The sequence below is a fragment of the Heptranchias perlo genome, chromosome 1 (genome assembly GCF_035084215.1).
Source record: "Heptranchias perlo isolate sHepPer1 chromosome 1, sHepPer1.hap1, whole genome shotgun sequence".
Classification (NCBI taxonomy): domain Eukaryota; kingdom Metazoa; phylum Chordata; class Chondrichthyes; order Hexanchiformes; family Hexanchidae; genus Heptranchias; species Heptranchias perlo.
Window position 1 is genome coordinate 32,212,154 of NC_090325.1, and position 60,948 is coordinate 32,273,101.

The 60,948-nt window shown below is 43.4% G+C and overlaps 1 protein-coding gene across 1 annotated transcript; it reads right to left on the minus strand.

The window, feature by feature from the left end:
- Positions 1-50,936: 50,936 nt before the first annotated feature.
- On the minus strand, positions 50,937-59,403 carry LOC137321211 (UPF0729 protein C18orf32 homolog). Its single transcript, XM_067983516.1, has 3 exons — positions 59,295-59,403; positions 56,532-56,707; positions 50,937-53,105 (listed from the first exon to the last, which is right to left on the minus strand). The coding sequence occupies exons 2-3, from the start codon at positions 56,703-56,705 to the stop codon at positions 53,001-53,003; spliced, it is 279 nt and encodes a 92-aa protein (XP_067839617.1). The 5' UTR covers positions 56,706-56,707; positions 59,295-59,403; the 3' UTR covers positions 50,937-53,000.
- Between the last annotated feature and the right edge of the window lie 1,545 nt (positions 59,404-60,948).

Here is a 60,948-nt window from a genome sequence, read left to right on the forward strand (position 1 = left end):
GCCTCACCTTGATAAACAGTGTTTGGCAAAGCCTTGGGTTTCATTTAGGTTACAATGACTTGATGCGCTAGAATCCAATAACAGATTTCCATGTGGTTACGACCTAGAGAACAGGGTGCGCAGGCGATGGGCAGTGATGGGATTGTTTGCCTTTTATCAATGTTAAGTAGTTGTATACATTTGCAGCAACAGGAGTAGGCCATTCAGCCCGTTCCACCGTTTAATTAGATGATGGCTGATCCGTATCTCAACTCCATATCCCTTGATAACTCCACCTACCCACCATATCCCTTAATAACCTATCTAACATAAGTCTTTCACTCTAATATTTGAAATTTTTCATTGACCTAGCCTCAACAGCTTTTTGGATGAGGGAGTTCCTAACTTTCCACTACGCTTTGTGTAAAGAAGTACTTCCTGACATCAGCCCTGGATGGCCGAGCTCTATCTTTAAGGTTCTACCCCTTGTTCTGGACTCCCTCACCAGAGGAAGTTGTTTCTATGTACTCTATCATATCCTTTAATCACCACAAACACCTCAATTAGATCACCCCTTAATCTTATATACTCAAGGGAACATAATACTAGTCTATGCAACATGGCCTCATAATTTAACCCTTTTAGCCCTGGTATCATTCTGGCAAATCTGCTCTGCACCCCCTCCAAGACCAATATATCCCTCCTGAGGTGTGCTGCCCGGGACTGAACGTGATACTCCAGATGCGGTCTAACCAGACCTCTATACAACTGTAGTATAACTTCCAACCATTTGTATTCCGGCCTCCTTGAGATTAAGGCTAACTTTCCATTAGCTTTTCCATTACCTGGTTTCTCATCATTTAGAAAATATTCTTATCTATCTTTCTTAGGTCTAAAGTGGATGACTTTGCATTTCCCCACATTGAACTCCATCTGCCTCAGTTTTGCCCACTCACTTAATCTATCAATGTCCCTTTGCAAATTTCCGCTCCCATCTACATCACTTACGATGACACCTAACTTAGTATTGTGAGCAAACTTGGATTCAAGGCTCTTTATTCCTTTATCGAAGTCATTGAAAAATATAGTGAAAAGCTGAGGCCCCAGTACAGAACACCACTCATCACATCCACCAATCAGAGAATATACCCTTTATCCCTACTTTCTGTCTCCTATCTCCCAACCAATTACCAACCCATATCAGAAGGTTACCTCCAATTCCATGCATTTTTGCTAATGATCTCCTGTGTGGAACCTCACCAAATGCCTTCTGGAAGTCCATATGGACAACAGCAATAGACACTCCCTGTCCGCCGTGTTAGTGACCTCCTCAAAATGTTTTATTAGATTAAACCTTCACTAATCCATGCTGACTTTCTTTGACTACCTTACAGCAACAGCGAGTGATCACCAAAATTAAGGACTAGCATGCAGTTGATCAGTAAGGGACAACAGTGAGGAACCTGAGATTGGACTCAGTAACCATCAGTAACCAGGGTCCAGGCCCCAGACTACCTAGTGTCAACACAATGAACTATTCCACCCGACTCCGTATCAATATTATTGGGTGTGTTAAACTTATCAAATTGCTCGTTATGACTTTCACAAATTATGATACAAGATAAACAGGTAATGACAAACCTTTCAATGTCTGCAATCTTCTGTCGAATCTGTTGGTTCATGTTTTAATCGATTGTGTTCCCTTCACAAAGTAAACATGTTCGGTTCTTCTACCCGACCACATTCACTCCTAGATAGATCAGCCAATTAGTTACCGTCAGTGCAGCTCCCTTTCCTTCACTTAAACTGGTTGTGCAGCCTCCTGCCTCAAATTTATCCAGTTTACAAACCTATTGTGATGTCTGATCTCACTGTGATGCGCAGTGTGAGGGTGAGGCTTCCCTGTGATGTCACGGTTTGCCCCATCCAGTTAAAGGGGCGCCTCACCTTGATAAACAGTGTTTGACAAACCCTTGGGCTTCATTTAGGTTACAATGACTTGATGTGCTAGAATGCAATAACAGATTTCCATGTGGTTACGATCTAGAGAACAGGGTGCGCAGGCGATGGGCAGTGATGGGATTGTTTGCCTTCTCCGTGCTCCCTTCACTTGGTGAATGATGATTTCAATGCTCCAATATCCTTCTGAAACAGCATTTGTGTTTCTTGGGTTTGGAATGCAGTAGGGTTGGGCGCTCCAGGTCATCGGTGGTGCCGGATACCATTGACCAGGACTGACTGATGCTGGGTTGGTGCTAGTGTAGCGGCCAAGCTGGCTGGTGCTGGTGGGGAACTTAGATGTAGCTGAACCTAATACCTGTTGGGCCATACATATTGTTGGAATTGAGGCTTTTCAACAAGTCCTTGCCTGAGAGAAAGGCCACGGGAGATGAACCAGCTCCGTTAAGCTCTATTATGTACCTGCAGGTAGCAGGGGGTAAATGTCTGCCTTTAGAGTGAGGCCCAGTAAACATTTATAACCGTTACCCTCCAACTGACTATCCTGAGCATAGCCATGGGAGATCTACCAATGATGTTAAGTAGTTGTATACATTTACAGGACAGGAAATGACCACCAAACTCAAGGTCTGGCAGAAGCTGGTCAGTGAGGGACAACAGGGAGTGTCCTGAGAGTGGAGCTGAGTAACCATCAGTAACGAGGCTCCAGAAAACCCATGAGAAATGTCATGGAAGATCTACTAGTGACAACAAATCCAACTATTCCACCCGACTGTGCATCACTATTACTGGGTCTATTAAACTGTTCATATTGCTTGTAATGACTATCACAAATTATGATACAAGATAAACAGGTAAAGACAAACCTTTCAATATCTGCAACCTTCTGTCTAATCTGTTGGTTCATGTTTTCATCGATTGTGTTCCTTTCACAAAGAAAAAATGTTCTGATCTTTTACCCGACTTCATTCACTCCTCAATAAATCAGCCAGTTAGTTACAGTCAGTGCAGCTCCCTTTCCTTCACTTAAACTGGTTGTGCAGCCTCCTGCCTCAAATTTACCCAGTTTACAAACCTATTGTGATGTCTGATCTCACTGTGATGCGCAGTGTGAGGGTGAAACTTGCCCTGTGATGTCACGGTTTGACCCATCCAGTTAAAAGGGCCTCACCTTGATGAAACAGTGTTTGGCAAAGCCTTGGGTTTCATTTAGGTTACAACGACCTGATGCGCCAGAATCCAATAACAGATTTCCATGTGGTTACGACCTAGAGAACAGGGTGCGCAGGCGATGGGCAGTGATGGGATTGTTTGCCTTTTATCAATGTTAAGTAGTTGTATACATTTGCAGCAACAGGAGTAGGCCATTCAGCCCGTTCCACCATTTAATTAGATGATGGCTGATTTGTATCTCAACTCCATTTAACTGCCTTTGATCCATAACCCTTGATAAACTTAGAACATAGCAACTGGAGTAGAGCATCTGGATCTTAACTCCATCTACTCGCCATATCCCTTAATAACCTATCTAACATAAGTCTTTCACTCTAATATTTGAAATTTTTGATTGATCTAGCCTCAACAGCTTTTTGGATGAGGGAGTTCCTAACTTTCCACTACCCTTTGTGTAAAGAAGTACTTCCTGACATCAGCCCTGGACGGCCTAGCTCGAGAGGAAATTGTTTCTATCTACTCTATCATATCCTTTAATCACCACAAACACCTCAATTCGATCACCCCTTAATCTTCTATACTCAAGGGAACATAATACTGGTCTATGCAACATGTCCGCATAATTTAACCCTTTTAGCCCTGCTATCATTCTGGCAAATCTGCTCTGCACCCCCTCGAAGACCAACATTTCCCTCCTGAGGTGTGGTGCCCAGGACTGAACGTAATACTCCAGGTGCGGTCTAACCAGAGCTCTACGCAACTATAGTATAACTTCCAACCATTTGTATTCCAGCCTCCTTGAGATAAAGGCTAACATTCCATCAGCTTTTTAAATTATTTTTTAGACCTGTCCACCAGTACCTGGTTTCTCACCATTTTGAAAATATTCTTATCTATCTTTCTCAGGTCTAAAGTGGATGACTTTGCATTTCCCCACACTGAACTCCATCTGCCTCAGTTTTGCCCACTCACTTAATCTATCAATGTCCCTTTGCAACTTTCCGCTCCCATCCACACCACTTACTATGACACCTAACTTAGTATTGTGAGCAATCTTGGATTTATGGTTCTCTATTCCTTCATCTAAGTCATTGAAAAATATAGTGAAAAGCTGAGGCCCCAGTACGGAACAACACTCATCACATCCACCAATCAGAGAATATACCCTTTATCCCTACTTTCTGTCTCCTATCTCCCAACCAATTACCAACCCATATCATAAGGTTACCTCCAATTCCATGCATTTTTGCTAATGTTCTCGTGTGTGGAACCTCATCAAATGCCTTCTGGAAGTCCATATGGACAACAGCCATAGACACTCCCTGTCTGCCGTGTTAGTGACCTCCTCAAAATGTTTTATTAGATTAAACCTTCACTAATCCATGCTGACTTTCTTTGACTACCTACGAGCAATGCCATGGCAGAACTATCAATGATGTTAAGTAGTTGTATACATTTACAGCTACAGCGAGTGATCACCAAACTTAAGGACTAGCATGCAGTTGATCAGTAAGGGACAACAGTGAGGAACCTGAGATTGGACTCAGTAACCATCAGTAACCAGGGCCCCAGACTACCTAGTGTCAACAAAATGAACTATTCCACCCGACTGCGTATCAATATTATTGGGTGTGTTAAACTTATCAAATTGCTCGTTATGACTGTCACAAATTATGATACAAGATAAACAGGTAAAGACAAACCTTTCAATGTCTGCAATCTTCTGTCGAATCTGTTGGTTCATGTTTTCATCGATTGTGTTCCCTTCACAAAGTAAACATGTTCGGTTCTTCTACCCGACCACATTCACTTCTAGATAGATCAGCCAGTTAGTTACAGTCAGTGCAGCTCCCTTTCCTTTACTTAAACTGGTTGTGCAGCCTCCTGCCTCAAATTTACCCAGTTTACAAACCTATTGTGATGTCTGATCTCACTGTGATGCGCAGTGTGAGGGTGAAACTTGCCCTGTGATGTCACGGTTTGACCCATCCAGTTAAAAGGGCCTCACCTTGATGAAACAGTGTTTGTCAAAGCCTTGGGCTTCATTTAGGTTACAATGACTTGATGTGCTAGAAAGCAATAACAGATTTCCATGTGGTTACGACCTAGAGAACAGGGTGCGCAGGCGATGGGCAGTGATGGGATTGTTTGCCTTCTATCAATGATGTTAAGTAGCCCATTCCACCATTTAATTAGATGATGGCTGATCCTTATCTCAACTCCATATCCCTTGATAACTCCACCTACCCACCATATCCCTTAATAACCGATCTAACATAAGTCTTTCACTCTAATATTTGAAATTTTTCATTGACATCAGCCCTGGATGGCCTAGCTCTATCTTTAAGGTTCTACCCCTTGTTCTGGACTCCCTCACCAGAGGAAGTTGTTTCTATCTACACTATCATATACTTTAATCACCACAAACACCTCAATTAGATCACCCCTTAATCTTCTATACTCAAGGGAACATAATACTGGTCCATGCAACATGGCCTCATAATTTAACCCTTTTAGCCCTGCTATCATTCTGGCAAATCTGCTCTGCACCCCCTCCAAGACCAATATATCCCTCCTGAGGTGTGCTGCCCGGGACTGAACGTGATACTCCAGATGCGGTCTAACCAGACCGCTATACAACTGTAGTATAACTTCCAACCATTTGTATTCCGGGCTCCTTGAGATTAAGGCTAACATTCCATTAGCTTTTTAATTATTTTTTAGACCTGTCCACCAGTACCTGGTTTCTCACCATTTAGAAAATATTCTTATCTATCTTTCTTAGGTCTAAAGTGGATGACTTTGCATTTCCCCACATTGAACACCATCTGCTTCAGTTTTGCCCACTCGCTTAATCTATCAATGTCCCTTTGCAAATTTCCGCTCCCATCTACATCACTTACGATGACACCTAACTTAGTATTGTGAGCAAACTTCGATTCAAGGCTCTTTATTCCTTTATCGAAGTCATTGAAAAATATAGTGAAAAGCTGAGGCCTCAGTACGGAACACCACTCATCACATCCACCAATCAGAGAATATACCCTTTATCCCTACTTTCTGTCTCCTATCTCCCAACCAATTACCAACCCATATCAGAAGGTTACCTCCAATTCCATGCATTTTTGCTAATGATCTCCTGTGTGGAACCTCATCAAATGCCTTCTGGAAGTCCATATGGACAACAGCAATAGACACTCCCTGTCCACCGTGCTAGTGACCTCCTCAAAATGTTTTATTAGATTAAACCTTCACTAATCCATGCTGACTTTCTTAGACTACCTACGAGCAATGCCATGGGAGAACTATCAATGATGTTAAGTAGTTGTATACATTTACAGCTACAGCGAGTGATCACCAAACTTAAGGACTAGCATGCTGTTGATCAGTAAGGGACAACAGTGAGGAACCTGAGATTGGACTCAGTAACCATCAGTAACCAGGGTCCAGGCCCCAGACTACCTAGTGTCAACAAAATGAACTATTCCACCCGACTGCGTATCAATATTATTGGGTGTGTTAAACTGTTCAAATTGCTCATTATGACTGTCACAAATTATGATACAAGATAAACAGGTAAAGACAAACCTTTCAATGTCTGCAATCTTCTGTCGAATCTGTTGGTTCATGTTTTCATCGATTGTGTTCCCTTCACAAAGTAAACATGTTCGGTTCTTCTACCCGACCACATTCACTCCTAGATAGATCAGCCAATTAGTTACAGTCAGTGCAGCTCCCTTTCCTTCACTTAAACTGGTTGTGCAGCCTCCCGCCTCAAATTTATCCAGTTTACAAACCTATTGTGATGTCTGATCTCACTGTGATACGTGTTGTGAGGTTGAGGCTTCCCTGTGATGTCAAAGTTTGCCCCATCCAGTTAAAGGGGCGCCTCACCTTGATAAACAGTGTTTGACAAACCCTTGGGCTTCATTTAGGTTACAATGACTTGATGCGCTAGAATGCAATAACAGGTTTCCATGTGGTTACGATCTCGAGAACAGGGTGCGCGGGCGATGGGCAGTGATGGGATTGTTTGCCTTCTCCGTGCTCCCTTCTCTTGGTGAAGGATGATTTCAATGCTCCAATGTCCTTCTGAAACAGCATTTGTGTTTCTTGGGTTTGGAATGCAGTAGGGCTGGGCGCTCCAGGATACCATTGACCAGGACTGACTGATGCTGGGTTGTTGCCAGTGGAGCGGCGGAGCTGGCTGGTGCTGGTGGGGAACTTAGATGTAGCTGAACCTAATACCTCCTGGGCCATACATATTGTTTGAATTGAGGCTTTTCAACAAGTCCTTGCCTGAGAGAAAAGCCACGGGAGATGAACCAGCTCCGTTAAGCTCTATTATGTACCTGCAGGTAGCAGGGGGTAAATGTCTGCCTTTAGAGTGAGGCCCATTAAACATTTATAACCGTTACCCTCCAACTGACTATCCTGAGCATAGCCATGGGAGATCTACCAATGATGTTAAGTAGTTGTATACATTTACAGGACAGGAAATGACCACCAAACTCAAGGTCTGGCAGAAGCTGGTCAGTGAGGGACAACAGGGAGTGTCCTGAGAGTGGAGCTGAGTAACCATCAGTAACGAGGCTCCAGAAAACCCATGAGAAATGTCATGGAAGATCTACTAGTGACAACAAATCCAACTATTCCACCCGACTGTGCATCACTATTACTGGGTCTATTAAACTGTTCATATTGCTTGTAATGACTATCACAAATTATGATACAAGATAAACAGGTAAAGACAAACCTTTCAATATCTGCAACCTTCTGTCTAATCTGTTGGTTCATGTTTTCATCGATTGTGTTCCTTTCACAAAGAAAAAATGTTCTGATCTTTTACCCGACTTCATTCACTCCTCAATAAATCAGCCAGTTAGTTACAGTCAGTGCAGCTCCCTTTCCTTCACTTAAACTGGTTGTGCAGCCTCCTGCCTCAAATTTACCCAGTTTACAAACCTATTGTGATGTCTGATCTCACTGTGATGCGCAGTGTGAGGGTGAAACTTGCCCTGTGATGTCACGGTTTGACCCATCCAGTTAAAAGGGCCTCACCTTGATGAAACAGTGTTTGGCAAAGCCTTGGGTTTCATTTAGGTTACAACGACCTGATGCGCCAGAATCCAATAACAGATTTCCATGTGGTTACGACCTAGAGAACAGGGTGCGCAGGCGATGGGCAGTGATGGGATTGTTTGCCTTTTATCAATGTTAAGTAGTTGTATACATTTGCAGCAACAGGAGTAGGCCATTCAGCCCGTTCCACCATTTAATTAGATGATGGCTGATTTGTATCTCAACTCCATTTAACTGCCTTTGATCCATAACCCTTGATAAACTTAGAACATAGCAACTGGAGTAGAGCATCTGGATCTTAACTCCATCTACTCGCCATATCCCTTAATAACCTATCTAACATAAGTCTTTCATTCTAATATTTGAAATTTTTGATTGATCTAGCCTCAACAGCTTTTTGGATGAGGGAGTTCCTAACTTTCCACTACCCTTTGTGTAAAGAAGTACTTCCTGACATCAGCCCTGGACGGCCTAGCTCGAGAGGAAATTGTTTCTATCTACTCTATCATATCCTTTAATCACCACAAACACCTCAATTAGATCACCCCTTAATCTTCTATACTCAAGGGAACATAATACTGGTCTATGCAACATGTCCGCATAATTTAACCCTTTTAGCCCTGCTATCATTCTGGCAAATCTGCTCTGCACCCCCTCGAAGACCAACATTTCCCTCCTGAGGTGTGGTGCCCAGGACTGAACGTAATACTCCAGGTGCGGTCTAACCAGAGCTCTACGCAACTATAGTATAACTTCCAACCATTTGTATTCCAGCCTCCTTGAGATAAAGGCTAACATTCCATCAGCTTTTTAAATTATTTTTTAGACCTGTCCACCAGTACCTGGTTTCTCACCATTTTGAAAATATTCTTATCTATCTTTCTCAGGTCTAAAGTGGATGACTTTGCATTTCCCCACACTGAACTCCATCTGCCTCAGTTTTGCCCACTCACTTAATCTATCAATGTCCCTTTGCAACTTTCCGCTCCCATCCACACCACTTACTATGACACCTAACTTAGTATTGTGAGCAATCTTGGATTTATGGTTCTCTATTCCTTCATCTAAGTCATTGAAAAATATAGTGAAAAGCTGAGGCCCCAGTACGGAACAACATTCATCACATCCACCAATCAGAGAATATACCCTTTATCCCTACTTTCTGTCTCCTATCTCCCAACCAATTACCAACCCATATCATAAGGTTACCTCCAATTCCATGCATTTTTGCTAATGTTCTCGTGTGTGGAACCTCATCAAATGCCTTCTGGAAGTCCATATGGACAACAGCCATAGACACTCCCTGTCTGCCGTGTTAGTGACCTCCTCAAAATGTTTTATTAGATTAAACCTTCACTAATCCATGCTGACTTTCTTTGACTACCTACGAGCAATGCCATGGCAGAACTATCAATGATGTTAAGTAGTTGTATACATTTACAGCTACAGCGAGTGATCACCAAACTTAAGGACTAGCATGCAGTTGATCAGTAAGGGACAACAGTGAGGAACCTGAGATTGGACTCAGTAACCATCAGTAACCAGGGCCCCAGACTACCTAGTGTCAACAAAATGAACTATTCCACCCGACTGCGTATCAATATTATTGGGTGTGTTAAACTTATCAAATTGCTCGTTATGACTGTCACAAATTATGATACAAGATAAACAGGTAAAGACAAACCTTTCAATGTCTGCAATCTTCTGTCGAATCTGTTGGTTCATGTTTTCATCGATTGTGTTCCCTTCACAAAGTAAACATGTTCGGTTCTTCTACCCGACCACATTCACTTCTAGATAGATCAGCCAGTTAGTTACAGTCAGTGCAGCTCCCTTTCCTTTACTTAAACTGGTTGTGCAGCCTCCTGCCTCAAATTTACCCAGTTTACAAACCTATTGTGATGTCTGATCTCACTGTGATGCGCAGTGTGAGGGTGAAACTTGCCCTGTGATGTCACGGTTTGACCCATCCAGTTAAAAGGGCCTCACCTTGATGAAACAGTGTTTGTCAAAGCCTTGGGCTTCATTTAGGTTACAATGACTTGATGTGCTAGAAAGCAATAACAGATTTCCATGTGGTTACGACCTAGAGAACAGGGTGCGCAGGCGATGGGCAGTGATGGGATTGTTTGCCTTCTATCAATGATGTTAAGTAGCCCATTCCACCATTTAATTAGATGATGGCTGATCCTTATCTCAACTCCATATCCCTTGATAACTCCACCTACCCACCATATCCCTTAATAACCGATCTAACATAAGTCTTTCACTCTAATATTTGAAATTTTTCATTGACATCAGCCCTGGATGGCCTAGCTCTATCTTTAAGGTTCTACCCCTTGTTCTGGACTCCCTCACCAGAGGAAGTTGTTTCTATCTACACTATCATATACTTTAATCACCACAAACACCTCAATTAGATCACCCCTTAATCTTCTATACTCAAGGGAACATAATACTGGTCCATGCAACATGGCCTCATAATTTAACCCTTTTAGCCCTGCTATCATTCTGGCAAATCTGCTCTGCACCCCCTCCAAGACCAATATATCCCTCCTGAGGTGTGCTGCCCGGGACTGAACGTGATACTCCAGATGCGGTCTAACCAGACCGCTATACAACTGTAGTATAACTTCCAACCATTTGTATTCCGGGCTCCTTGAGATTAAGGCTAACATTCCATTAGCTTTTTAATTATTTTTTAGACCTGTCCACCAGTACCTGGTTTCTCACCATTTAGAAAATATTCTTATCTATCTTTCTTAGGTCTAAAGTGGATGACTTTGCATTTCCCCACATTGAACACCATCTGCTTCAGTTTTGCCCACTCGCTTAATCTATCAATGTCCCTTTGCAAATTTCCGCTCCCATCTACATCACTTACGATGACACCTAACTTAGTATTGTGAGCAAACTTCGATTCAAGGCTCTTTATTCCTTTATCGAAGTCATTGAAAAATATAGTGAAAAGCTGAGGCCTCAGTACGGAACACCACTCATCACATCCACCAATCAGAGAATATACCCTTTATCCCTACTTTCTGTCTCCTATCTCCCAACCAATTACCAACCCATATCAGAAGGTTACCTCCAATTCCATGCATTTTTGCTAATGATCTCCTGTGTGGAACCTCATCAAATGCCTTCTGGAAGTCCATATGGACAACAGCAATAGACACTCCCTGTCCACCGTGCTAGTGACCTCCTCAAAATGTTTTATTAGATTAAACCTTCACTAATCCATGCTGACTTTCTTAGACTACCTACGAGCAATGCCATGGGAGAACTATCAATGATGTTAAGTAGTTGTATACATTTACAGCTACAGCGAGTGATCACCAAACTTAAGGACTAGCATGCTGTTGATCAGTAAGGGACAACAGTGAGGAACCTGAGATTGGACTCAGTAACCATCAGTAACCAGGGTCCAGGCCCCAGACTACCTAGTGTCAACAAAATGAACTATTCCACCCGACTGCGTATCAATATTATTGGGTGTGTTAAACTGTTCAAATTGCTCATTATGACTGTCACAAATTATGATACAAGATAAACAGGTAAAGACAAACCTTTCAATGTCTGCAATCTTCTGTCGAATCTGTTGGTTCATGTTTTCATCGATTGTGTTCCCTTCACAAAGTAAACATGTTCGGTTCTTCTACCCGACCACATTCACTCCTAGATAGATCAGCCAATTAGTTACAGTCAGTGCAGCTCCCTTTCCTTCACTTAAACTGGTTGTGCAGCCTCCCGCCTCAAATTTATCCAGTTTACAAACCTATTGTGATGTCTGATCTCACTGTGATACGTGTTGTGAGGTTGAGGCTTCCCTGTGATGTCACAGTTTGCCCCATCCAGTTAAAGGGGCGCCTCACCTTGATAAACAGTGTTTGACAAACCCTTGGGCTTCATTTAGGTTACAATGACTTGATGCGCTAGAATGCAATAACAGGTTTCCATGTGGTTACGATCTCGAGAACAGGGTGCGCGGGCGATGGGCAGTGATGGGATTGTTTGCCTTCTCCGTGCTCCCTTCTCTTGGTGAAGGATGATTTCAATGCTCCAATGTCCTTCTGAAACAGCATTTGTGTTTCTTGGGTTTGGAATGCAGTAGGGCTGGGCGCTCCAGGATACCATTGACCAGGACTGACTGATGCTGGGTTGTTGCCAGTGGAGCGGCGGAGCTGGCTGGTGCTGGTGGGGAACTTAGATGTAGCTGAACCTAATACCTCCTGGGCCATACATATTGTTTGAATTGAGGCTTTTCAACAAGTCCTTGCCTGAGAGAAAGGCCACGGGAGATGAACCAGCTCCGTTAAGCTCTATTATGTACCTGCAGGTAGCAGGGGGTAAATGTCTGCCTTTAGAGTGAGGCCCATTAAACATTTATAACCGTTACCCTCCAACTGACTATCCTGAGCATAGCCATGGGAGATCTACCAATGATGTTAAGTAGTTGTATACATTTACAGGACAGGAAATGACCACCAAACTCAAGGTCTGGCAGAAGCTGGTCAGTGAGGGACAACAGGGAGTGTCCTGAGAGTGGAGCTGAGTAACCATCAGTAACGAGGCTCCAGAAAACCCATGAGAAATGTCATGGAAGATCTACTAGTGACAACAAATCCAACTATTCCACCCGACTGTGCATCACTATTACTGGGTCTATTAAACTGTTCATATTGCTTGTAATGACTATCACAAATTATGATACAAGATAAACAGGTAAAGACAAACCTTTCAATATCCGCAACCTTCTGTCCAATCTGTTGGTTCATGTTTTCATCGATTGTGTTCCTTTCACAAAGAAAAAATGTTCTGATCTTTTACCCGACTTCATTCACTCCTCAATAGATCAGCCAGTTAGTTACAGTCAGTGCAGCTCCCTTTCCTTCACTTAAACTGGTTGTGCAGCCTCCCGCCTCAAATTTACCCAGTTTACAAACCTATTGTGATGTCTGATCTCACTGTGATGCGCAGTGTGAGGGTGAAACTTGCCCTGTGATGTCACGGTTTGACCCGTCCAGTTAAAAGGGCCTCACCTTGATGAAACAGTGTTTGGCAAAGCGATGGGCTTCATTTAGGTTACAATGACTTGATGCGCTAGAATGCAATAACAGATTTCCATGTGGTTACGACCTAGAGAACAGGGTGCGCAGGCGATGGGCAGTGATGGGATTGTTTGCCTTTTATCAATGTTAAGTAGTTGTATACATTTGCAGCAACAGGAGTAGGCCATTCAGCCCGTTCCACCATTTAATTAGATGATGGCTGATCTGTATCTCAACTCCATTTACCTGCCTTTGATCCATAACCCATGATAAACTTAGAACATAGCAACTGGAGTAGAGCATCTGGATCTTAACTCCATCGACTCGCCATATCCCTTAATAACCTATCTAACATAAGTCTTTCACTCTAATATTTGAAATTTTTGATTGATCTAGCCTCAACAGCTTTTTGGATGAGGGAGTTCCTAACTTTCCACTACCCTTTGTGTAAAGAAGTACTTCCTGACATCAGCCCTGGACGGCCTAGCTCGAGAGGAAATTGTTTCTATCTACTCTATCATATCCTTTAATCACCATAAACACCTCAATTAGATCACCCCTTAATCTTCTATACTCAAGGGAACATAATACTGGTCTATGCAACATGTCCGCATAATTTAACCCTTTTAGCCCTGCTATCATTCTGGCAAATCTGCTCTGCACCCCCTCGAAGACCAACATTTCCCTCCTGAGGTGTGGTGCCCAGGACTGAACATAATACTCCAGATGCGGTCTAACCAGAGCTCTACGCAACTATAGTATAACTTCCAACCATTTGTATTCCAGCCTCTTTGAGATAAAGGCTAACATTCCATCAGCTTTTTAAATTATTTTTTAGACCTGTCCACCAGTACCTGGTTTCTCACCATTTTGAAAATATTCTTATCTATCTTTCTCAGGTCTAAAGTGGATGACTTTGCATTTCCCCACACTGAACTCCATCTGCCTCAGTTTTGCCCACTCACTTAATCTATCAATGTCCCTTTGCAACTTTCCGCTCCCATCCACACCACTTACTATGACACCTAACTTAGTATTGTGAGCAATCTTGGATTTATGGTTCTCTATTCCTTCATCTAAGTCATTGAAAAATATAGTGAAAAGCTGAGGCCCCAGTACAGAACAACATTCATCACATCCACCAATCAGAGAATATACCCTTTATCCCTACTTTCTGTCTCCTATCTCCCAACCAATTACCAACCCATATCATAAGGTTACCTCCAATTCCATGCATTTTTGCTGATGATCTCCTGTGTGGAACCTCATCAAATGCCTTCTGGAAGTCCATATGGACAACAGCAATAGACACTCCCTGTCCGCCGTGCTAGTGACCTCCTCAAAATGTTTTATTAGATTAAACCTTCACTAATCCATGCTGACTTTCTTAGACTACCTACGAGCAATGCCATGGGAGAACTATCAATGATGTTAAGTAGTTGTATACATTTACAGCTACAGCGAGTGATCACCAAACTTAAGGACTAGCATGCTGTTGATCAGTAAGGGACAACAGTGAGGAACCTGAGATTGGACTCAGTAACCATCAGTAACCAGGGTCCAGGCCCCAGACTACCTAGTGTCAACAAAATGAACTATTCCACCCGACTGCGTATCAATATTATTGGGTGTGTTAAACTGTTCAAATTGCTCATTATGACTGTCACAAATTATGAAACAAGATAAACAGGTAAAGACAAACCTTTCAATGTCTGCAATCTTCTGTCGAATCTGTTGGTTCATGTTTTCATCGATTGTGTTCCCTTCACAAAGTAAACATGTTCGGTTCTTCTACCCGACCACATTCACTCCTAGATAGATCAGCCAATTAGTTACAGTCAGTGCAGCTCCCTTTCCTTCACTTAAACTGGTTGTGCAGCCTCCCGCCTCAAATTTATCCAGTTTACAAACCTATTGTGATGTCTGATCTCACTGTGATACGTGTTGTGAGGTTGAGGCTTCCCTGTGATGTCACAGTTTGCCCCATCCAGTTAAAGGGGCGCCTCACCTTGATAAACAGTGTTTGACAAACCCTTGGGCTTCATTTAGGTTACAATGACTTGATGCGCTAGAATGCAATAACAGGTTTCCATGTGGTTACGATCTCGAGAACAGGGTGCGCGGGCGATGGGCAGTGATGGGATTGTTTGCCTTCTCCGTGCTCCCTTCTCTTGGTGAAGGATGATTTCAATGCTCCAATGTCCTTCTGAAACAGCATTTGTGTTTCTTGGGTTTGGAATGCAGTAGGGCTGGGCGCTCCAGGATACCATTGACCAGGACTGACTGATGCTGGGTTGTTGCCAGTGGAGCGGCGGAGCTGGCTGGTGCTGGTGGGGAACTTAGATGTAGCTGAACCTAATACCTGCTGGGCCATACATATTGTTGGAATTGAGGCTTTTCAACAAGTCCTTGCCTGAGAGAAAGGCCACGGGAGATGAACCAGCTCCGTTAAGCTCTATTATGTACCTGCAGGTAGCAGGGGGTAAATGTCTGCCTTTAGAGTGAGGCCCATTAAACATTTATAACCGTTACCCTCCAACTGACTATCCTGAGCATAGCCATGGGAGATCTACCAATGATGTTAAGTAGTTGTATACATTTACAGGACAGGAAATGACCACCAAACTCAAGGTCTGGCAGAAGCTGGTCAGTGAGGGACAACAGGGAGTGTCCTGAGAGTGGAGCTGAGTAACCATCAGTAACGAGACTCCAGAAAACCCATGAGAAATGTCATGGAAGATCTACTAGTGACAACAAATCCAACTATTCCACCCGACTGTGCATCACTATTACTGGGTCTATTAAACTGTTCATATTGCTTGTAATGACTATCACAAATTATGATACAAGATAAACAGGTAAAGACAAACCTTTCAATATCCGCAACCTTCTGTCCAATCTGTTGGTTCATGTTTTCATCGATTGTGTTCCTTTCACAAAGAAAAAATGTTCTGATCTTTTACCCGACTTCATTCACTCCTCAATAGATCAGCCAGTTAGTTACAGTCAGTGCAGCTCCCTTTCCTTCACTTAAACTGGTTGTGCAGCCTCCCGCCTCAAATTTACCCAGTTTACAAACCTATTGTGATGTCTGATCTCACTGTGATGCGCAGTGTGAGGGTGAAACTTGCCCTGTGATGTCACGGTTTGACCCATCCAGTTAAAAGGGCCTCACCTTGATGAAACAGTGTTTGGCAAAGCGATGGGCTTCATTTAGGTTACAATGACTTGATGCGCTAGAATGCAATAACAGATTTCCATGTGGTTACGACCTAGAGAACAGGGCGCGCAGGCGATGGGCAGTGATGGGATTGTTTGCCTTTTATCAATGTTAAGTAGTTGTATACATTTGCAGCAACAGGAGTAGGCCATTCAGCCCGTTCCACCATTTAATTAGATGATGGCTGATCTGTATCTCAACTCCATTTACCTGCCTTTGATCCATAACCCATGATAAACTTAGAACATAGCAACTGGAGTAGAGCATCTGGATCTTAACTCCATCGACTCGCCATATCCCTTAATAACCTATCTAACATAAGTCTTTCACTCTAATATTTGAAATTTTTGATTGATCTAGCCTCAACAGCTTTTTGGATGAGGGAGTTCCTAACTTTCCACTACCCTTTGTGTAAAGAAGTACTTCCTGACATCAGCCCTGGACGGCCTAGCTCGAGAGGAAATTGTTTCTATCTACTCTATCATATCCTTTAATCACCATAAACACCTCAATTAGATCACCCCTTAATCTTCTATACTCAAGGGAACATAATACTGGTCTATGCAACATGTCCGCATAATTTAACCCTTTTAGCCCTGCTATCATTCTGGCAAATCTGCTCTGCACCCCCTCGAAGACCAACATTTCCCTCCTGAGGTGTGGTGCCCAGGACTGAACATAATACTCCAGATGCGGTCTAACCAGAGCTCTACGCAACTATAGTATAACTTCCAACCATTTGTATTCCAGCCTCTTTGAGATAAAGGCTAACATTCCATCAGCTTTTTAAATTATTTTTTAGACCTGTCCACCAGTACCTGGTTTCTCACCATTTTGAAAATATTCTTATCTATCTTTCTCAGGTCTAAAGTGGATGGCTTTGCATTTCCCCACACTGAACTCCATCTGCCACAGTTTTGCCCACTCACTTAATCTATCAATGTCCCTTTGCAACTTTCCGCTCCCATCCACACCACTTACTATGACACCTAACTTGGTATTGTGAGCAAACTTGGATTTATGGTTCTCTATTCCTTCATCTAAGTCATTGAAAAATATAGTGAAAAGATGAGGCCCCAGTACAGAACAACACTCATCACATCCACCAATCAGAGAACATTCCCTTTATCCCTACTTTCTGTCTCCTATCTCCCAACGAATTACCAACCCATATCATAAGGTTACCTCCAATTCCATGCATTTTTGCTAATGATCTCCTGTGTGGAACCTCATCAAATGCCTTCTGGAAGTCCATATGGACAACAGCCATAGACACTCCCTGTCCACTGTGTTAGTGACCTCCTCAAAATGTTTTATTAGATTAAACCTTCACTAATCCATGCTGACTTTCTTTGACTACCTACGAGCAATGCCATGGCAGAACTATCAATGATGTTAAGTAGTTGTATACATTTACAGCTACAGCGAGTGATCACCAAACTTAAGGACTAGCATGCAGTTGATCAGTAAGGGACAACAGTGAGGAACCTGAGATTGGACTCAGTAACCATCAGTAACCAGGGTCCAGGCCCCAGACTACCTAGTGTCAACAAAATGAACTATTCCACCCGACTGCGTATCAATATTATTGGGTGTGTTAAACTGTTCAAATTGCTCGTTATGACTTTCACAAATTATGATACAAGATAAACAGGTGAAGACAAACCTTTCAATGTCTGCAATCTTCTGTCTAATCTGTTGGTTCATGTTTTCATCGATTGTGTTCCCTTCACAAAGTAAACATGTTCGGTTCTTCTACCCGACCACATTCACTCCTAGATAGATCAGCCAGTTAGTTACAGTCAGTGCAGCTCCCTTTCCTTCACTTAAACTGGTTGTGCAGCCTCCCGCCTCAAATTTACCCAGTTTACAAACCTATTGTGATGTCTGATCTCACTGTGATGCGCAGTGTGAGGGTGAAACTTGCCCTGTGATGTCACGGTTTGACCCATCCAGTTAAAAGGGCCTCACCTTGATGAAACAGTGTTTGGCAAAGCCTTGGGCTTCATTTAGGTTACAATGACTTGATGCGCTACAATCCAATAACAGATTTCCATGTGGTTACGACCTAGAGAACAGGGTGCGCAGGCGATGGGCAGTGATGGGATTGTTTGCCTTTTATCAATGTTAAGTAGTTGTATACATTTGCAGCAACAGGAGTAGGCCATTCAGCCCGTTCCACCATTTAATTAGATGATGGCTGATTTGTATCTCAACTCCATTTAACTGCCTTTGATCCATAACCCTTGATAAACTTAGAACATAGCAACTGGAGTAGAGCATCTGGATCTTAACTCCATCTATTCGCCATATCCCTTAATAACCTATCTAACATAAGTCTTTCACTCTAATATTTGAAATTTTTGATTGATCTAGCCTCAACAGCTTTTTGGATGAGGGAGTTCCTAACTTTCCACTACCCTTTGTGTAAAGAAGTACTTCCTGACATCAGCCCTGGACGGCCTAGCTCGAGAGGAAATTGTTTCTATCTACTCTATCATATCCTTTAATCACCATAAACACCTCAATTAGATCACCCCTTAATCTTCTATACTCAAGGGAACATAATACTGGTCTATGCAACATGTCCGCATAATTTAACCCTTTTAGCCCTGCTATCATTCTGGCAAATCTGCTCTGCACCCCCTCGAAGACCAACATTTCCCTCCTGAGGTGTGGTGCCCAGGACTGAACGTAATACTCCAGATGCGGTCTAACCAGAGCTCTACGCAACTATAGTATAACTTCCAACCATTTGTATTCCAGCCTCCTTGAGATAAAGGCTAACATTCCATCAGCTTTTTAAATTATTTTTTAGACCTGTCCACCAGTACCTGGTTTCTCACCATTTTGAAAATATTCTTATCTATCTTTCTTAGGTCTAAAGTGGATGACTTTGTTTTTCCCCACACTGAACTCCATCTGCCTCAGTTTTGCCCACTCACTTAATCTATCAATGTCCCTTTGCAACTTTCCGCTCCCATCCACACCACTTACTATGACACCTAACTTAGTATTGTGAGCAATCTTGGATTTATGGTTCTCTATTCCTTCATCTAAGTCATTGAAAAATATAGTGAAAAGCTGAGGCCCCAGTACGGAACACCACTCGTCACATCCACCAATCAGAGAATATACCCTTTATCCCTACTTTCTGTCTCCTATCTCCCAACCAATTACCAACCCATATCATAAGGTTACCTCCAATTCCATGCATTTTTGCTAATGTTCTCGTGTGTGGAACCTCATCAAATGCCTTCTGGAAGTCCATATGGACAACAGCCATAGACACTCCCTGTCTGCCGTGTTAGTGACCTCCTCAAAATGTTTTATTAGATTAAACCTTCACTAATCCATGCTGACTTTCTTTGACTACCTACGAGCAATGCCATGGCAGAACTATCAATGATGTTAAGTAGTTGTATACATTTACAGCTACAGCGAGTGATCACCAAACTTAAGGACTAGCATGCAGTTGATCAGTAAGGGACAACAGTGAGGAACCTGAGATTGGACTCAGTAACCATCAGTAACCAGGGTCCAGGCCCCAGACTACCTAGTGTCAACAAAATGAACTATACCACCCGACTGAGTATCAATATTATTGGGTGTGTTAAACTGTTCAAATTGCTCGTTATGACTTTCACAAATTATGATACAAGATAAACAGGTGAAGACAAACCTTTCAATGTCTGCAATCTTCTGTCGAATCTGTTGGTTCATGTTTTCATCGATTGTGTTCCCTTCACAAAGTAAACATGTTCGGTTCTTCTACCCGACCACATTCACTTCTAGATAGATCAGCCAGTTAGTTACAGTCAGTGCAGCTCCCTTTCCTTTACTTAAACTGGTTGTGCAGCCTCCTGCCTCAAATTTACCCAGTTTACAAACCTATTGTGATGTCTGATCTCACTGTGATGCGCAGTGTGAGGGTGAAACTTGCCCTGTGATGTCACGGTTTGACCCGTCCAGTTAAAAGGGCCTCACCTTGATGAAACAGTGTTTGGCAAAGCCTTGGGCTTCATTTAGGTTACAATGACTTGATGTGCTAGAAAGCAATAACAGATTTCCATGTGGTTACGACCTAGAGAACAGGGTGCGCAGGCGATGGGCAGTGATGGGATTGTTTGCCTTCTATCAATGATGTTAAGTAGCCCATTCCACCATTTAATTAGATGATGGCTGATCCGTATCTCAACTCCATATCCCTTGATAACTCCACCTACCCACCATATCCCTTAATAACCGATCTAACAGAAGTCTTTCACTCTAATATTTGAAATTTTTCATTGACCTAGCCTCAACAGCTTTTTGGATGAGGGAGTTCCTAACTTTCCACTACGCTTTGTGTAAAGAAGTACTTCCTGACATCAGCCCTGGATGGCCTAGCTCTATCTTTAAGGTTCTACCCCTTGTTCTGGACTCCTTCACCAGAGGAAGTTGTTTCTATCTAACCTATCATATCCTTTAATCACCACAAACACCTCAATTAGATCACCCCTTAATCTTCTATACTCAAGGGAACATAATACTAGTCTATGCAACATGGCCTCATAATTTAACCCTTTTAGCCCTGCTATCATTCTGGCAAATCTGCTCTGCACTCCCTCCAAGACCAATATATCCCTCCTGAGGTGTGCTGCCCGGGACTGAACGTGATACTCCAGATGCGGTCTAACCAGACCTCTATACAACTGTAGTATAACTTCCAACCATTTGTATTCCGGGCTCCTTGAGATTAAGGCTAACATTCCATTAGCTTTTTAATTATTTTTTAGACCTGTCCACCAGTACCTGGTTTCTCACCATTTAGAAAATATTCTTATCTATCTTTCTTAGGTCTAAAGTGGATGACTTTGCATTTCCCCACATTGAACACCATCTGCTTCAGTTTTGCCCACTCGCTTAATCTATCAATGTCCCTTTGCAAATTTCCGCTCCCATCTACACCAACTATGACACCTAACTTAGTATTGTGAGCAAACTTCGATTCAAGGCTCTTTATTCCTTTATCGAAGTCATTGAAAAATATAGTGAAAAGCTGAGGCCCCAGTACGGAACACCACTCATCACATCCACCAATCAGAGAATATACCCTTTATCCCTACTTTCTGTCTCCTATCTCCCAACCAATTACCAACCCATATCAGAAGGTTACCTCCAATTCCATGCATTTTTGCTAATGATCTCCTGTGTGGAACCTCATCAAATGCCTTCTGGAAGTCCATATGGACAACAGCAATAGACACTCCCTGTCCGCCGTGCTAGTGACCTCCTCAAAATGTTTTATTAGATTAAACCTTCACTAATCCATGCTGACTTTCTTTGACTACCTACGAGCAATGCCATGGCAGAACTATCAATGATGTTAAGTAGTTGTATACATTTACAGCTACAGCGAGTGATCACCAAACTTGAGGACGAGCATGCTGTTGATCAGTAAGGGACAACAGTGAGGAACCTGAGATTGGACTCAGTAACCATCAGTAACCAGGGTCCAGGCCCCAGACTACCTAGTGTCAACAAAATGAACTATTCCACCCGACTGCGTATCAATATTATTGGGTGTGTTAAACTGTTCAAATTGCTTGTTATGACTGTCACAAATTATGATACAAGATAAACAGGTAAAGACAAACCTTTCAATGTCTGCAATCTTCTGTCGAATCTGTTGGTTCATGTTTTCATCGATTGTGTTCCCTTCACAAAGTAAACATGTTCGGTTCTTCTACCCGACCACATTCACTCCTAGATAGATCAGCCAATTAGTTACAGTCAGTGCAGCTCCCTTTCCTTCACTTAAACTGGTTGTGCAGCCTCCCGCCTCAAATTTACCCAGTTTACAAACCTATTGTGATGTCTGATCTCAGTGTGATACGTGTTGTGAGGTTGAGGCTTCCCTGTGATGTCACAGTTTGCCTCATCCAGTTAAAGGGGCGCCTCATCTTGATAAACAGTGTTTGACAAACCCTTGGGCTTCATTTAGGTTACAATGACTTGATGCGCTAGAATGCAATAACAGATTTCCATGTGGTTACGATCTCGAGAACAGGGTGCACGGGCGATGGGCAGTGATGGGATTGTTTGCCTTCTCCGTGCTCCCTTCTCTTGGTGAAGGATGATTTCAATGCTCCAATGTCCTTCTGAAACAGCATTTGTGTTTCTTGGGTTTGGAATGCAGTCGGGCTGGGCGCTCCAGGATACCATTGACCAGGACTGACTGATGCTGGGTTGGTGCCAGTGTAGCGGCGGAGCTGGCTGGTGCTGGTGGGGAACTTAGATGTAGCTGAACCTAATACCTGTTGGGCCATACATATTGTTTGAATTGAGGCTTTTCAACAAGTCCTTGCCTGAGAGAAAGGCCACCGGAGATGAACCAGCTCCGTTAAGCTCTATTATGTACCTGCAGGTAGCAGGGGGTAAATGTCTGCCTTTAGAGTGAGGCCCATTAAACATTTATAACCGTTACCCTCCAACTGACTATCCTGAGCATAGCCATGGGAGATCTACCAATGATGTTAACTAGTTGTATACATTTACAGGACAGGAAATGAGCACCACTCCAACTGACTATCCTGAGCATAGCCATGGGAGATCTACCAATGATGTTAAGTAGTTGTATACATTTACAGGACAGGAAATGACCACCAAACTCAAGGTCTGGCAGAAGCTGGTCAGTGAGGGACAACAGGGAGTGTCCTGAGAGTGGAGCTGAGTAACCATCAGTAACGAGGCTCCAGAAAACCCATGAGAAATGTCATGGAAGATCTACTAGTGACAACAAATCCAACTATTCCACCCGACTGTGCATCACTATTACTGGGTCTATTAAACTGTTCATATTGCTTGTAATGACTATCACAAATTATGATACAGGATAAACAGGTAAAGACAAACCTTTCAATATCCGCAACCTTCTGTCCAATCTGTTGGTTCATGTTTTCATCGATTGTGTTCCTTTCACAAAGAAAAAATGTTCTGATCTTTTACCCGACTTCATTCACTCCTCAATAGATCAGCCAGTTAGTTACAGTCAGTGCAGCTCCCTTTCCTTCACTTAAACTGGTTGTGCAGCCTCCCGCCTCAAATTTACCCAGTTTACAAACCTATTGTGATGTCTGATCTCACTGTGATGCGCAGTGTGAGGGTGAAACTTGCCCTGTGATGTCACGGTTTGACCCATCCAGTTAAAAGGGCCTCACCTTGATGAAACAGTGTTTGGCAAAGCCTTGGGCTTCATTTAGGTGACAATGACTTGATGTGCTAGAAAGCAATAACAGATTTCCATGTGGTTACGACCGCGAGAACAGGGTGCGCAGGCGATGGGCAGTGATGGGATTGTTTGCCTTCTATCAATGATGTTAAGTAGCCCATTCCACCATTTAATTAGATGATGGCTGATCCGTATCTCAACTCCATATCCCTTGATAACTCCACCTACCCACCATATCCCTTAATAACCGATCTAACATAAGTCTTTCACTCTAATATTTGAAATTTTTGATTGACCTAGCCTCAACAGCTTTTTGGATGAGGGAGTTCCTAACTTTCCACTACGCTTTGTGTAAAGAAGTACTTCCTGACATCAGCCCTGGATGGCCGAGCTCTATCTTTAAGGTTCTTCCCCTTGTTCTGGACTCCCTCACCAGAGGAAGTTGTTTCTATCTACTCTATCATATCCTTTAATCACCACAAACACCTCAATTAGATCACCCCTTAATCTTCTATACTCAAGGGAACATAATACTGGTCTATGCAACATGGCCTCATAATTTAACCCTTTTAGCCCTGGTATCATTCTGGCAAATCTGCTCTGCACCCCCTCCAAGACCAATATATCCCTCCTGACGTGTGCTGCCCGGGACTGAACGTGATACTCCAGATGCGGTCTAACCAGAGCTCGATACAACTGTAGTATAACTTCCAACCATTTGTATTCCGGCCTCCTTGAGATTAAGGCTAACATTCCATTAGTTTTTAAATTATTTTTTAGACCTGTCCACCAGTACCTGGTTTCTCACCATTTAGAAAATATTCTTATCTATCTTTCTTAGGTCTAAAGTGAATGACTTTGAATTTCCCCACATTGAACTCCATCTGCTTCAGTTTTGCCCACTCGCTTAATCTATCAATGTCCCTTTGCAAATTTCCGCTCCCATCTACATCACTTCCGATGACACCTAACTTAGTATTGTGAGCAAACTTGGATTCAAGGCTCTTTATTCCTTCGTCTAAGTCATTGAAAAATATAGTGAAAAGCTGAGGCCTCAGTACGGAACACCACTCGTCACATCCACCAATCAGAGAATATACCCTTTATCCCTACTTTCTGTCTCCTATCTCCCAACCAATTACCAACCCATATCAGAAGTTTACCTCCAATTCCATGCATTTTTGCTAATGTTCTCGTGTGTGGAACCTCATCAAATGCCTTCTGGAAGTCCATATGGACAACAGCAATAGACACTCCCTGTCCGCCGTGCTAGTGACCTCCTCAAAATGTTTTATTAGATTAAACCGTCACTAATCCATGCTGACTTTCTTTGACTACCTACGAGCAATGCCATTGGAGAACTATCAATGATGTTAAGTAGTTGTATACATTTACAGCTACAGCGAGTGATCACCAAACTTAAGGACTAGCATGCTGTTGATCAGTAAGGGACAACAGTGAGGAACCTGAGATTGGACTCAGTAACCATCAGTAACCAGGGTCCAGGCCCCAGACTACCTAGTGTCAACAAAATGAACTATTCCACCCGACTGCGTATCAATATTACTGGGGGTGTTAAACTGTTCAAATTGCTCGTTATGACTTTCACAAATTATGATACAAGATAAACAGGTGAAGACAAACCTTTCAATGTCTGCAATCTTCTGTCGAATCTGTTGGTTCATATTTTCATCGATTGTGTTCCCTTCACAAAGTAAACATGTTCGGTTCTTCTACCCGACCACATTCACTCCTGGATAGATCAGCCAGTTAGTTACAATCAGTGCAGCTCCCTTTCCTTCACTTAAACTGGTATCCAGTTTACAAACCTATTGTGATGTCTGATCTCACTGTGATGCCTCTTGTGAGGTTGAGGCTTCCCTGGGATGTCACAGTTTGCCCCATCCAGTTAAAGGGGCGCCTCATCTTGATAAACAGTGTTTGGCAAACCCTTGGGCTTCATTTAGGTTACAATGACTTGATGCGCTAGAATGCAATAATAGATTTCCATGTGGTTACGATCTAGAGAACAGGGTGCGCGGGCGATGGGCAGTGATGGGATTGTTTTCCTTCTCCGTGCCCTGAAGGATGATTTCAATGCTCCAATGTCCTTCTGAAACAGCATTTGTGTTTCTTGGGTTTGGAATGCAGTAGGGTTGGGCGCTCCAGGTCATCGGTGGTGCCGGATACCATTGACCAGGACTGACTGATGCTGGGTTGGTGCCAGTGTAGCGGCCGAGCTGGCTGGTGCTGTTGGGGAACTTAGATGTAGCTGAACCTAATACCTGCTGGGCCATACATATTGTTGGAATTGAGGCTTTTCAACAAGTCCTTGCCTGAGAGAAAGGCCACGGGAGATGAACCAGCTCCGTTAAGCTCTATTATGTACCTGCAGGTAGCAGGGGGTAAATGTCTGCCTTTAGAGTGAGCCCCAGTAAACATTTATAACTGTTGCCCTCCAACTGACTATCCTGAGCATAGCCATGGGAGATCTACCAATGATGTTAACTAGTTGTATACATTTACAGGACAGGAAATGACCACCAAACTCAAGGTCTGGCAGAAGCTGGTCAGTGAGGGACAACAGGGAGTGTCCTGAGAGTGGAGCTGAGTAACCATCAGTAACGAGGCTCCAGAAAACCCATGAGAAATGTCATGGAAGATCTACTAGTGACAACAAATCCAACTATTCCACCCGACTGTGCATCACGATTACTGGGTCTATTAAACTGTTCATATTGCTTGTAATGACTATCACAAATTATGATACAAGATAAACAGGTAAAGACAAACCTTTCAATATCCGCAACCTTCTGTCTAATCTGTTGGTTCATGTTTTCATCGATTGTGTTCCTTTCACAAAGAAAAAATGTTCTGATCTTTTACCCGACTTCATTCACTCCTCAATAGATCAGCCAGTTAGTTACAGTCAGTGCAGCTCCCTTTCCTTCACTTAAACTGGTTGTGCAGCCTCCCGCCTCAAATTTACCCAGTTTACAAACCTATTGTGATGTCTGATCTCACTGTGATGCGCAGTGTGAGGGTGAAACTTGCCCTGTGATGTCACGGTTTGACCCGTCCAGTTAAAAGGGCTTCACCTTGATGAAACAGTGTTTGGCAAAGCCTTGGGTTTCATTTAGGTTACAATGACTTGATGTGCTAGAATGCAATAACAGTTTTCCATGTGGTTATGACCTAGAGAACAGGGTGCGCAGGCGATGGGCAGTGATGGGATTGTTTGCCTTCTATCAATGATGTTAAGTAGCCCATACCACCATTTAATTAGACGATGGCTGATCCGTATCTCAACTCCATATCCCTTGATAACTCCACCTACCCACCATATCCCTTAATAACCTATCCAACATAAGTCTTTCACTCTAATATTTGAAATTTTTGATTGATCTAGCCTCAACAGCTTTTTGGATGAGGGAGTTCCTAACTTTCCACTACCCTTTGTGTAAAGAAGTACTTCCTGACATCAGCCCTGGACGGCCTAGCGCGAGAGGAAATTGTTTCTATCTACTCCATCATATCCTTTAATCACCATAAACACCTCAATTAGATCACCCCTCAATCTTCTATACTCAAGGGAACATAATTCTGGTCTATGCAACATGTCCGCATAATTTAACCCTTTTAGCCCTGCTATCATTCTGGCAAATCTGCTCTGCACCCCCTCGAAGACCAACATTTCCCTCCTGAGGTGTGGTGCCCAGGACTGAACGTAATACTCCAGATGCGGTCTAACCAGAGCTCTACGCAACTATAGTATAACTTCCAACCATTTGTATTCCAGCCTCCTTGAGATAAAGGCTAACATTCCATCAGCTTTTTAAATTATTTTTTAGACCTGTCCACCAGTACCTGGTTTCTCACCATTTTGAAAATATTCTTATCTATCTTTCTCAGGTCTAAAGTGGATGACTTTGCATTTCCCCACATTGAACTCCATCTGCCTCAGTTTTGCCCACTCACTTAATCTATCAATGTCCCTTTGCAACTTTCCGCTCCCATCCACACCACTTACTATGACACCTAACTTAGTATTGTGAGCAAACTTGGATTTATGGTTCTCTATTCCTTCATTAAAGTCATTGAAAAATATAGTGAAAAGCTGAGGCCCCAGTACAGAACACCACTCGTCACATCCACCAATCAGAGAATATACTCTTTATCCCTAATTTCTGTCTCCTATCTCCCAACCAATTACCAACCCATATCAGAAGGTTACCTCCAATTCCATGCATTTTTGCTAATGATCTCCTGTGTGGAACCTCATCAAATGCTTTCTGGAAGTCCATATGGACAACAGCCATAAACACTCCCTGTCCACTGTGTTAGTGACCTCCGCAAAATGTTTTATTAGATTAAACCTTCACTAATCCATGCTGACTTTCTTTGACTACCTACGAGCAATGCCATGGGAGAACTATCAATGATGTTAAGTAGTTGTATACATTTACAGCAACAGCGAGTGAACACCAAACTTAAGGACTAGCATGCAGTTGATCAGTAAGGGACAACAGTGAGGAACCTGAGATTGGACTCAGTAACCATCAGTAACCAGGGTCCAGGCCCCAGACTACCTAGTGTCAACAAAATGAACTATTCCACCCGACTGCGTATCAATATTATTGGGTGTGTTAAACTGTTCAAATTGCTCGTTATGACTTTCACAAATTATGATACAAGATCAGCAGATAAAGACAAACCTTTCAATGTCTGCAATCTTCAGTCTAATCTGTTGGTTCATGTTGTCATCGATTGTGTTCCCTTCACAAAGTAAACATGTTCAGATCTTCTAACCGACCACATTCACTCCGAGATAGATCAGCCAGTTAGTTACGGTCAGTGAAGCTCCCTTTCCTTCACTTAAACTGGTATCCAGTTTACAAACCTATTGTGATGTCTGATCTCACTGTGATGCCTGTTGTGAGGTTGAGGCTTCCCTGTGATGTCACAGTTTGCCTAATCCAGTTAAAGGGGCACCTCACCTTGATAAACAGTGTTTGACAAACCCTTGAACTTCATTTAGGTTACAATGACTTGATGTGCTAGAATGCAATAACAAATTTCCATGTGGTTACGACCTAGAGAATAGGGTGCGCAGGCGATGGGCAGTGATGTGATTGTTTTACTTCTATCAATTATTTTAAGTAGTTGTATACATTTGCAGCAACACAGTGTGCTGAGAGTTCGGTAAGTGTGGGAGTTGAAGGGTTAATCTCTTTAAATCTAGTGCATATTGCTTCAACTGTTTAAGGTCAATTTAAAAGTTTAAATTTCTAAGTTTCTGTCAGGCTTCAGCAGAGAGCTGCTGTAGCAAGTTAATTGGTTAGCTAGATTCAATTTGGTCCCTGAAGGTGGGGCAGGCCTGACTCATCTGAGTCTCAACTGTAGAAATGCAGGGGCCTGTCAGTGCGGACAGCACGGTGTGAGGACAACACAGTGTGCTGAGAGTTCGGTAAGTGTGGGAGTTGAAGGGTTAATCTCTTTAAATCTAGTGCATATTGCTTCAACTGTTTAAGGTCAATTTAAAAGTTTAAATTTCTAAGTTTCTGTCAGGCTTCAGCAGAGAGCTGCTGTAGCAAGTTAATTGGTTAGCTAGATTCAATTTGGTCCCTGAAGGTGGGGCAGGCCTGACTCATCTGAGTCTCAACTGTAGAAATGCAGGGGCCTGTCAGTGCGGACAGCACGGTGTGAGGACAACACAGTGTGCTGAGAGTTCGGTAAGTGTGGGAGTTTGGTGAAGTGGGGGAAGGAGGTGCTGCTTTGCCTTGCTTTTCCTGCAGAGCGGTAGTGGACCTGAGAGTAGAAGACTGAGATTGTGGAATAAAAGCAGCAGCAGACCTGCAACAAGAGACAACTACTGTGCGACATCACAGGGACTTAACTCCTGGACCTAAGATAAATAAGAAGCAAAAAGTAATCCAAGTGGGACGTCACCAAGGAAGAGGTAAGTGATTGGCTGGTGAGTATTTTCCTGCTGAATTTGTCTAAGGTTAGAGTTTGTGGATTCTCTGGTCTCTGTTGTGTAGTGGGGGACTGCTGTTCAGCAAGGGCCCTTGAGTATACCTTTTTAATTGAAGTGAAATTGGTGGGATTCATTTAATTTGAGGGAGCGTCCGATAAAAGGCGGGATTTCAGAGCGTTGAGAACAGCTGAGAGGAGCCGAGCCGAGCGGAGCTGCGACCGAGTTCGAAGTGACTTCAGGAATCAGATCGGGACGCGACACAGGGGAGGCACCTGATTGGTGAGTAGGTTCAGGTGAGTATTTCTACTTATCGACAGTAACTGAAGTAAAAGGAAAGGGAAGGTCTGCTGGTCTTATAGGAAGTAGCGTTTATTTTTTAGTGAATCAAGGTCCCTAGTGTAGTTAACATTCTCTAAATTGAGAACAATTTAAAGGAGTAAACTCCTTAAAGGGAGTGGTAAGTAGTTTTTCTTTCCTTTTTTTTTCTCTTGACATTGCAGTTGTTGTTAAGCTAACTTAAGGGTTAAGTCATGGCAGGAGATCCCAGAGCCGTGTCATGTTCCTCTTGTGAGATGTGGGAATTCAGGGCTCCTTCCTGTATCCCTGATTCCTTCACCTGCGGGAAGTGTGTCCAGCTGCAGCTATTGTTTGACCGCTTGACGGCTCTGGAGCTGCGGATGGACTCACTTTGGAGCATCCGCGATGCTGAGAAAGTCGTGGATAGCACGTTCAGTGAGTTGGTCACACCGCAGATAAAAATTACTGAGGGAGATAGTGAATGGGTGACCAACAGACAGAGGAAGAGTAGGAAGGCAGTGCAGGGGTCCCCTGCGGTCATCTCCCTCCAAAACAGGTATACCGTTTTGGATACTGTTGGGGGAGATGGCTCACCAGGGGAAGGTGGCAGTGGCCAGGTTCATGGCACCGTGGCTGGCTCTGCTGCACAGGAGGGCAGGAAAAAGAGTGGCAGAGCTATAGTGATAGGGGACTCGATTGTAAGGGGAATAGACAGGCGTTTCTGCGGACGCAACCGAGACTCCAGGATGGTATGTTGCCTCCCTGGTGCAAGGGTCAAGGATGTCTCGGAGCGGCTGCAGGACATTCTGGAGGGGGAGGGTGAACAGCCAGTTGTCGTGGTGCATATAGGCACCAACGATATAGGTAAAAAACAGGATGAGGTCCTACAAGCTGAATTTAGGGAGTTAGGAGTTAAACTAAAGAGTAGGACCTCAAAGGTAGTAATCTCAGGATTGCTACCAGTGCCACGGGCAAGTCAGAGTAGGAATGACAGGATAGCTAAGATGAATACGTGGCTTGAGAGATGGTGCAAGAGGGAGGGATTCAAATTCCTGGGCCATTGGAACCGGTTCTGGGGGAGGTGGGACCAGTACAAATTGGACGGTCTGCATCTGGGCAGGACTGGAACCAATGTCCTAGGGGGAGTGTTTGCCAGTGCTGTTGGGGAGGGTTTAAACTAATGTGGCAGGGGGATGGGAACCGATGCAGGAAGTCAGTGGGAAATAAAATGGTGACAGAAACAAAAGGCAGTAAGGGAGAGTGTACAGAACATGACCGGACAGATGGTCTGAGAAAGCAGGGCAAAGACCAAGGGAAGTCTAGATTAAACTGCATTTATTTCAATGCAAGAAGTCTGATGGGCAAGGCAGATGAACTCAGGGCATGGATGGGTACATGGGACTGGGATGTTATAGCTATTACTGAAACATGGATGAGGGAGGGGCAGGACTGGCAGCTCAATGTTCCAGGGTACAGATGCTATAGGAAAGATAGAGCAGGAGGTAAGAGAGGAGGGGGAGTTGCGTTCTTGATTAAGGAGAACATCACGGCAGTAGTGAGAGGGGATATATCCGAGGGTTCGCCCACTGAGTCTATATGGGTAGAACTGAAAAATAAGAAGGGAGAGATCACTTTGATAGGATTGTACTACAGACCCCCAAATAGTCAACGGGAAATTGAGGAGCAAATATGTAAGGAGATTACAGACTGCTGCAAGAAAAATAGGGTGGTAATAGTAGGGGACTTTAACTTTCCCAACATTGACTGGGACAGCCATAGCATTAGGGGCTTGGATGGAGAGAAATTTGTTGAGTGTATTCAGGAGGAATTTCTCATTCAGTATGTGGATGGCCCGACTAGAGAGGGGGCAAAACTTGACCTCCTCTTGGGAAATAAGGAAGGGCAGGTGACAAAAGTGTTGGTGAGGGATCACTTTGGGACAAGTGATCATAATTCCATTAGTTTTAAGATAGCTATGGAGAAGGATAGGTCTGGCCCAAAAGTTAAAATTCTAAATTGGGGAAAGGCCAATTTTGATGGTATTAGACAGGAACTTTCAGAAGTTGATTGGGAGAGTCTGTTGGCAGGCAAAGGGACGTCTGGTAAGTGGGAGGCTTTCAAAAGTGTGTTAACCAGGGTTCAGGGTAAGCACATTCCTTATAAAGTGAAGGGCAAGGCTGGTAGAAGTAGGGAACCTTGGATGACTCGGGAGATTGAGGCACTAGTCAAAAAGAAGAAGGAGGCATATGACATGCATAGGCAGCTGGGATCAAGTGGATCCCTTGAAGAGTATAGAGATTGCCGGAGTAGAGTTAAGAGAGAAATCAGGAGGGCAAAAAGGGGATATGAGATTGCTTTGGCAGATCAGGCAAAGGTGAATCCAAAGAGCTTCTACAAATACATAAAGGGCAAAAGGGTAACTAGGGAGAGAGTAGGGCCTCTTAAGGATCAACAAGGTCATCTATGTGCGGAACCACAAGAAATGGGTGAGATCCTGAATGAATATTTCACATCGGTATTTACGGTTGAGAAAGGCATGGATGTTAGGGAACTTGGGGAAATAAATAGTGATGTCTTGAGGAGTGTACATATTACAGAGAGGGAGGTGCTGGAAGTCTTAACGCGCATCAAGGTAGATAAATCTCCGGGACCTGATGAAATGTATCCCAGGACGTTATGGGAGGTTAGGGAGGAAATTGCAGGTCCCCTATCAGAGATATTTGAATCATCCACCGCTACAGGTGAGGTGCCTGAAGATTGGAGGGTAGCAAATGTTGTGCCTTTGTTTAAGAAGGGCGGCAGGGAAAAGCCTGGGAACTACAGACCAGTGAGCCTGACATCTGTAGTGGGTAAGTTGTTAGAGGGTATTCTGAGGGACAGGATCTACAGGCATTTGGAGAGGCAGGGACTAATTAGGAACAGTCAGCATGGTTTTGTGAGAGGAAAATCATGTCTCACGAATTTGATTGAGTTTTTTGAAGGGGTAACCAAGAAGATAGATGAGGGCTGTACAGTAGACGTGGTCTACATGGACTTCAGCAAAGCATTTGACAAGGTACCGCATGATAGGTTGTTACATAAGGTTAAATCTCATGGGATCCAAGGTGAGGTAGCCAATTGGATACAAAATTGGCTTGACGACAGAAGACAGAGGGTGGTTGTAGAGGGTTGTTTTTCAAACTGGATGCCTGTGTCCAGCGGTGTGCCTCAGGGATCGGTGCTGGGTCCGCTGTTATTTGTTATTTATATTAATGATTTGGATGAGAATTTAGGAGGCATGGTTAGTAAGTTTGCAGATGACACCAAGATTGGTGGCATTGTGGACAGTGAAGAAGGTTATCTGGGATTGCAACGGGATCTTGATCAATTGGGCCAGTGGGCCGATGAATGGCAGATGGAGTTTAATTTAGATAAATGTGAGGTGATGCATTTTGGTAGATCGAATCGGGCCAGGACCTACTCCGTTAATGGGAGGGCGTTGGGGAGAGTTATAGAACAAAGAGATCGAGGAGTACTGGTTCATAGCTCCTTAAAAGTGGAGTCACAGGTGGATAGGGTGGTGAAGAAGGCATTCGGCATGCTTGGTTTCATTGGTCAGAACATTGAATGCAGGAGTTGGGATGTCTTGTTGAAGTTGTACAGGGCATTGGTGAGGCCACACTTGGAGTACTGTGTACAGTTCTGGTCACCCTATTATAGAAAGGATATTATTAAACTAGAAAGAGTGCAGAAAAGATTTACTAGGATGCTACCGGGACTAGATGGTTTGACTTACAGGAAGAGGTTAGACAGACTGGGACTTTTTTCCCTGGAGAGTAGGAGGTTAAGGGGTGATCTTATAGAAGTCTATAAAATAATGAGGGGCATAGATAAGGTCGATAGTCAAAATCTTTTCCCAAAGGTAGGGGAGTCTATAACGAGGGGGCATAGATTTAAGGTGAGAGGGGAGAGATACAAAAGGGTCCAGAGGGGCAATTTTTTCACTCAAAGGGTGGTGAGTGTCTGGAACGAGCTGCCAGAGGCAGTAGTAGAGGCGGGTACAATTTTGTCTTTTAAAAAGCATTTGGACAGTTACATGGGTAAGATGGGTATAGAGGGATATGGGCCAAGTGCAGGCAATTGGGACTAGCTTAGTGGTATAAACTGGGCGACATGGACATGTTGGGCCGAAGGGCCTGTTTCCATGTTGTAACTTCTATGATTCTATGCCATTCAGCCCGTTCCACCATTTAATTAGATGATGGCTGATCTGTATCTCAACTCCATTTACCTGCCTTTGATCCATATCCCTTGATAAACTTAGGAACATTGCAACTGGGGTAGAGGATCTGTATCTTAACTCCATCTACCCAACATATCCCTTAATAACCTATCTAACATAAGTCTTTCACTCTAATATTTGAAATTTTTCATTGACCTAGCCTCAACAGCTTTTTGGATGAGGAAGTTCCTAACTTTCCACTACCCTTTGTGTAAAGAAGTACTTCCTGACATCAGCCCTGGACGGCCTACCCCTTGTTCTGGACTCCCTCACCAGAGGAAATTGTTTCTATCTACTCTATCATATCCTTTAATCACCATAAACGCCTCAATTAGATCACCCCTTAATCTTATATGCTCAAGGGAGCATAATACTGGTCTATGCTACATGTCCTCATAATCTAACCCTTTTAGCCCTGCTATCATTCTGGCAAATCTGCTCTGCACCCACTCCAAGACCAATATATCCCTCCTGAGGTGTGCTGCCCGGGACTGAACGTGATACTCCAGATGCGGTCTAACCAGACCTCTATACAACTGTAGTATAACTTCCAACCATTTGTATTCCGGGCTCCTTGAGATTAAGGCTAACTTTCCATTAGCTTTTTAAATTATTTTTTAGACCTGTCCACCAGTACCTGGTTTCTCACCATTTTGAAAATATTCTTATCTATCTTTCTCAGGTCTAAAGTGGATGACTTTGCATTTCCCCACATTGAACTCCATCTGCCTCAGTTTTGCCCACTCACTTAATCTATCAATGTCCCTTTGCAACTTTCCGCTCCCATCCACACCACTTACTATGACACTTAACTTAGTATTGTGAGAAAACTTGGATTTATGGCTCTTTATTCCTTCATCTAAGTCATTGAAAAATATAGTGAAAAGCTGAGGCCCCAGTACAGAACACCACTCATCACATCCACCAATCAGAGAATATTCCCTTTATCCCTACTTTCTGTCTCCTATCTCCCAACCAATTACCAACCCATATCAGAAGGTTACCTTCAATTCCATGCATTTCTGCTAATGATATCCTGTGTGGAACCTCATCAAATGCCTTCTGGAATTCCATATGGACAACAGCCATAGACACTCCCTGTCCGCCGTGTTAGTGACCTCCTCAAAATGTTTTATTAGATTAAACCTTCACTAATCCATGCTGACTTTGACTACCTTTGAGCAATGCCATGGAAGATCTACCAATGAAGTTAAGTAGTTGTGTCCATTCACAGAAGTGAGCACCAAACTCATGAACTGTTAGTAGCCAGTCAGTGAGGGACAACAGTGAGGGGCCCGAGAGTGGGGCACCGTTAACATCAGTACCCAGGCTCGAGGTCCCAGACAACTTATTGGCAACACCATGGAAAATCTACTAGTGGTAACAAATGCAACTATTCCACCCTGCTATGCATCAATATTACTGGGTCTGTTAAACTTCATATTGCTCGTCACGATTTTCACAAATAATGATACAAGATAAACCTTTCAATGTCTACAACCTTCTATCTAATCTGCTGGTTGATGATGTTTTCATTGTTTGTGTTCCCATCACAAAGTAAACATGTTCAGATCTTCTTCCCGACCACAATCACTCCTCGATAGATCAGCCAGTTAGTTACAGTCAGTGCAGCTCCCTTTCCTTCATTTAAACTGTTAGTGTAGCCTCCTGCCTCAAATTGACCTGGTTTACAAACCTATTGTGATGTCTGATCTCACTGTGATGTGCAGTGTGAGGGTGAGGCTTGCCCTGTGATGTCACTGACGATCCGGATTCTTTCCCCTCAGTCTGGTTCAGTAATAACTGAAGTCGAATACATTTTAAAGTTCAACACATCTTTAATAGCAGGGTTCTTAGTCTGCAGCATTGATTTGGACTCCTGATAGAGTCCCTCTATGCTGGCAGAGCAAGAACAAAAACATACAGAAATCCACACGTTTTTATACAAATCAATAGGGTTGGAACATACTTAACGAGGGTCAACACCAATCATAAGCCGGGCATAGGTTGCCATGCGGGGTTACATTATTTCCGGCCAATCATAAATAATCATGTGCTGACCATGTTGCTGTTAGACATCAAAGGGGATACTTCCTCACTTTCCAACTTGGAATGTTCTTCCCTGTTCCTTCTGTTCCTTATCTCCCAACCTGGAATGTCTTTCAACTTTGGCTAAGCTCGTTACCTATATTGATCTGCCATAAACATGGAGACATTCAGACCAGTCCTTGACTCACATCAAAGACCTATCATTGATAAGACAATGCAGGCCTGCTGACTAAGCAAACATATGGCCCAGCAGGAGGGCCAGGCCACTTGTATCAATCTCAGTTACTAACTAATTAACCCTTTCTAACCATTTTGCATTCTGCTTCTTTGCCACGTAGGCATTTTAATATTGGCATCTTAATATTTTACCGAAAACTGACCACGTAGGGATTCTCATCACGATGTGACCCGTCCAGTTAAAGGGGCCTCACCTTGATGAAACAGTGTTTGGCAAACCCTGTAGGCTAATCTTAAAATTAGTGATAGGCCATTCAGAAGCGAAATCAGGAAGAACTTTAGAACATAAGAACATAAGAAATAGGAGCAGGAGTAGGCCAATCGGCCCCTCGAGCCTGCTCCGCCATTCAATAAGATCATGGCTGATCTGATCCTAACCTCAAATCTAAATTCATGTCCAATTTCCTGCCCGCTCCCCGTAACCCCTAATTCCCTTTACTTCTAGGAAACTGTCGATTTCTGTTTTAAATTTATTTAATGATGTAGCTTCTACAGCTTCCTGGGTCAGCAAATTCCACAGACCTACTACCCTCTGAGTGAAGAAGTTTCTCCTCATCTCAGTTTTGAAAGAGCAGCCCCTTATTCTAAGATTATGCCCCCTAGTTCTAGTTTCACCCATCCTTGGGAACATCCTTACCGCATCCACCCGATCAAGCCCCTTCACAATCTTATATGTTTCAATAAGATCGCCTCTCATTCTCCTGAACTCCAATGAGTAGAGTCCCAATCTACTCAACCTCTCCTCATATGTCCGCCCCCTCATCCCCGGGATTAACCGAGTGAACCTTCTTTGTACTGCGTCGAGAGCAAGTATGTCTTTTCTTAAGCATGGATACCAAAACTGTATGCAGTATTCCAGGTGCGGTCTCACCAATACCTTATATAACTGCAGCAATACCTCCCTGTTTTTATATTCTATCCCCCGAGCAATAAAAGCCAACATTCCGTTGGCCTTCTTGATCACCTGCTGCACCTGCATACTAACTTTCTGATTTTCTTGCACTAGGACCCCCAGATCCCTTTGTACTGCAGTACTTTCCAGTTTCTCGGCATTAAGATAATAACTTGCTCTCTGATTTTTCCTGCCAAAGTGCATAACCTCACATTTTCCAATATTGTATTGCATCTGCCAAATCTCCGCCCACTCACCCAGCCTGTATATATCCCGTTGCAGGTTTTTAATGTCCTCCTCACTCTCTACTTTCCCTTCCATCTTTGTATTATCTGCAAACTTTGATATGTTACACTCGGTCCCCTCCTCCAAATCGTTAATATAGATTGTAAAGAGTTGGGGACCCAGTACCGACCCCTGCGGAACACCACTGGCTACTGGTTGCCAGTCTGAGAATGAACCATTTATCCCAACTCTCTGCTTCCTGTTAGATAACCAATCCTCCACCCATGCCAGAATATTACCCCCAATCCAGTGATTCTTTATCTTGAGCAATAATCTTTTATGTGGCACCTTGTCGAATGCCTTCTGGAAGTCTAAATACACTACGTCCACTGGTTCCCCTTTATCCACCCTGTACGTTATGTCCTCAAAGAACTCAAGCAAATTTGTCAGACATGACTTCCCCTTCGTAAAGCCATGCTGACTTTGTCCTATTAAATTATGTTTATCCAAATGTTCCACTACTGTCTCCTTAATAATAGAATCCAAAATTTTACCCACCACAGATGTTAGGCGAACTGGTCTATAATTTCCAGCCTTCTGCCTACTACCCTTTTTAAATAAGGGTGTTACATTAGCAGTTTTCCAATCTGCCGGGACCTTTGCCGAGTCCGGAGAATTTTGGAAAATTATTACCAAAGCATCCACAATCCCTACTGCCACTTCCCTCAAGACCCTCGGATGTAAGCCATCAGGTCCTGGGGATTTATCCGCCTTGAGTCCCATTAATTTACTGAGTACCAATTCCTTTGTGATTTTAATCGTATTTAGCTCCTCCCCTACTAGAGCCCCCTGTTTGTCCAGTGTTGGGATATTCTTAGTGTCCTCTACCGTAAAGACTGAAACAAAATATTTGTTCAGCATTTTTGCTATCTCCATGTTTCCCACCATTAATTTCCCAGTCTCATCCTCTAAGGGACCTACGTTTGCCTTAGCCACCCTTTTTCTTTTTATATAACTGTAGAAACTCTTGCTATCTGTTTTTATATTTTTTGCTAATTTATTTTCATAATCTAACTTCCCTTTCTTAATCAATCCTTTAGTTACTTTTTGCTGTCTTTTGATACTATCCTTAATTTCTTTACTTAGCCACGGATGGCTGTCATTTCATTTACACCCTTTTTTCCTCAGTGGAATATATATTTTTTGAAAGTTGTAAAATAACTCCTTGAATGAACACCACTGCTCATGTACCGTCTTACCTTTTAATCTATTTTCCCAGTCCACTTTAATCAATTCCGCTCTCATACCATCATAGTCTCCTTTATTCAAGCTCAGTACACTTGTTTGAGAACCAACCTTCTCACCCTCTAATTGGATATGGAATGTAACCATGTTATGGTCACTCATTCCAAGGGGATCCTTAACTAGGACATTATTAATTAATCCTGGCTCATTACACAGGACCAGGTCCAAGGTTGCTTGCCCCCTTGTAGGATCAGTTACATACTGCTCAAGAAATCCATCCCTAATACACTCAATAAACTCTTCCTCAAGGCTGCCCTGCCCAATTTGATTTGTCCAGTTAATATGATAGTTAAAATCCCCCATAATTATAGCTGTTCCCTTATTACATGCCCTGACTATTTCCTGATTAATACTTCTTCCAGCAGAGTTGCAACTATTAGGAGGCCTATATACTACGCCCACTAGTGTTTTTTTCCCCTTATTATTCATTATCTCTACCCAAACTGTTTCATTATCCTGATCCTTTGTCCCAATATCATTTCTCTGTATTACAGTGATTCCTTCATTTATTAACATAGCCACCCCATCTCCCCTTCCTTCCTGCCTGTCCTTCCTGATTGTTAAATACCCTGGCATATTTAATTCCCAGTCGTTGTCACCCTGCAGCCATATTTCTGTAATGGCCACAAGATCATACCCATACGTCGTTATTTGTGCCGTTAACTCGTCCATTTTGTTACGAATGCTACGTGCATTCAGATAAAGAACTTTCAAATATGTTTTGTGACACTTAGTTCCTGTTTTTTCCTTTTTTAACACTTTACCTTTTACTCCATACCTTCTGTCCCTTCCTGACATGCTTTCCTCTGTCTCCCTGCTCAGGTTCCCAACCCCCTGCCACAGCTTTGATGCTGGGTTAATCGCCTTACGCTTTCTAGTTTTTATTTTATCTGTCGTGCCTAAAGTACACTTTCTTTCCGCTGCTCTACGCTTTTCCCTCTCACTTGTTCTTGAACAACTGTTTGTACTATTTGTATTGTAGATTTCCCCTTGGTCTTCCCCTCTCTTGCTGCTCTCAATTTTATTCCCTTCTGACTCCCCGCTCAGGTTCCCATCCCCCTGCCACTCTAGTTTAAACCTTCCCCAACAGCACTAGCAAACACCCCCGCGAGGACATTGGTCCCGGTCCTGCTCGGGTGTAACCCGTCCGGCTTGTTCAGGTGCCACCTTCCCCGGAACCGGTCCCAATGCCCCAGGAATCTAAATCCCTCCCTCCTACACCATCCCTGCAGCCACGCATTCATCCTGTCTATTCTCCTGTTCCTATACTCACTAGCACGTGGCACCGGTAGTAATCCTGAGATCACTACCTTTGAAGTCCTGCTTTTTAATTTATCTCCTAACTCCTTAAATTCACCTTGCAGGACCTCATCCCTTTTTTTACCTATGTCGTTGGTACCAATATGGACCACGACTACTGGCTGTTCACCCTCTCCCTCCAGAATGCCCTGCAGCCGCTCCGTGACATCCTTGACCCTAGCACCAGGGAGGCAACATACCATCCTGGAGTCACGTTTGCGGCCGCAGAAACGCCTATCTGTTCCCCTTACAATTGAACCCCCTATCGCTATAGCCCTGCCACTCTTCTTCCTCCCCTCTTGTGCAGCAGAGCCACCCGTGGTGTCCCGAACCTGGCTCTTGCTGCTTTCCCCTGATAAGCCATCTCCCCCAACAGTATCTAAAGCAGAATATCTGTTTGAGAGGGCGATGGCCCCAGGGGACTCCTGCTCTACCTGCCTAGTCCTTTTACTCTGCCTGGTGGTCACCCATTTCCTTTCTGCCTGCGTAATCTTTACCTGCGGTGTGACCACCTCACTGAACATGCTATCCACGATAGTCTCAGCATCGCGGATGCTCCACAGCGAATCCACCCGCAGCTCCAGCTCCGGAAGACGGTTAGCCAGTAGCAGCAGCTGGACACACTTCCTGCACACATGGTCGCCAGGGACACTGGTAGTGTCCATGACTTCCCACATAGTGCAGGAGGAGCATATCACGGGTGCGAGCTCTGCTGCCATGACTTGCCTTAGACTCTCAGACTCTCCTCCCGCTCTCGGTCTCTCCTTTTATACTGTGCTCACCTCTCGGACTCTCCTGCCTCACCTGCGACGTCGCACAGTAGTTGTCTCTTTTTGTAGGTCTGCTGCTGCTTTTTTTCCCCAATCTCAGTCTTCTACTCTCAGGTCCACTGCCGCTCTGGGGAAAAGTTAGGAAAAGCAAGGCAAAGCAGGACCTCCTTCCCCCAACTCCCACACGTACCAAACTCTCCTTCACACTGTGTTGTCCGTACACCGTGCTGTTCGCACTGACAGGCCCCTGTATTTCTACAGTTTGTGACTCAGATGAGTCAGGCCTGCCCCACCTTCAAGTACCAGTTTAATCTAGCTAACCAATTAACTTGCTACAGCAGCTCTCTCTGCTGAAGCCTGACAGAAACTTAAAAATTTAAACTTTAAAATTGAACTTAAACAGTTAATAGCAATTGAACTTAAACAGTTGAAAGCAATATGCTTTTTCACTTTTTCACATTAAGGGTAGTAGAAATCTGGAGCTTTCTCCTCCAAAAGGTTGTGGATGCTGGGAAACAACTGAAGCCTTCAAAATTGAGAGAGATAGAATTTTGTTGGGTTAGGGTATCAAGGTATATGGAGCAAAGGCGGCTAAATGGAGTTGAGGTGCAGACCAGCCATGATCTAATTGAATGGCCAAACAGGTTTGAGTGGCTGGATGGCCCACTCATGTTCCTATGTAATACATTATTGAAATCTCTATTGAGGTTCTGGCCTGTCAAAGGAGGAAGTGACATTACAGCCCAAGGTGCATATGGCTGCAATGTGAGAATTCAGGCAAGAGGTAAAAACTGACATTGTGGCCTCTGTGATGAGGGGCCGCACTGCAGATGTCTCCGGAGTTGCCACATACTCCACAGCTGATTGCAGCCTTTCAGTGCGGTGCATAAGAACCCCACAGATGCGGGCATGTGGTCTGTTCCACACTGCCGTCATGTGTTGAAAGCTCCTGGGCAAGTCAGCCAATAACACCAACAATCTCTCGTGCTCTGCTTCATTTAAAGGCTGGGCCCCAGAAACCAGAATCCCTATCCTCTGCTCTCCACCCAGATGCTTCTTGCTCCTCATCGAGCTCCTCCATTTGCTTCTGCTCACATCTACTCTGCTAATCCTCCACTCTGCTGCCCTCAAACTGACCATCTAAATCCAGCCCCCACGCTGGATGGATCTTTGTGGATTCTGGTGAGAGTGAGATCGAAAAAATTAGATCTCATGAGATTAGTGGAAAATTTATGCAATGGATTGACATCAGATGCAGAAGTTTGTTGTTAAAGATAATGGGTCTGATTGGGTCCGGGTTATGAGTGGATTCCTCAGGATCCATTATTGATGTTCATTTTTGTAATTGAACCAGAAGAGGACAAACATAATATTCTACAATTCATTACTGATGATTTGATTGGTTTCAGGCAGATTTAGATTAGTTGGTGTGGGGAAGATGTAACTTTACAAAGAATTTACAGCGCAGAAACAGGCTATTTGGCCCAATAGGTCTATGCTGGAGTTTATACTCCACACGAGCCTTTTTTTTAATAAGAAATAGAAGCAGGAGTAGGCCAATCGGCCCCTCGAGCCTGCTCCGCCATTCAATAAGATCATTGCTGATCTGATCCTAACCTCAAATCTAAATTCATGTCCAATTTCCTGCCCGCTCCCCGTAACCCCTAATTCCCTTTACTTCTAGGAAACTGTCGATTTCTGTTCTAAATTTATTTAATGATGTAGCTACCACAGCTTCCTGGGGCAGCAAATTCCACAGACCTACTACCCTCTGAGTGAAGAAGTTTCTCCTCATCTCAGTTTTGAAAGAGCAGCCCCTTATTCTAAGATTATGCCCCCTAGTTCTAGTTTCACCCATCCTTGGGAACATCCTTACCGCATCCACCCGATCAAGCCCCTTCACAATCTTATATGTTTCAATAAGATCGCCTCTCATTCTTCTGAACTCCAATGAGTAGAGTCCCAATCTACTCAACCTCTCCTGATATGTCCGCCCCCTCATCCCCGGGATTAACCCGGGGATGAGGGGGCGGACATATCAGGAGAGGTTGAGTAGGGAGATTGAGACCATACAATGGCAACATGTTCCCGTAAAGGTCAAGGGTGGTTCCAAGAACTCCAGGGAACCTTGGATGTCAGGGGATATACGAGAATGGATTAGGAAAAAAAGGAGGGCTTTTGGCAGATACAAAAGGCGGAGGAAGCCCTAGAGGAGTACAAAAAGTGCAGGGGGATACTTAAAAAAGAAATTAGGAGATCAAGGAGGGGCCATGAAATAACACTGGCGAGCAAAATAAAGGAAAATCCTAAGATGTTTTATAAGTATATTAAGGGTAAGAGGATGACTAGGGAAAAAATAGGACCCATTAGGGACAAAAATGGCAATCTGTGTGTGGAGCCGGCAGATGTAGGAGGGGTTCTAAATGAATTTTTTGCATCTGTTTTCACTATGGAGAAGGACGATGTAGACATAGAAATACGGCAGGGGGACTGTGATATACTCGAACATATTAACATCGAGCGGGAGGAGGTATTGGCGGTTTTAGCAGGCCTAAAAATGGATAAATCCCCAGGCCCGGACGAAATGTATCCCAGGCTACTGTGTGAGGCAAAGGAGGAGATTGCGGGGGCTCTGACACATATATTCAGAACCTCTCTGGCCACAGGGGATGTGCCAGAGGACTGGAGAACCGCTAATGTAATACCATTATTCAAGAAGGGGAGTAGGGAAAAACCGGGGAACTACAGGCCAGTGAGCCTAACATCAGTGGTAGGAAAATTATTGGAAAAAATTCTGAAGGACAAAATTAGTCTCCACTTGGAGAAGCAAGGATTAATCAGGGATAGTCAACATGGCTTTGTCAAGGGAAGATCATGTCTGACTAATTTGATTGAATTTTTTGAGGGGGTGACTAGGCGTGTGGATGAGGGTAACGCAGTGGATGTGGTATACATGGATTTCAGTAAGGCCTTCGATAAAGTCCCGCACAGGAGACTGGTCAAGAAGGTACGAGCCCATGGAATCCAGGGTGCCTTGGCACTTTGGATACAAAACTGGCTTAGTGGCAGAAGGCAGAGGGTGATGGTCGAAGGTTGTTTTTGTGACTGGAAGCCTGTGGCCAGTGGGGTACCACAGGGATCGGTGCTGGGTCCCTTGCTGTTTGTGGTCTACATTAACGACTTGGATATGAATGTAAAAGGTATGATCAGTAAGTTCGCTGATGATACAAAAATTGGTAGGGTGGTAAATAGCGAGGAGGATAGCCTCAGTCTGCAGGACGATATAGATGGGTTGGTCAGATGGGCGGAACAGTGGCAAATGGAATTTAACCGGGAAAAGTGCGATGTGATGCACTTTGGAGGGACTAACAAGGCAAGGGAATACACAATGAATGGGAGGACCCTAGGCAAGACAGAGGGTCAGAGGGATCTTGGTGTGCAAGTTCACAGATCCCTGAAGGCGGCGGAACAGGTAGATAAGGTGGTAAAGAAGGCATATGGGATACTTGCCTTTATTCGCCGAGGCATAGAATATAAGAGCAAGGAGGTTATGATGGAGCTGTATAAAACACTGGTTAGGCCACAGCTGGAGTACTGTGTGCAGTTCTGGTCGCCACACTACAGGAAGGATGTGATCGCTTTGGAGAGGGTGCAGAGGAGATTCACCAGGATGTTACCAGGGCTGGAGCGCTTCAGCTATGAAGAGAGACTGGGAAGATTGGGTTTGTTTTCCTTGGAGCAGAGGAGGCTGAGGGGGGACATGATTGAGGTGTACAAAATTATGAGGGGCACAGATTGGATGGATACTAAGGAGCTTTTTCCCTTCGTTGAGGGTTCTATAACAAGGGGACATAGATTCAAGGTAAAAGGCGGGAGGTTTAGAGGGGATTTGAGAAAGAACTTTTTCACCCAGAGGGTGGTTGGAGTCTGGAACTCACTGCCTGAAAGGATTGTGGAGGCAGGAACCCTCACAACATTCAAGAAGCATTTGGATGAGCACTTGAAATGCCATAGCATACAAGGCTACGGACCAAATGCTGGAATATGGGATTAGAGTAGACAGGGCTGATGGCCGGCGCGGACACGATGGGCCGAAGGGCCTCTATCCGTGCTGTATGACTCTATGACTCTATGAACCTTCTTTGTACTGCGTCGAGAGCAAGTATGTCTTTTCTTAAGCATGGAGACCAAAACTGTATGCAGTATTCCAGGTGCGGTCTCACCAATACCTTATATAACTGCAGCAATACCTCCCTGTTTTTATATTCTATCCCCCTAGAGTTTTTATAGATCATGTTGATAGCATTCGACAAGGTTCCACATAAGAGACTGTTAACAAAAACTCAGTACCCACGGACCAGTTGAACCAGGAACACTTCTCACCACGATGGACATCTCGGCACTATACACCAGTATCCCACACAATGACGGCATCACTGCGACAGCATCAATACTCAACACCAACAACAGCCAATCTCCAGACGCCATCCTACAACTCATCCGCTTCATCCTGGATCACAATGTCTTCACCTTCGATAACCAGTTCTTTACCCAAACACACGGAACAGCCATGGGGACCAAATTCGCATCCCAATACGCCAACATTTTCATGCACAAGTTCGAGCAGGACTTCTTCACTGCACAGGACCTCCAACCAACACTATACACCAGATACATCGACGACATTTTCTTTCTATGGACCCACGGCGAGGAATCACTAAAGAGACTACACGATAACATCAACAAGTTCCATCCCACCATCAAGCTCACCATGGACTACTCCTCAGAATCAGTTTCTTTCTTGGACACACGAATCTCCATCAAAGACGGGCACCTCAGCACCTCACTCTACCGCAAGCCCACGGACAACCTCACGATGCTCCACTTTTCCAGCTTCCACCCTAACCACGTCAAAGAGGCCATCCCCTATGGACAGGCCCTGCAAATACACAGGGTCTGCTCAGACGAGGAGGAACACGATGGACACCTACTGACGCTGAAAGACGTCCTAGTAAGTACGGGATATGACGCTCGACTCATCGATCGACAGTTCCGACGGGCCACAGCGAAAAATCGCATAGACCTCCTCAGGAGACTAACACGGACGCAACCAACAGAGTACCCTTTGTCGTCCAGTACTTCCCCGGAGCGGAGAAACTACGCCATGCTCTCCGCAGCCTTCAACATGTCATCAATGACGACGAACACCTCGCTATGGCCATCCCCACACCTCCACTACTCGCCTTTAAACAGCCACCCAACCTCAAACAGACCATCGTTCGCAGCAAATTACCTAGCTTTCAAGAGAACAGCGTCCACGACACCACACAACCCTGCCACGGTAACCTCTGCAAGACATGCCATATCATTGACACAGATACCACCATCACACGAGAGGACACCACCCACCAGGTGCATGGTTCATACTCCTGTGACTCGGCCAACGTTGCAGGAAAGGATGCCCCACAGCATGGTACATTGGCGAGACCATGCAGACGCTGCGACAACGGATGAACGGACACCGCGCAACAATCACCAAACAGGAGGGTTCCCTCCCAGTCGGGGAACACTTCAGCAGTCAAAGACATTCAGCCACCGACCTTCGGGTAAGTGTACTCCAAGGCGGCCTTCAAGACACACGACAACGCAAAATCGTCGAGCAGAAATTGATAGCCAAGTTCCGCACCCATGAGGACGGCCTCAACCGGGATCTTGGGTTCATGTCACGCTACACGTTACCCCACCAGCGAACAAATGTTATCTGTTTTTAATATAACGGGTCAGTTGCTGACTTTTCTATGTTTCTACCTCTCTATCTCTGTTTTTTTTTTGGTTTTTTTTGGTGATTTGTATATTCGGAGACCTTGCAGGTAACACCTGTCTGTCTGCACACTGATTGCCTTGGCAACGGGCAGTTGAAAAAACTGTCTGTAATCACCAAGCATTGTTCTGTGATTTATAAATGCGATTTCATTTTGAGGATTTCATTTCCAACAACGTTCACCTGAGGAAGGAGGAAGCCTCCGAAAGCTTGTGAATTTAAAATAAAATTGCTGGACTATAACTTGGTGTTGTAAAATTGTTTACAACAAAAATGAGAGCACCTGGATTTGGAGGCAACCTATTGGCTTGGATAGGGAATTGGTTAGGAGGTAGGAGACAAAGAGTAGGGATAATGGGTATTTACTTAAATTGGCAGGATGTGATTAGTGGTGTCCCCCAGAGATCTGTACTGGGACCTCAGCTTTTCACTATGTTTAGAAATGACTTGGATGAAGGAATAGAGAGCTGTATATATAAATTTGCTGACAAATAATGTAGATGGGAGCAGAAAGCTGCAAAGGGACATTGATAGATTAGGTGATTGGGCAAAACTGTGGCAGATGGAATTTAATGTGGGAAGGTGTGAGGTCATCCACTTTGGACCTAAGAAAGATAGATCAGAGTATTTTCTAAATGGTGAGAAGCTAGGAACTGGATGAGCAGAGAGATTTAGGGGTCCAAGTGCAGAAATCACTAAAAGCTAGAGGACAGTTACAAAAAATAATTAAAAAGACTAATGTAGTGTTAGCCTTTATCTCAAGGGGGCAGGAATACAAAAGGGTGGAAGTTATGTTAAAGCTGCACAGAGTTCTAGTTAGACCCCATCTGGAGTATTGCATTCAGTTCTGGACACTGCACCTCAGGAAGGATATATTGGCCTCGGAGAGGGTGCAGTGCAGATTTACCAGAATGGTACCGGGGCTAAAAGGGTTAATTTATAAGGACAGGTTGCATGGACTAGGTTTGTGTTCCCTTGAGTAAAGAAGATTAAGGGTGATTTAATTGAGGTGTTTAAGATGATTAAAGGATTTGATATGCTAGATAGAGAGAAACTATTTCCTCTGGTGGGGGAGGCCAGGACAAAAGGGCATAACCTTAAAATTAGAGCTAGGATGTTGAGGTGATGTCAGGAAGCACTTCACACAAAGAGTAGTGGAAATCTGGAACTCTCTCTCCCAAAAAGCTGTTGAAAGGCTGGGAATCAATTGAAAATTTCAAGACTGAGATTGATCGAATTTTGTTAGGCAACGTATTAAGGGATAGGGAACCAAGACAGATAGATGGAGTTACGGTACAGATCAACTATGATCTAATTGAATGGCAGAACAGGCTCGAGGGGCTCAATGGCCCACTGCTATTCCTATGTTCCTGTGGCAGTCCAGGTATCAATGTAGCTGCCAGCTAAACATTAGGAGGAGGGTACAGCAGCTGTTGTCATTTCTGTAGTTACTGCCCGCCTGTGTGTTTGATTCAAGGCGAGCCAAATGGCCTTGCTCATCCATAGTTATCTTGTGATTTTTTTTTTCTTGAATGAAGAGAAGGAGCAATGGGAGGAGGATGAGCAGCATTAATAGATACACATAACCCAACTGGCAGTGCAGCTGGAGGAGTGAAGAGGAGACAATGTGCAGTTTGCGTTGCCTGCAATTCCCAACAGCTATCGCCTGTGTTCCAAAAGATACTCTGCGTTATCTGCAGTTGTGGAGTAGAGGCAATGCTGCTCTCTGTTGGCCCCATACCTATCTGCATCTTTCTTGCAACTCCATGTTTGAACCTTTCCGATCAGGTTTCGGCCCTAATCAAAGTCAAAAGTGACATCCTCTGTGTCTGTGGCCGTGGTGCACTATCTCTCCTCATCTTTATTTCAGTAGTTTTTAAACACAGTTAACTGCACCATCCTTTTTCAACGCCTCTCCAACATCCAGTCTTGGATGAACTGCAAATTCCTCCAATTAAACATTGGGAAGACCAAAGACATTGTGTTCCGGTCCCTGCCACAAACTCCATTCCCTCGCTACTGATTCCACACCCCTCCCTGGCCACTGTCTCAGACCGAAACAGACTGTTTGCAACCTTGGCATCCTAATTGGCCCTGAGATGAGCTTCCGACCCCATATCTTCTTCATCACAAAGACCACCAACTTCCACCTCCACAACATTACCCATCTCAGCCCACTGCTGCTGAAAGCTTCATCCATGCCTTTGTTACTCCCGGACTCGACTATTCCAATGCTCTCCTGGCCGGCCTCCCATCTTCCACCCTCAATATACTTGCTGCATGTATCCTATTTCACAGCAAGTCTTGTTCATCCATCACCCCTATGCTCACTGACCTACATTGGCTCCCGGTCCACCAACACCTTGATTTTAAAATTCTCATCCTCATGTTGAAATCTCTCCACAGCCTCACACCTTCCTATCTGAACTCGGTGGTGTCAGCGCTGCGCGTTCCCTGAACTCGGTGGTGTTAGCACGGTCTGTTCTCTGAAATCAGTAGTGTTGGCACTGTGCCTTGTCTGAACTTTGTAGCCTGCCTGACAATGACTGGATCAAATTACACATTCCAGAGAACTTGAATTACTCTGGAGCAGACTGGATCAAATGACACATTGTAAAGGGTTGGGTGAGTATTGTCCTCCCACATCCTATCAGTGGCAATAGCAGATTATGTTACTTCCACCATAGTGGTGGTAATAGACGCAACTGAAGGAAAATCAGCCTGGGTGCATGCTCCTAATCGTCATCTAGTGACTTTTGCTGCAAAGTGCACCCACATGGAAGTTAACTGAAGTCAGAAATGGGCTTTTCATTGGTGTATATATCTTGTTGACATTCACAGTCTAGGCTCACACTTTAAGGCTGCTTCATTGAGGAACACAACAGCTTTAACCTGAGTCAGCACTGTTATCAGAGATTAGAAAACAATAATTGATTGTTGACTTCATTGATACACAACCAGTTGGGTCATACTCTACCACATACTGTGGCAGGATATGTCTGTGCCTGCAGCTTCCATTGCAGTATTCTAGTAGCTGATTTAGACCAATATTGATGGAAGAATGAAAGTACCTTCTTAGAAAGGTGATAGTATATGGTGTAGGGAGTAGAGGAAGAAAGCTTAAGGAGGGGAGGGAGGAAAGAAAAAAAACAGGACCTTTGTCAATCTGTGAATTTGAAGAACAGCAAACCAGCCAGTGAACTGATGACTGAAATGCAATATTTGAGAGATTCTTTGATGTGATGTTTTAAAATAATGTATTTAATAAATTATGAAATAAAGGCTATTTAGCAGCCTTTGAGAACAATTACTCAAACTTATTGAAGATTTGAGGAAATATTAACAAATCTAATTAGAAATTAAATAGTACAATTTTAAAGAGGGTGTAGGAACAGAGACACCTGGGGGTTCACAGACAAATCTCAGGGTGGCAGGACAACTTGATAAGGCTGTTAAAAGCCATACAGGATCATTGGCTTTATAAATAGAGGCATAGAGTACAAAAGCAAGGAGGTTATGGTAAGTCTTTATAAATCAGTCAGTTGAAATACCCTTTTAATGTGATAAATGTTAATTACTACAGTAATTCTCTGGCACTGAAAATTAACCACTACATGGGTGAAGTCTCATTTCTTCAGGTTTTAATTGTTGATTTAAAAATGTAAAATTTAATAAATTTAAAAAATGTCATCTCTTTTTTCCTCTCAATCTGATCTTTCTTTAGCTGATTTGACTTTGATTTCACCCATTCTAATTTACACTTCCTGCTCAATCCTTGCACTGTTAATTTCACATTACTTCAATCGGATTGGTTAAGGAGATACAGTTGCTTGCCCCATTCATTCAGATCCCAGATGCCGTTTCCCTCGCTGTGCCGTTATCTGCTTGCACACTCAGCAACTTGCCACGCAAAAAATTTAAGAACCTAAACTTGAATGGTTAAGTCTAACTAACAGCAGATGCCATTAGATGCCCTACTACAGCAAACTGATTCTAGACTTCAATCTCATTTAATTTAAATTCTATTAAATCATCCATTTTTGGCTTTTTAGAACATTTTACTTGTATGCAACAATTATCGATGTGAAGGATTTTGGTAAAGAATAAATGGTAACATACTGAACTGTACAATCATTGTGAATTTATTTTTCAAAAAACATTTGCATCTCATCCTAGCCACAATGCCCTCTGCTGACAAATACTTAAAATACAATTTATATGAAATAAATTAATTTTCTTCTCTTCCTCAGTCTCCTGCACATCCCTGGGTGAGAAACAGTCAATTCCAAGCTTCCGCCAATGGTGCTCCACCACTGGTACATCAGGGTGGGTATTTCCAGACAGGGCAAGTACACCTAGCTTTTGGACTATCACCCAGCAGAGCACTGCTGAAATTAGGTTAGGTCCCTGACAATGCAACAGTGTGACAAAACCTGTGGAGAACACATTTTAACACTCCATTGAACATTAGGTGTTACACTTCAATGGTGGTTTCAATACATGGCCCCTGAAAATGCTGAAGAACAGCCCCATCTGTGCCTCAAAGGGGCAGGGTTATGCTAGCTATTCCAGGTGCAGAATTTCTAAGCTCAGCTGTGCTGATTAGCAAAAGGGGCTTCTTCAGGTGACTCTTGCATCTCTTAACAGCTGGGGCAAAAGCACAAATGGCGATACAGGAGCAGATTGCAAAAGGTGGCATAGGGCAGAGGTCAAAAATACCTTTTTGAAAAAAAAAGGTAGCCTCGCTTGAATTTCCCTACCTCCAGGTCTAGCTAGGATTGGGAACTTGCTATGTGGACACAACACTCCAATTCCACAGTAAATCTCAGTACAACCAACAACCAGAATATTCAGGCTATCAAGGTCTCATCCATTTTCCCCCTAGTTTTGTTTCTCTTCTCCCTTAGGCACTGACTTATGCTTGGATATAGTCACCCAGGTACCAATAGCCCTCTATTACTTCACCATTCCTCATGTATGAGTCTAAATAGTGAGCATCAGACTAATGGCCATTGCAGCTAAGCTGAATCCTGTCCATAACCAATTATATATCATATAATTTGGGCAAGTCCGGAGTGAAAACCTCAGCTAAGATCTGTCCTAGCTCAGAGTTTCAGAGGCTATTTGTATCAGATCAATTTCTGCCTCACTAATCACAACTGGAATCTTCTGGTCAACATGGCTGAAAACTCAAAGGTTTACATTTTTATTTAACTTTATTTTAAGTCTCCTTGTACCACCCAGACTGGCTACTGCTAATGTTATTCTTCATCTCAAGAGCATCACCCTAAACTTTTCCCACTTCTTTTAGAAGGGAAGTGCCCAACCTCAGACTCCTGATAGCATTCACCACCTGGCAACTATGACTCTACTTTAAACCAACTGTTTTACCTTTTACTAACTTGATAAAAATCCATCTGCTACCTCAGAAATTCTTTACATTTGAGTAACCTGCAGCCAGGTAAATTGCATCACTGTCTAACTCAATCCTGTCCTCACCTGTTATCTATACACTCACTAGCAGGTGTCACCAGATTGAAAAAAACTTGCTGTTAAGTGTTAGGTTTCAGTGATGTGAACTTTCAATGTGGTTCATACAATGAATTAAAGCAGGCAAACATGATGCAAATCAGATTGTTCCTCTGTCAATTTGTCAGATAGTAAAACGTCCCAGGCGCTTCACAAAGTTAAAGACGCTACATAAATGCAAGCTGCTGTTATTCAAGTGGCACGAAGGCCAGTTATAGTGCCTTAATTCAGCAATGACCAGGGGATTGAAGCAGAGATCTACTGGTCCACATGGCTTGGTAAGATACCAAACTGTGGCCACGAGGGAGTGCTTTTGCTCAGATTTAACTAGGACATATTTCCCTTTAGCTAATTACAATACAGTACTAACATTGTAGTGTTTGGTCTCAACCAAGGATAAGTACACATCAACACAGCAATACTACCTCTATTAAAAGAGTTGATGACATACATGCAGGATAACTGTCCATCACAGAAATGGGAATTATATTACAGCATTTTATAAAGAAAGCCATTAAACAGCATGGTAAAGTGCAACACCACAAAGTGGTGAGACATCATTGGACACTATATAAATTGCAAGCTAGTTAATAGCAATATTTTAAAAATGAAAATAGTTTTATCAGGACACATTATGCAAAGTCATTGCTTGATGGAGATCTTAGTCAGTCTTTTTGTCTGAAGCATTTGGTGGTCCTTCTGTGGTGATGCCGTTTGTAGCTTTGCTAATGCAATTCCCATCTCCATTCATACCCGAATTGTCAGACTAAAGAAAAAGACACATGAACAGTTACAAGACTCTTCACAGGGGAGGAAATGGGAAATGAAAAAAGGGCATATGTTCTTGTTATTTTTCCTTTTTTTCTCCCAATTTTCTCCCCAGAAAACACCCACTGTCTTGACCTAGTGGCCATCAGTGGCAGAGCTGTGACCCACCATCAATAACTCAGGTCGGCCAACTTTGCATGTCTAGACTACCAAAACTGACTGCAAATGGCAACATGAAATTGGAGTTTGGCATCAAGTGGCAAGTTGGCCAAGTCTGGAGTTTGACTGACCCCCACCCCACCCTTCGACCTTCACTCTGCCCCCTGGTGTTCATTCTCCATGTGAGCTTGGTCAGTGGGCTATTTGACAGTTTTGGGGTGGGGGGGGGATTGATAGGATTGAGCTCCACTGTGATGCTCAATCCTAATCATTTGATATCCAGGAGTCACCAGTCATCAGGAATAGAAACATTGACCAAGGTGCAAGGTGGGGGGGGGGGGGGGGGAAAGGAAGTAACTGAAGGGCATGGAGGTGAATTCTCCTACTGTTAGGAGACTTAACACATAAACCAACTATTGCATCAACAAATGTATTCATAATTTGAGACAGGTTGATGGACAATGATGCAGGGTCACAGGCAAGTCAATAATAGTGAAATTGTAACAAAAAAAATCTAAACAAAATGAAAGTGCATTACATGTGCAGACAAGCCAATTCATGCAAACATCCCAGCTAGCAGCAGGATCTATTGAGAAAGTGCAGTGCTGAAGCAAATGAACAAATAAGAGAAAGAAGGACTATGTTAGAATGCTCTCCTTACAGCAGTGGCAAGTCCAGCCCAGGCAGAAGGGATAAAAGTCTTCTCCCTGGGCAGCTGTGTGGATCCAAAGTTTGCAGCAACTTCAAGTGGGTATAAGTCCTCAACACAAACTACTCAATTAAGCACTAGTGATTATCTGAGGGTGCAAGCAAGTTTTCTGTAAGAACAGGAACAGGTCACCTGCTCAGCAGCAAGGTCCTTGCATGGCATCCCAAAGAGGAAATATACATTTGTAAAAATTGGGCAAAAAACAATAAAGAGTACTGAGCTTCCTGTAATATTTGAAGCTATACAGACCAATAAAATTGTGAAAATTACCATCTCCAAAAATAATTACAAAGCTGTACATCTCAAGGCCCCCACCATTGCACTAGCCACATTTGAAACTCACCGTCAATGGACTGCACCACCTGATCGTTGACTCAAGCTTTTACAAGGCAGTTAACAAGCTCTCAGAATCTGTGCTGCAATACTAGCAGAATCCTACTGCTGCTGTGGTTGGGACTCTGTGGGTCCCACTGACTGCTTGTAATGCTGTGGAGTCATGATTTAGGAGCATTTGATGGTGATAGTGGGGGGAAATGTTCTATTCCCCAAGATCATTTGAGCAAATATACAAGACCAAAAATGTTTTTTAAACTAATGAACAAAAAACATGCACAGTGAAGCAGGCAGACTGATGAGGTACAGCATTGGGTGGTGCCTCCGGTTTCCTAAACTAAGTTATTTTAGCCAGGGTACCAAGAGAGCTAAGCTGGAACCTCAGAAGGAGGCAGAAAACATACAAACAAGTGCACTCAAGGTGCTCACACACTTCAGAAACAGATCTACAGTTCCACTGGTAGAGTGGCAAAAGCATGTACATCTGCCTTCTCAGTTGGGAGACAGTAGACACCAATTGTAAACAGGCAATGGTTGGAAAGACTTTGAACTCAGGTATTGCTCCCAGCTCAGCAAGTGTTTCAACCTTTTCAAAAGACTACATCCACATTATGTACAACAGTCAAGCCCTGGTGACTTTGTACTGGTACTAGAATCTCAGATCAATATTGCAGATTTTCTTGGACAAGAAGGGATGGTGGGTGGATGGAGTTTCAAGGATAAGGTGAAATCTATGGTGGAGAGTAGTGTAACAGACACCTGGAGACCTTATTCTACTTGTTATGGGAAGAGAAAGGCAGAAACAGACAGCCAGTCAGCCCAAGTTGGAGGGATCTATGGGAATTTTCACTTTGCTCAGATCTAGGGGAGTTTAACTTGGTATGAACATATACATGCTTCCTGTCCTGGACTATAAAGAACTACTACAAAAGAGAAGTATTTGGTTCTTTTATTAGTGTCAGCTGGTTAATGATTTCATTCAGTGGTCTGTGCAGCACCGTAGTTATTATCTGTGCTAACACTACAGTTAGCAGTTTCTAAGCTCTGATCTCACATTCCTTCACTCTCTTACGTTTGTTCTTTCTCCCCTGTAACAATAACAGAAAAGTGAGTATTGAAAAAACAAGGAGTCAGCATGTGGTGAAATGAAGCAGGATAACTATGAAGTGGACTATTACTAGAATCTTATTCACTCGATGCCTGCTTGATTGTTACTGAATTCTAATCTAATGCAGGCATTCCTATTGTATGTCATCTTGGTTACTTATAACAAACCCATCAGCATCCCCAATACTCAACCCAATCAGCTGACCAGGGAGATCCCAGTAATGGTCTGTACTGAATTAGGCACAATTGGTCTCAGCACTCCTGGCTCAGAGAGGAAAATTGACCAAAGTTTCCATTCTTGACAGTTATCCAGCAAAACCAGCTGCATTGGTGAAGGCAGAATCTGGATTGGCTGTGATGCCCCCCACAGTTGAGTAGCCTACAACATTCATCTCTAGTCATCTCTAGAGTCAATTCCATTAAAGAGCAGAAAGGGAAAAATTGGTTAAAAGATGAAAAGAAGCAAGCCATTTTAAAAAAGAAATTAAATATTCTATTTATAACTAGTTTTTAAAAAAATGATAATCCTGTGTTAACATAGCTTTAAAAAAAGGAATTTTGTTGTGTAGTTTCTAAGTCATTTCCCACAATACAAGGCTGTTTAAAGTCTTCCTCAAACTAAATGCAGCTAGGCAATAGGATATCACATCAGGAGACATCTTTGACCTACCCACTTCAAATCACATGAAAATATCTCCAGCCAATTGTCAGTGTTTACATGGGATGCAGCTGAATTTCCCCACCCAACCCCCTTCACTATTTTTCTCTGAAAAGGATGGGCTGGGAATCTGTTTCCAGGCCTTAGACACTAAAAAGAATGTGTCCCAGAGGACCTGAGGTTTGGAAAGGATTAAGAGTGGAAGCCATCCATGATTTTCATTTGGCTTCTGCCCAGAACCATTTGATGGTGGTACAGTTCAAATCAGTAACTCGTGAGGAATCACTGATGCAAACCCATCTCATAGAATCATGGTACAGAAACTGAAGCTCCACTGAGCCGAATCACCCTCAGTATCGGCCCATTTAAAAACTCTCCGCACTTAAACCCACTGTGTAAAATTCCAGACGTACAGGGAACCTGGTGCCTACAATAAGTTACAACCACAGCTTGATTACCTTGATTGTTCCATTGCATGCTCCCACTTTCAGCGTAGGGCTTCCCTCTTTCACCGCTTGCTTAGGCCATAGACGGGAAATAAAGGGAGCGATGAAAGGATACAAAATAGGCTCCAAGAACTTCTTGTAAACCCACAACAGGACTGGAATGACGATGCAAGGAATGCAGACCATTGCTGTGGATCAGAGTGGAGAGATAAAAAAGCTCAATTGAAGTTATTACAAATGGAACATGATCTGCAGCTCATATTTGTCATTTTCTCAACATAGCCATCATTCCCAGCAAGAGGGCAGGCATGCAATCATCTGCCTAGCTTGTCAATGCCAACTGCAGCTTGACAGTCACACTTTTTGACCTTCAAAAGCTGGTTTATTTATTTTTTCTACCTTCTTTTACTGATTGCATTTCACCGAGGTACAGTTCCACAGGCACTGATAAGCCTCCTGTACTTTTGCCCATGGCCAATCTTCATGTTCAACTTTAAACAAGATGTCAGCAGGTTGTTTGACCAAGTGGAGCATCACAGCAGAGATCAATCTTGTCCTCACTCGACACCCATACAAATGCATTTTGTGAAAAGCATCACTAGATTATAATTCAGGTGTGGAAATGTGGCCTAGGGAGCCATGGTCAATAATAATTGCCCAGATCAGCTAAGAAAAGACAAGAAATCAAGTTTGAGACCTCTGGTCTGCTTAGCTCAATATCACACTAACCATAAGAGCTCTGCTGGTGACATACATGCATAATTGAATCACATGCTTTTAACTAAAGTGCTATGTATTCTGATTTGGAAATGATGCCTTCTGCATCATGAAACAGGGGAACAGTTTGCTTTGGGGCAATGTGTTACATGGGAGTAACACATCACAGTCATTTTATATCATACAACTGTGCTGGAGTTATACACTGAATTACTGAACCCATCTGGTTCACTAATGCCCTTTAGGGAAGGAAACCTGCTGTCCTTACCCATCTGGCCTATGTGACTCCAGTCCCACACCAATGTGGTTGACTCAACTGCCCTCTGAAGTGGCCGAGCAAGCCACTCAGTTGTATCAAAACACTACAAAGAATGCAGCAGTTCAAGGCGGCAGACCAAAACTATCTCAGGGCAACTAAGGATGCCTGAGACACCCCCTTTCCAGGAATTAAAAATCAAATGATGTAATAGTGAACTGATGATTTGTATGATAGCTAATGTTTGTGCCCAATACATAATGTAACACTGCACCACATTTCATTTTTACATAGATGTTACATGGCTACATTTTAATCTGTATTATATTATTATATTTTTAAAAGTACTTCAGAAAAATATAATTTCAATAGTTATGCAATATATTCCTATGTGCAATACACTACACCTGTATATACACAAGATAACACTTGAATGAAAATACCAAGATAACATTTTTGAACAACCAGACATTAGATGAATATGCAGATTAAGGTAACATTTTATAAAACCCTGTTAGATAGAATTATGTAACAGACACCACTTCTAACAGCTAAAGCTACACTGCAGGTACAATCCTTTATAAATTAAAATATAAGATAAATCTAACTGTATAAAATACCATGAATAGGGGTATAGCACCAGATCTGATTATATACCCTGCCATATACATTAGCCACATTGCATAAATGTAAGACACTGTGGGAGTGGCTTATACCATTCCTGTTTAACTTAGTATACACCACAGGTACTTTCTTGTATCAGTTTTCCTAAGTCAGTATACATTTTTCAGCAGTGTCAAAGGAGTACATTCAGGAATCCCAGCTGATTTGGCAGCAACAAACCTCAAAGTTAAATAACCAGGCAACACACCCCATTTAAACTCACATTCTCCATCTGAACTCACACATTAAGAATGACCATTAGGTTGAGATCCTGGACCCAGCACCCTCAATCATGCTCCAAGAAACATCACCTTTAGAAAAAGAGGCAGTAGAACTGTCCACCTATCTCCCTCAACTATAATGAACTAAAAGCAAACTACTACAGATGGTGGAAACCTGAAATAAAAACAGAAAATTCTGGAAATACTCAGGTCAAGCAGTATCTGTTTGAAAGAACAGTGGACATTGTGGGGGTTACAACTCATATCAGCTAACTCTAACTGACAACTCTTCCTTTATAATATAGACCATTACACTGTTTGACCTAACAAACAGTGGTTTTCAAACTCTTCAGACAAGGGGTTGGGGGGGGGGGGGAAAGAGGACCTCTGAAAATATTGACACTTTCAGTAACCCATATCCTAATAGCCAAAAAAAGGCAAAGGTTATTGTTACAGAAAATGTATTTTTAAAAAGTACAGCAAAAATGGCAAGTCAACAGATACAGAAATCTGATGACCTAGCAGCCCCCAGTAGTAAACCCATGATAAAATGCCCTGTTTATGGAATGAGGTAAGGGCAGTCAATGCTCATCCCACTTTGCTACAATTTGAGTGGCTCCTTCCTTTATACGCTGCTAGTTGCACATCAAGGTAGCCCATTAGCTTTAGCAATAGGACCCACCAAGCCCAAACAAGCCTGTCTATTTGTACTTTTTATTGCCTGCTGGTCGGTCGGTCGTGTTTGTATTTAATGGGCCTGCAAGTGACCAGGATCAAACTGACGGTGTCACGGGACAAAGCGCCAAAGTCCGACCCACACCGGCCGGCCGGCTCCCCGGTTTCTCACACCCACCACTGGGCGTTATGTAAAATCCCTCCCTCCCTCCCCGGCCAAACACAAACGGACTGAGGACTCACCGACCACCGTGCCAGGCTGGGCTGGGCCGGGCCTCCTGCGACAACAAGCCTCCTGAAAGACGGCAAACTGCGAACTTCCGCCTCACCTGACGTCCGAGTCACGAGAGCAGACCGAAGGTCGGCTACTGCTCCCTGAGTGGCTGCTTATGACCGAATGCGCTTGGTAACCCGTCGCTAATTGGTTCTTCTTCATCAGACGCTACCGGTTGGTTCATTAGTTGAAGCTACCTGTCCCGATTGGCTGCCTGCATTTAAGCAACGTCATAAGCGTGCAACGTCATAGAGGCGGTGTAACCCAACGCCTGAAGGGTGACCTGGGGCAAAGGGGGCTTGACTGGTCAGTGTGGACCACCCTTAAACTGCTGTACTGATATAGGCACATGGCAACAAGTTGCATTTATATAGCGCCTTTGACGTAGTAAAACGCCCCAAGGCTCTTCGCAGGAGCGATTATCAAACAATATTTGTACACTGAAGCCACTTAAAGAGATATTAGTACAGGTGACCAAAAGCTTGGTCGAAGAGGTAGGTAGGTTTTAAGGAGCGCCTTAAAGGAGGAGAGGTTTAGGGAGGGAATTCCAGCGCTTAGGGCCTTAGCAGCTGAAGGCACAGCCGCCAATGTTGGAGCAAAGAACATTGGAGATGCGCAGGAGGCCCAGAATTGGAGGAGTGCAGTGGGTTGTATGAGGTTACAGAGATAGGGAGGTGCTAGGCCCAATATAAACAAAGGGTCTACATCTGAAAGGTTAATATATTTTAAGAAAGAATTGATTGCTGCCTCCACATTTGCTGACTGACCTGCTTGAGAATTTTCTATTTTTGTTGCATACTACAGTATATCCAAACTACTGCACTCACTTGGGAAGGGGCAACATTGTACCCTCCCTGAACCCAAACCTCTGCAGTGATTTGGGGAATTGAGGCACATGTCACAATATGGACCATACCCAAAACACTGTAGTCACTAGGGTAAATAGGGTGAACATCCCAAACTCTATCATACCAAAAGCAGAGGCATCTGGGAAAATGTATTATAGTCTGGACCATCTCTAAACCACCAATGGTCTGTGTGGGTTAAATGTAGGGCACACAGCAAGAATGTTCAAATCCTTTCAATAACCCAAATTTATACAGAAAATAGAATATGAAAGTAAACTAGCAAGAAATATAAAAATGGATTGTAAGAGCTTCTACAAATATGTAAAAAGAAAGGGAGGGGCAAAAGTAAATGTTGGTCCCCTAGAGGCTGAGACAAGAGAAATTATAATGGGGAATCAGGAAATGGCAGATGCGTTAAACAAATATGTTGTATCTGTCTTCACAGTAGAAGACACAAAAAGCATACCAGAAACAGTGGGGAACTAAGGGGCTAATGAGAGTGAGGAACTTAAAGTAATTATTATCAGTGGAGAAAAAGTACTTGAGAAACTAATGGAACTAAAAGCAGATAAATCTCCTGGACCTGATGGCCTACATCCGAGGGTTCTAAAAGAGGTGGCTGCAGAGATAGTGGATGTATTGGTTATGATCTTCCAAAATTCCCTAGTTTCTAGAACCGTCCCAGCGGATTGGAAGGTAGCAAATGTAACCCTGCTATTCAAGAAGGGAGAGAGAAAACTGATCTACAGTCCAGTTCGACAGAAATCAATTGTTG

Excerpts from the sequence above, each read along its gene's own strand:
- LOC137321211 (XM_067983516.1), bottom strand. The coding sequence starts at position 56,705 with ATGGTCTGCATTCCTTGCATCGTCATTCCAGTCCTGTTGTGGGTTTAC. Across the intron at positions 53,106-56,531 it reads CATGCAATGGAACAATCAAG|TCTGACAATTCGGGTATGAA; the intron begins GTAATCAAGCTG and ends CTTTTTCTTTAG.